We start from the raw sequence: 72,089 nt of genomic DNA on the forward strand, positions 1-72,089 counted from the left end.
AACCTAGTGGTATCGTGCCTCCAAAAAATCTGTTAGGGGGTTTTATGATATGGGGTTGTTTCGACGGTGGGACCGGTCACTATAAAAAGTTTATCTACTACAATTTTTTGTTGAAGTGCCTTGTCCAAAGTGGTAAGCATGGAGACGTGTGTTGCTTGAGGTTTCGGGTTCGAATCCTTAAGCAATATGTATTTATTGACTGAAGTGCTGTGCGATTCAAGTCTTAGCAACATATATTTGTTGGCTGAGGTGTTGTTGAGGCAGTATGCTCTTATCAACCTAGTGGTACCGTGCCTCCAAAAAAATTCTTTAGGGGGTTTTCTGATATGGGGTCGTTTCGGCGGTGGGGCCGGTCACTATAAAAAGTTTACCCACTACAATTTTTTTGAATCATTTTGCCCCCGAGGCATAGCTGAGTTGGTTACGACGCAGCAGACTTGCAGAAGAGGGCAAGAGTTCGAATCCTAGTAAAGTTAGGCAATACCCTCCTGCGTTGTGACCAACTGCAGTTTCTCAATTTACCTTCTAGTCATGGGGCCGACCATGTGGGGCCGCTAACGTGGCGGATATTGCAGAAGAGGGTTATCTATTTTCGTACTTATTTTTTATAAATAAAAAAATATCGTATCATATTCCCATTGTACTCTTTGTTTTATGAATAATTATGTGGATTTGTATCTATGTATTTTAAAATTTTATTTTACATGTTTAAAATTTTATTGTTCTAAATTTATATTAAGAAAATTTACAAAAGTACATTGATTTTAATTTTGAAGTGATTTAAAATTTTTTAGGTCCATCCGTCAATTTTAAATATGAATTAACATAAAATAAGAGTAATAATTTTTAAACTTGTAAAGGTTGAAAATTTATCACAAGCTTATTATAAAGTTTAAATGATGATGATTCTCACTAACCAAAACTATCAATGGGTTTTTATGACTTCCTAAATCAAAATTTTAAATTTCTAAATAATATATATTAGTCAATTTTGTCTTAAATCAATTGATGAACCTAAAGAACTTAATCATTTCAAATCAAAGTCAATGTACTTCTGAAAACCTACTAATGTATTTATGCTTTCATATCTGAATTTGATAGTATAAATTGAGAACAGTAAATTTTTAAACTTACAAAGGCTTATAAAATTTATCACAAACTCATTATAAAGTTTAAGACAATAATACTCACTAATCAACCCCCATCAATAAATTTCTAAGACTCCTTGGTTCAAAAAATATCAAATTTTTAAATGGTGTAATTTAATCCATCAGTTTTGTCTTAAATTGACTGATGGACTTAAAAATCTCTGAATCATTTTAAATCAAAATTAATGTACGTGTGTAAACTCCTTTGATATATTCATGCACTCAAATCTAAATTCGATGGTATAAATTAAAAGTAATGAGTTTCTGAGTAAATCCATGTAATTATTTTGTGAGAAAAAGGAAAGGGTATAACGAGCATCTGACATGTATTTTTAGAATTATGAAAATTAAGTATGTGAAATAGATAATATTAAAAAAAAAATTCTCACGACCAATAAAACACCATAAATATTGTTGTTCTTCTTAAAAATATTTATAACAATTGGGTAAAAATCAGATGAATATTTTTCTTTTTTTCTCTTACAAAATATTAGAAAACACCTCTTTTTTATTTATCATTAAGAGAATGCATCTATCTATCTATCTTATCTATCGTAGTGTTATGTAGAAATAACACTTCACTTGTCTCTTTAAAAGAATTTGACTGACCCTCTTTTGGTTTAAATCGTCGTTATAGGAATCCTATTAAAACAATGGGTTTTTTTTTGTTAAAATAAAAATCTTAATTAAGCTAAGTTGCAAATATCATTTTGTCTCCCTACGAATGTACGCGTGGGTTTGGAGTTTCCCCTTTTCTTCACTTATTTATATTGACGTTCTTTTGCATAATGATATGCTACATGAAAAAGTAGCATGATAGACACATGGAACCGGTCCCACTGGCATGCAGTTGGGGTCCCACCTCCAGGGGCGGAGCCAGGATTCTTCCGAAGGGTGGGCTAAATTTTTTTTAACAAATTGATAAAAAATAAGTTGAAGTCTTGAATTATCTAAGAAGTAAATAATTATCTAAAAAATTCTTAAAGATCAGCTCTCCGTATCTTCAAATTCTTAAAGTCTTGAATTATATCGACCAAATCTAAAATAGGGCAAACCTAACTCGATAGATCAAACCAATAAATGGTAACATTAAGACCAAATCAAGCTTTTAACACCAACCCTTAAACTAACCAATTCAACATCAACCAACCAATCCAACAAAACTAAAAATTCCAACATCAACAGATCAATTCCACAACCAAATTCAATCCATCAACATATCCCAACAGCCATGAACTAATCCCAACCAAACAAGAATCTAATAGAGCATCAACCCTAAACCGAATCAAACACCCACGATCAGATCACCATCCAATAGATCAATCCAAGAAACTAATAAACCAGCAACCTAATAAAATAGTAATTCTAAGCAAACAGACTCAATTAACCATAATAAAGATTACCTTAGTTTGAACCCTAATACAACTCAGATTCCAGTTTCGTTTCCTCCTCGCTGCGGTCCAGAAGAAAACTTATGATCCGTGCCCTAGCATTTAGCTTAGCCCTAATCACGCTCTGTCGCGATTCCTCCGATCACAATCTTCACTGATCGATCTGTAATGTAAACTCCATCAAATTCAGAATTCCAACACAACAGCAACAACCCAAATTAAACAGGATCTCACCTTGGTCCCTTTTCTCGCTGGCGAAGGAGGCGAAAATCTATGGGCTGCGAACAGTGAGATCCAGAGTGCGAAGACGGCGACGGTCGGGGTGATCGCGGGGAAGGGAGATGCGGCGTGAGTAGGCAGGGGAGAGGAGAGGGCGTCCGTTTGTTCGCGAACCCTAGCGTGACGGCGGCAGGCGGCTTGCTTCATGGAGAACGACGACGGAGAATTACCGATTCACCGTGGTCGTCGCTCAAGGAGAAGGGAGAGTTGCCAGTTGCGGCAGAGGGAGACCTCATGCAGTCACGCTGATTGCGATTTCGGGCGGAAAGGAAATGCTGCGAAGGGGAAGAGGAATCGCGCTGCAGGGGAAATCGTGGTTCGGGAGAGGAAGCGGCGCTTTACAAATTCCTAACGGGTTAACGGGTTTTAAACCCGAATTCCATTAATCCTATTTTTTTCCTGTATTTTACAAAGACTGGGCCATGGCCCAGGTTGGCCCACTAGTAGCTCCGCCTCTGCCCACCTTCATGCATGTGTCTGTCATGCTACACTTTCATGCTACGTTTTCATGTAGCATATCATTATTCTTATATATATTGTGTTTGTTTTTTTTTTTTGCTTCTTTGTTTATGTGTATTGTTTTGAATTGTGTGTTATTCATGTCGAGTAGTTTTAGACATACATACAAATCCTAAAATAAATAAAAGTTATAGACTCTCTTGACTTTCACTTAGGGTGGATTTTCTTTTTGATTTTTTAAATTTATATCAATCCAACATTCTTAAGAATGTCTTATTGACAATTTTAACCAAGATTGTCATAATTTATATGAATTTTGATAAAATACAATTATATAAAGCTATTATATGCAACATTTGAGCATACAATAAATATTATTTTCAAGATCTATGTAGATGAAATGTAAAAATACACAAGTTATCAAATTACAATGTTATAAACTTTCTCCATACACATTATATCAATCAAACATTTTACCAATCCAAGTTACAAAATTATAGTTTTCTCCTCGAACATTTATTTCACATTCCTTATAGGTTTGACTCTATGAGTATATTCCATTTTAGTACCAAGCCAACGTAAGTTATACAAGCTAATGTTGTGGTTCTTGAACCATGACTAAGCACTATAATGTATCTTTTATGGATTCATGAAATTCAAGTTCCTTGCTCTTTAATTATTTTGTATATCGTTATTATTCACAAAGAGATTTTTCTTACCCTGTCTATAGTGCAATGGTAAGACGTGAAATAAACTTGCTAGGCAATGAATATTCAAATTTCATCCAAGACACATTACACCTGAGAAATTTAAAAAATTTATGATGTTGGGTCATTCACTAGGACACATGCACTTTTCGATTTACTCTAGTAGTTGATGGGAAATATTCATGGGACCTAGATTATCAAAAAAAAAAACAAAGAGATTTACCTTTCGTTCATTGACAACCTCCAACCTAGTTGTTCACAACTAAATGACCTACATGAAATATACATTTTCTCATAGATCTAGTGCACATAATGCACAATCAATCAATCAATCCTATAAAATAAGAGAGTCTTAGCTAATTATATAAACAATACATATATAGCTAACATTAAATATAACTACTTACAATGCAACTTTTTGTGAATGTTCATAGCTAGTAAGATAAGTTCATTTTTCAAAACAAAAAAAAAAAAACTTAAAAAAGGATAACAATATTAGATAGCAACCATTTCAAACATGTCCCATTGGAAGTTAGAATTGAATACTTACAATGGTATTGAAAATTGTCAATGTACATCTATGCGAAGTTGTTTGTCCTCATGCCCTTAGATGTCAATAATGATCTTTGTTACTTAGAGGATAAAAAATATATTTTAATGGTGGAAGACATGCACACATCTTGAAAAGATCTACATAAAGGCATTTAATAATTATATTAATGTACAAACTTATATTGAGAAAATAGAGTTGAAAGTATGCCCATTCTTGTTTTTTCCCCCTCCATTTGTTTACACTAAATATGCCATTTAACTTAGATAAACATTTGAGTGAATATTTCTTAAAATTTGAAAATTAAATGCTTTTTTAGTAAATTGCTGCCAAACTTTCATCTTTTTAATATTTTTACTAAAGAATACATTAAGCACGTTGATTGAATGGTGTTTGAGGATTATGATTTTATGGCTTCTGTAACTCATGACATTGTTGTCTCTCTTTCTCTCTTCGGCGAAGTAATGTCTTCCTCGTAGTAATCAATTATAATTTTTTAGTTTACTTTTTCACAAATAGTTATAAAACCAACCGTATGAAGCTAATAAGATGGTAAATTCCTCCTCAAAATGAGAGTCGCAATTAAAATATAGGTGCGCTGCGTGCGTTTGCTGTCGGTGTAAAATTTCTGTGGGAACTGAAATGAGTAATGCGATTAACTGAGATTATTATTATTTTTAAGATAATAAATTCCACCTTTACTAAAATATAGGTGCGCGTGTGCTGTCCTGCAAAAAGCTATCAAACCTAAATCCTTGCATCGTAGTACAATTCACCCACCTATCCATCTTATCTCTTAGTTATCGTAATTTACCTCCGCAGATGATGTCATGTTCACGTCTGAAGGGAAATAAAGTGAAATCCATCCCATCTCAATTCCAACAGCTAAGCATGATACTTTTTGACAGCAAAGTTTTTGTTTGTTTATGGTTTAAAGAAGATGGTGAAAGGAATGGCTCTGCCCCTGCTCTGCGTCTTTTCCTCTCTTCCCTTCTTTTGCAGCAGTTTTTTCTTCCTCTTTCTCTTTTCCATCTCTTTGTTCTTATTCACAATTTCCAACTTCTCTTCGACTCTTCTTTCTGCTCTGTTTCCCTCTTCGCTTCTTTTCCAGTTTTCCTTCCTCTTTCTCTTCATAGTGTACCACTGCCTTTTTCTCTTTTTCCTTAGTTCTCTTTCACAATTCCACTTTCTTCGTTCTGTTTTTGAAGGAAAAAAAGCTTTCTTTATCAGCTTTTCCTTATTCTTTTTATTGTAATATTCCAGTTCAGTACAATGATATGATTAGAATAGTGATGGTGAAACCCTAAACAATGATCCATGCTCATAATGATTTGGTTGCCGGTCTTCATCACGTAGATATCTAATAATTGGACCACACAAGTACAGACATGAATAATCAGATATCCAATTTTTACGATCCAATTAGTCCCGAGATGAATAATCTGACTCCATATTTGGAACATCAAATAAATTCAAAAAATAAGAGACATTCCAACTCACTAGTTGTTACGCTGCATGAGTTTCGAATCTTGATTGTTTAGAAAAATATCCTGCCTCTTGCCACCGCACCATGCCCTGCGGGGCAACCAATGCCGATCTTGATATCATGCAGAGATGAAAGATCTCCAATATGTTAGTAAATTATGGCATGTTTGTAACAAGATACATTGAGCAGTTGGGTGACTGGCCTTATTGTTTCCACAGTTTCAATTGTTGAAGAATTAGTCTAGGAACATAAAAAGAAAGCTAAAAGCAAAGCAGATGGACTGCTACATACAGTCAAAATTGATTGATGTTTTTGGTCATCAAATCAAAAAAGTGGTCTCAGACTTTGTGTGTGTATTGTGGGATCTGCAGCAAGTCGTAGTCACCAACCAGTACCTATCCAATTGGAACAGCAGGGTTAGGCCAAAAGTACGTGTGTCTCGCGACTAAAAGGAAACAAGAACGCAAACTGATACCTTGTATTTGTCTCCCTTGTATGTGTATTCCACTAATAACTGTTTAGGCTCCCCAGGGCATGGATCACAAAATCCCATTAAGCCAGACTTCTTGATTCCTTTATGAAGCTGCAGCAGGGTTTAAAAACATTTGAATTCTGAGTCCATTTCTTGCAGTTTCAATGGTTGAAAAAGGTTATAAAAAGATAAGATGAAATTGAAACAGGATTCCAAACCAAATAAGAATAAGAAGATGACCTCAGTGACAAAGATTTATCTAACATCTCACCAGGTTAATGACTTGACAATTCAACATCCAATAACCCAATAACTCTAACACCAACAGTGACTTCACATGCGATACGGTCCTAACAAGTTCCAAGAGATAACATATAGGGTTTCCTATGTTTATGTAGCAAGGTACTGCGTAGATAACAAATGTAGACCATCCATCTAAGATTGGATTTAATATTTGGGATTAGGCAATATGTGCCAGCCAGATATGTAAAGACCTACAAAAATCAAAATTATTGTTCATGCGAACCTAACTACTTGTGTTTGTGAAATAATTTTAGACTAAATTTTTTAGTGAGGGGTGTTAATTTTAACAGAAATACTTGTGTATCACACGTTAAAAGATATGAATGCTATATGAATAAACAGTTCTACATTGTTCAATATTTGTTTAGATTGTTATATATTATGCAGTGTATAGTATATGGTCCATGTATAGTTTTGTGTATTATGGATAATAGGTTGATCAAAATACTTAATATCAGTACCACCAAAAAATCAAACTCTGGAGGCACAAGCATAGAACTACATCATTGTCAACCTTAGCCACTTTGCAGATAGCTCAATATTCTTAGCACTAAGCTTACTTTCGATCTGGGATACAAAAACCAATGTCTCCACTAAACAAAGCTACACCGTCTGCCACTTAACTGCAAGTTTAAGAGGGTTCTTCCAAAGAACTCTAGCAGGCATACTCTCTTTTTAATCCTTTTCTGCTGAATATTGAATATTTTGAATTTATTATTTCCGTTCTGTAGTTGAACCTAGCTTAGATTTGTTTTCACCTACATTATAATCACCTGTATTTCTGGCTTTTTCTTCAGTAACTTAAACACAACCTAGGCAGGAAAAAATGTATCTTGACAGGTGAAAGGCATGAGAAAATAAATCCAACACATATATCCATAACCAACCTTAAGCTGTGAGTTGGTCACCAGGAAGTTGAGAGGTAATGTAACATCCAGAACTAGAGATGCCGCATCATCAATTGCCTCGAGATCATCATTTTCTTTGGTAGCGTCAATTTTTCCATACATTGCCTTAGTGATGACTAGCCCATCCTTCTCCAGTTCTTTAGTTTTCTTCCTGTTGGAAGCATTTTCTAGCAACTTCTGAGCATTTTTCGCTGCATCTCTTGCTTTTCTAATCTTCATGTTAGCAGAAACATTTTGAGTAAGATTCTTTGCTTCATAAAATGTTACATGAAAATATGTCTCAAGAAGTGGCCATATTTATTCTTCTGAAAAGTGAGTGAAAATTACAGAAACATATGATACTGTAAAACATGTGATTACACATAATTCAATTAACAGACAATGTAACTGTAAACAACTAAATGGTGCAAAATGATGATTTGTAAATCAAAATTTCCTACATAAAATTAGAGAAAAGGGTCCAGTGATTAATCTTCTTATAGGTACCAATTCCTATAGTGGCCAGAAAATTATAATACAAGCATCAGAAGAAAAAAAAAAGTAACCACAAGATGCTTTTAAAGTGATTTTTAAAAGCATTCTTAGTGAAAAACCAGATTTACAGTTTAGCTGCAAGTGTTTGGAAAACTAACAATCTTGAACATTTTAACCAAGGCTTGTGAGTCAAGAATAAGGAAGAGCATAATTCATACCAGATCTCAATGCATGATTGGCAAAAATAGAAGACCATTGCATCTGAAGGTAACTAGTCAAGGCAAATTGCTCTATTACAAGTACAAAGCAGATATTAACATGTTATTAGAGCCTGAATCTTAGTTCAGAAGCCAGGTGAAGAAGGGAAGCGCAATGGAAGCAAAATCAAGTAAATAGAACGTGAATCATCATTTAGATAGTTTCGATAATCACAAAATAGACTGAAGTATTGTGTTTTGAAGAAGCTGAATTGTGTCTTTATTCCATTGAAGGCCATCATTGGTCGTAAAGTTTGAGGTCAAAAAACATTCTATGTTACATTGATTTCAACAGAGATAGGACTTAAATTCATAGAAACACAATTCATGCAAATAGATGCTTATAAGTAGGTGAATATGCAAAAGCTAGGGCACATGGCAAGAACAATGAAAAACAATTTGCATTTACATCTGCCATTGTTCATTTATGCTGATATTTGGTGCTAATTGAGTGGCTACAGAATTAGATAACAGAATAAGGAAACAACTGTGCCACCTCATTTAGCTCAGTTTGACTTACAGATTATAAATATTACATAGTTCTAAAGAATACCATTGGACAAGGTGAGAACATTCATCTAAGTCATGCAAACAGAATAAGCCATCAAAAAGAAATCAATGCAGTAACACGAGGCTCCCAAGCAAAATTTATGGGACATTATACATCAGAATCATCAATAGCACTTCTTCACCACTGGCAAGGGGGGAAAAAAGTAGCACACAGCTAAGCAAATCAAAGATTTGCCCTTATAGATTGACGAATCCAAAAACAGCAGCCAAGTTAGAGGTTTATCAACAAGAAATTGTCCAGGATACTATAAAAAGGCCAAACGAAGGCCATTTCCATGTCAGACCTAACTGGCTTACCAAAAAACTTGAAGTCTGCCCAAAATTTTTGATTTGTGAACATCGATCATTCAATCTTGAGCATGTATGCTACTGTATAGTCTAACTTATGAAATTGATATGGACCAAGCAGCTAAGCATATCCTTCATTTGATCATCAGAAAAGTATTAAGTTCTTGATTAGAGAGCAAATAGCCATGAGGATTAAAATAAATGCTTTTGTCAAGTATCTGCCTATTGCTTTTGAGTAACATCTATACCTATGTGTTTTTTAGTTTTATAAAGCTTTAAACCATGTATTGCTTTTATAGATATCAGGATGTAATGTTATTAATTTCTTTTAAAAAGATCATGATATAAATATACCAAGCTCAAAATGTAGATTAAAATAACCTTTATTATCCTTTCATTTGTGTATGGTTTGTATAGAACCATTTTATATATTTTCATTTCATTAACTATTCTTCCTCTTGACACAGTCAAAAAATTATTGAATGCTTATTTATCTTTATGTAATATAATGTATTAAAAAGATTATTCTTTTTGGAAGAGAATAAAGAATAATGTAAACCCAAAATGTGTTAAAATCAGCCTTAAATTGAGAAAACAACTTATTTGCATAATATGCACTCACATTCTTAGAACTACCATCTTTCATCTTAGACACCCTGTTAGAATAATTGCAAATTCTTAATATAGGGTAAGGCTACACACAATAGATCCAATGTAGTCCAATAGACACAATGTGGTCCGATCCTTCCTTGAAACCCACATTGGTAGGAGCTTCATGCGCTAGACTGCCTTGTTTTTTTTAGCAATCCCTAGTCACTACCTATTGCCTACTCTTTCTTGCTCATCAAAAATAATTGTGTTACCTCAGAGGTAGTGGTGATACCTAATCACTACCTTTTGCCTAATTATTTTGGTCATATAACATTTCTAGGGTAAAGTAAGCCTTTTATAGATGAAAAAAAGAGATACCTCAGATAACTTCTTGCAGTGTTTAGTATCTTCATCAATTATCACTCTTTTAAATGTATTGAAACTAATAACTGATTCATCAATAGATGTTAGGTTGTTCAAAGCCTAGAAATAATAAAAATTACTAGAAAGGAGATACAAGCAAACAATGTTCAGTTTCTGAAGGTATTATAATTCAGTTCACGGAAAATATTCAGTGAACTAGCAGTTTAATCACACTAACATCAGTTAACAGACTGATAAATATCAGTAAATATTCAGTTAACTAGCAGTTCCATCAGACTAACTTCTGTTAACAGACTGATAAGATATCAAACCACCACAATTTTAGGTTTGACAAGGCTAAATATAAAATAAATGATATGTCAGATGCCAAACGTTTTAATTTCTAGGGCTTCTTTTGTGTATGTCTTCTTCAAAATATCAAATATTATCCTTTTGATTCTTTCAGTCCGTTCCATGTAAGTAACTGCTTGAGTTCATTTCCCATGTATGAAGCTGAAGAGCACAGCGACAAGTGGCCAAATATACTAAGATGTTTGTTGAACGTGTATATGATAGCATTAATTTCTATGATAATAAATCCATGAAAGGTAAGCATAATAAGTATCTCCAAGTTTCAGTGTGGTTAGGTATATTCTTCTGTAGGCCAAAGTAGTTAATGAACCTTTGGAGCTAGAACAGAAAAAGGTAACCAACAAGCCAGTTCAGCATATGTTGATCATCTAACCTGATCTAAGGTTTCCTCCTTTTCTTTAATTGCCTTCTGCTGCTCCCGTCTACGATAATAAGGTTTCAGAACAAATTTCTGCAGAGTTTATAGAGATACCAGATCAAAATCATTGCATATGTTCAATCGTTTACAGTGAAAATTTAGCACAAAATCAAGAGAAAATCATCATGTTATTTTGCCACAAACACATATGAATGAGCTCAAGAACCTTTGGGAAAACAACTAGGTGTGAGATAAAGAAAAGAGGCCCTTAATTAGTAAAATTAATTTCCACAAATTCAAAGCAAAGAAAAGGGCATCATATGAACTTAGCTTCAAGGCTTAGACAAAACAAACTTTTTGTATACTTTGGTCTCTCATATTGTCTTAGTTAAGATTAGCACCCTATTAATAATTCGTCCAAACAGTCTTGAAGGCATGTACTTCTCTCAAAATTTTGCTTAGATCACTTCCAAAGTGCAAAATCTCCCTACTTCCAATCTAGACCCTCTATGCTATTCCACCAAATATTGGAAGGTACAAACCATTGAAATTCTTACAATATTCAACTTTTAAATTAAACTCACCATGCATCAAAGCATAAAGCACCAAATTAAACCGACCAAAAAACATGAGACAGCAAGTTAAAACATTCTTTAAGTGCAGAAAACCAATTCATATTATAGGATCAATTTTTCCATCAAGATTTGGATGTATCCTATAGCATCTTGAGGATCATCACGATAATTTCTTTTTAGGCAAATTTCTGTCATCACAAATTGAAAAGTTTGTGGTGTTAGGTTAGTTAGCATGGTTAGGTTGTCACGATCAAAGAAGCATTTTGATGTGGTGGAAGCTAATAGCACTTCGTTTTTGCTTTCTCCACGTACGTGATTAGCTTGTTTAATCATAATCGTTGCCTAATTAACTTTTTAAACTGAACATGAAATACTTTTTAAACTGGAAATCATTATTTATAAACCTTATAAAATAATTTCTAAAATTATTCACCCTTCAAAATGATTTCTATAACTCTTGTAGAATCTGTTTTGAATTTCAATCAAGCTTTTAAAAGTTTACTATTATCAAAATTGAAATTTAATTACCACTTAAATAAATCTCAAATTGATCCTCTCATTCTTAATTGCACAAATTAACTTTTAACTTTGCAATTAAACTCCTTTGTTTAATTCAATACAAGAACTCTTAATTTACTCAAATATAAATTTTCAATTAATCAATTAGAATAATTAGCTCTTAGTTATCCTGGTTCTCTAAATAGTACAACCATTACATGCTGAAAGATCAAACCTTGTGCATGTAAACTCCATAGGCTCCAAGAAATATTGGTAGTGTACAAATCTTATTTATCAATTTAGGAACACAAGTTTTAATCAGTCTCAGATAAGGCATAAAGACTCCAATATTCTACAAGTATTGAGTTCCAAAACTTCTTTCAGCAACAATAGTTGTGCAATTTAGGCTCTTATTATATCATGACATCCTGCTATGATTTGGATTAGTATCTATCCTAATAGGGCACGTCCAAGAGTTATTCAATATGACTGTGATCCACACAAAGAAAGTCAACTTGAGAACCTTTCTCAATTCATTTCCACTATGCATAAATTTTCAAAGTGAACACTGACTAAATCGGCCAGTGATATTCACTCATCTTTTACCAAGAGTGATAAGTCATATCTTGATTACTCATGCATCTCCATAAAGCTGGCAATATCCAATAACAAGTACATATACAATTCAAGGGTCCAATTTACAAGCATTAAAGGTATAGTCTCATGTCTAAAGACCAATTTCATCCGCCATGCATGAGAAACCCTATAGAGACTAGATAACCTACCAAATGAGTTCTCATGGTGAGTTACATCTAGTGGATTTTTTCCAACAGCCAACCTATATACTTGTTAAGACATCAAAATGTCTATGAAAACAAGATTATATATTGCTATTATATAGCATAAACATAGTATGTATTAGTCTTTCCATAATACTAAAGTCGATCTCCTATCTTGAAATTATTATGACTAGGGATATTCAATCATATTATATCTAATACCTTAGGATTGTCTTCCATCACAATTGATCCATCACTTAAGCAATAGTACTAATATAACTTTTTATCACAATCTACAAATTACATGAAATAATGAGACCAGATACAGTGGTTTCCTTGCAATCCAATTGTCTATAGGGCATTATCACTAACAAGCACTTCTTTCCTGCATTGGCGACTACTTAAAGCATGGAACAGCTATACATCAGGCATGACCCTTTAATGGTGGACACAACACCAGATGACTCCTCATTTTTCTATAAATTTCTTACTCCATCGCAGTCAAATTTTTCTACAGGAAGACGGTTTCTAAACTCCCAATGCAATTTAAAAAGTTCTAATTCCTTATATTTGTTCAGCAAGTTAGGCAACGGATTTGACTTTCTAGAAGTTGCTCTGAATTTTTTAAAAAAATCTTCTTGTCCATGTACTGGAATTAGACAGTGGTAGATTCTTCATAATTTCATAATTGGTTAGAGAAGGACTGGGGTTCAGATTTAAGGTGCAGGATCAAAGAATTAGAGAAAGATGATTGACAGCCTAGGCAATCTCACAAATTGATTATACAAGAAAATGCAGGCAATCATACAAGTGCTTCCTAAGAAATCTTAGGAGAAGGCAATCATATCAAACTAGAAAGAAATTCTCAAGATTTCCTTAAGAAATTTAATATAACCCTTATATACTTCAATTTCTTGGTTGAGCACACTGAGGTACCATCTAAGCAATCCATTTGGACTTCCAAACCAACTATAGTGCATACTATAATCATATTTTTCTCAACCAGATAAACTTGGCATTCGAGCAAGCAATACCTATTAGAGTTATAAAAAAGTAAAAGAACAGTGATTGACCAAAGATCTTAAAACTCAAATACAAAATTCAGAAATTTTTAGATGCTCACTAAAAGTTGCCAAAATACCTATCTCTAGATCAAGAAAAAACCACAACTTTAAACAAAAAATATTTTATATATAAATTTCATCTGTTTTAACAATTTCTAAAAATCTGTGGCATGAAATTTGCTTCTAGCTTCCTAAGCATGTCAATTGCTAGTTACTTCCTAAGATGGTAATTCAAACCACAATGACACCAAAACAAAGACTAGCATGAGCTTTAGAGCTGATTTTGGTAATATTTCAAATATAATCTTGGTTTTGCGTCGAATACTGGATGTGTGTCGAACCAAGCAAATAGAATTTTGCATCCCATTGGGTGGAGTTAGAGTTAGAGTTAGAATTGGACTTAACTAGCTTCAATTAAGGTATACATAGATCTTTAAAATACATAATTAGAGTTATATAATAAGTTGACTCAATCTAGGTTTGATTTGGATCACAATAGAGCCAAAACCAAGCAAAACTAAGCTCATTTCTACAATCATAAGTTTCGTAGGTCTAGGTCAAGACTTTATAACTCATAGGACCTTGTTTATTGATTACCACCCATGTTGTCATGGTTTTAGCTGCATTTCACCTGCACAACATTAAGTTTAACCTGTGACGGTAGATGCATTTAAGTGGTCAAAACCTCACAACTTGCTGAAAATAAATAATAATAATAATAATACAGGCTAGAAACCACAACATGACACTAACATGTTCAACTGTTGCTCCATAAACTCTCTTTTGGATTTTTCAGTTCCTATGACTGCCGAGAATACTGAGAAAAGATAAGTCTCCAAATAGTGTGAAATTTATGATAGTCCAATAGCAGTAGGTGGTCAAGCATGGATAACATGGTACTTCAGCAAGACAACTAATAGAACTGGTTATTGAGCATAGCATCAGCATGATACTAACAACCATGTCTTCGAGCAATTCTTTGATTAAAAGATGCATCAACAACTAGAATGCACAAAGTCAAAAGATAAACATGTTCTATCAACATTTCCACCAAGAGGACATAAATATTTCATCTTTAAAAAAAACTAAATTGCAGAAAACAAGCAATGAGAAAACATGGAGGCAACAGAGAACCTTGAGAAGAAAATAAATTGATGAAGGAATCATCAATGCTCCAGTTGTCACTAAGAGATTTAAATGGCGAGTAAGTAAAACCTGCATAAATAAAAATAGTAACCAATTTTTAAAATTAATGAGGCAAGGGGACTATAAAACAAAAAGCTCATCGTTAATATCAAGAGTAATAGTATTAAATAAAAAACCTTAAATCTTGATGCTTGGCACAGTTTACTAAAAGAGTCACATCAAACAAATATAACAGCATACTACAGATCAAATTTGCAAAAAAAGAATAATAATAATAATAATAAACAAGAAGAAATAAAATTCTCACACACTTACCACTTGAATTAATCATAGTCTATTGGGATGCCCATCTGGCGGGTGAGTATTAGGCAATTAATACTAGCTCTTCTCCAACTAAGGTTGTTTTTGTAAGTATATAAATAAGAGGGTGATCTTGTAATTGAAATTAATATATATCTAAAGTATGGTTTGAAATCTTGTACTGTGCCAGGCAAAACAGTCAAAACGTATCATTCTGATAAATCACCGAAACGGGATACCATTCGACACCAAGATTCAAAATCTCAAGTCATGCCATAGTTTTGATATATGACTAGAAAAATACCATTTCACTATCGTGTTGACTCTCTGATCATTGGTAACAATGATAAATTAGAGGTTAAAGGAGGAAGGAAATGAAACAAATAAACGAGACATTATATGTGTTAATTTCGACAATTTAGAAGAATGACATGTTTCAAACATTTCACTCGGCATGGTATAAGATTTAAAATCATGCTCGTCACAAACATGATTTCCTTCCTATGTTTTGTCTCTTTCCTTCAACTCCAATCCATTATCGACACTATGCATTGAAATATCAACACAATACCAGAATAGTATTGTTTGAGCCAATGATCGAAACTTTGGTATGGCTCAAGGTTTTGAACCTTGATCTAAAAATATATAAAAAAGGCTATGATCATTAGCTTGCTTTATATTTTTATTACACCTTTTTTTCTGTAAACCTATCTTCTTCCCTCAATGCACATTGCATGATAATTGTAGTAATCTCTTTAATATTGGCCAAATGTGTGAATTTTCAAGCAGGAGACTACACCAAGAAGGCAAATATTCTTCTTATGAGTAACAAAAACAAGCAAGTATCTATAAGAGCAAGAGACACGGATGGGGGGAATACAATATAGGTTAGTTACAAATAATAGGGAAATAGTTAGGGGTTTCTTTCCTTCCAAGTAATCATCTACCTATGATTAATTAGTCTAAAATTAAATTATACATCATGCATTATAGGTAACTACAAGTAGATGTCAAGTATTTACAAGTCCCCAACCTCCCTATGTATGGAACTTGGATTGTTATATATATATTGAATCCTATCCTAGGACTTCCTTACGATTTAGTTAGCAAATTTTCTAGTTGATCATTGAAGATCACAAAATGATGTGGCAACTTCATTGAATTACACCTCTCTGAATAATTAATTTTTGCACGTTTTTTCCTGTCATAGAATGTTATTTACAAGTTATGTGCATGACAACTTAGCACAGTTTTATCTGCTCCTCATGAGCATCAAAATCTGATAACCAGTTGTTTCATCTATATAGGCACACTTATAGATATGGTCATAATGTCATACCTCTGCACACAATCTGGTTACTAAAGTGTGCTTATTGCTCATCTAGGAAATTAGATTAGCTCTCAATAGCCTGATGTGGACTGTCTATGGGAGAAGTTGCCCAGTCAGATGATTATACACCACAATCGACTGTGGGAGAAGTTGCCTAGTCAGATCATTACACACTACAATCTAAAGGAGACCATCATGATATAGAAATCTTTCCCTAGATCATTCTCTAGGCATCATAGAATTTTCAGTGGCACCCTCCAATGATTATACTATAGAGCATCAAGAAACTAACGAACCAGATTCATGTAATCATTACCATATACAACAAATAAATTTTGTTTCGCGAATAAAGGTAAGACAAAAAATGAGTGATCTGAAGAACTTCTTATCATCCTGAACAGAAGGAGAGAAGTGAATTCATAAAATTATATGGTGAAGGAGCACTTTAGATCACACAAATTCTTTAATTTGCATAGAAGACCTAACAACAAACCCAAAGGTTATTTCATGTATACTTATTCCATGAGGTCAATGTGGCGATTCTTGATATCCAATCCTTCATATCCAACTGATGAAGAGACCACTAAATATGACTACCAAGGTGATAAAAATCAAATTGAAGCAATCTTACCCAAAGATGAAAAGGTTATGCCCCACAATTTTTACATAGCATCATGGTGTATCTGTATTAATAGCATTTTTTTGTTTCTAAGTAGGCGAGAAGTGCATTTATAAGAGACCATACTTCATTGGGTCTAAGAATGGCTTAGAGGGAACACAATTATTAAGTATGTATGGAAAGTTGTGGAGTTACTTACTGGGATCACAATCTTTTCATTCCTCCTCCTGTGTAACTCAAACCTCCAACTAACTCCCTGCAGCACAATCATTATTCGGTAAAGTTAGCAATAAAGATAGAGAACAGGAATAATCTGTATAAATAATGTTTGATTAGCTTCTAAGTAAATCAAAAGAGATGGTCTAAACAGGCATGTTGATTGGACAGAAAAATGCAACAAAATCATCCATCGGACAGTCACATAGACACACACTTCTGGTATCAAAATCTACAGTTCTCCATTTTTTCTTATTATGAAACAGTCTGTATGGTTTCAACCCTTATGGACCAGTACTAGTTCACACACGTGATGGACATAAGTGTTGGGTTGTAAGTCACACACAAAAAAATTAATATAGAAAAAATGATAATGCTAAGATAAACATGTAGATTAGTGGATTGAATAACATTGAAAACAGTTCTACCAAAAGCTAAGTGTAGCTTCAATATAATAGCTAATAAAATGCAGGGTTTGAAATTTTGAGCCGTATCGCACGATACCGGCAAAATTTTTCGTTCCGCCGACGAACCGGCACCGACACAGCGGTTCCGGCCGGGAGACACCTCTGGAGGCGTCGCGCGGCCTCGGCGACGCCTCTTGAGGCATCGCTTGGGCTCGGCGATGCCACCGGAGGCGCCACCCGGGCCCGGCGACACCACCATAGGCACCACTCGGGCCCGGCGACACCTCCGCACGCAGTCCACGCGCGACAGGGGCGCGATTTTGGATTTTTTTGGATTTTTTTTAACTTGGGATTTAATTGAATTTTAATAATCAATTCCTAACTATAATTGGGGATAATTTAGATAGGCTTTATTAAAATTCATAAAATTATCATATTGTTTTTTTAAAATATTTTATTTTTTATTTTTAAATATTTAAATTAAATTTTTTATTTTAATTAATATATTTTATATTTTAAAAATTCCGAAACTATACCGGCACGGTACAATACGATATCAAAACTATATCATTCCGGTCCGGGACCGAAATCTCGACACGGCCCGATGTTCAAAAGCGATCAATAGGTTCAATCAATTAGAAGGGAAGATGCAAGAGAGATAAGACTAAAGAAAAGTGTAATTTATGTAAGATTCCCTTATTGATAACAGCATTGTAATCATGCTTCCCTTATTGATCAGTATTGAAATTGCACAGATCCCTAATAAAATCATTGGGCAGTCACATATACACACTTCCGGTATCAAAATCTACAGTCTTCTCCATTTTTTCTTATTACGAAACAGTCTATGGTTTCAACCCTGATGGACCAGTACTAGTTCACACACGTTATGGACATAAGTGTTGGATTGTAAGTCACACAAAAAAATTAATATAGAAAAAATGATAATGCTAAGATGAACATATAGATTAGTGGATTGAATAACATTGAAAACAGTACTAGCAAAAGCTTAGTGTAGCTTCAATTTAATAGCTAATAAAATGATGAAAAATAAAAGATAATATGAACATGTTCAAAAGTGATCAATAGGTTCAATCAATTAGAAGGGAAGATGCACGAGAGATAGTATGTAATAAAATTAATTTGATTCCCTTATTGATAACAGCATTGTAATCATGCTTACCTTATTGATCAGTATTGAAATTGCACAGGCCAAAAAATTAATATCAATCTTATCGGGTTGGTATTCATGGTGAGAATTGTATTGGGAAAATAACTTTGTAAGATGAAAAAAATTGAAAAGGGAGAGCCAATGTTTAATGTATGATATAATAAAAATAGAACCCCAATCATAAACCTCTACAACCAAACAAGATTTATGTCGCTGACCCCAAATAACAGAGAAAACACAAATTGATGATGATGATATGTATGCATGGTCTCAATTCTAACGGTCTCAAATACAATTTTATATATATATATATATATATATATATATATATATATATATAATTTAATATGAATTATGCTACAATGGAACATATGAATTTTGAAAATTGTTTCAAAATCAACGACGAGATTTATATATGATTTCTTAAAATATTGTATTAATAGTGTTACTGTCATGCATCTAAATAATTCAAATTAATTATATGATGTATAGAAATATATCCAGTATTCCCGTATAAATTAAAACCTATTACAATTAGTAAATAATTTATAAATTATTACATAAAAACAATATCAACAATAGCAGATGATGTGATTAATAAATGTTAAGTGATTTCTAAAGATTAAAAGTGAAGAGTTCAACTCCGAAAACACATAGATTAATAGAGACTATTTTATGCAATAAGGAAAAAAAAAGTTATAAGTTACTTGTGAGAAAAGGGTGTGAGGATTCCATGCTAGAGATCTAAGTAAATAAATTAGTAAACTGTCTAATTTTAAATATATCCCTACCCAGATTATTTTTATTATCTTTTACTTTTCCTAGCAAACTTACTGATCAATCAAAACATCAAAAAGTTATTTTAGAAAAAAAAAAATCTACTTTACACCAACTATCAGAAGACTGAGTTATTGTAATAATTCGTAGAGAAGAGGCTCCCTCTCATTGTTCCATTCATTCAATCAATATTATAATTTTATTTTGAAGATTCACTTCTCTTGCATCTCATTATGACTAGTGAGATCACTACGCCATGTGTCACAGCCTTGCTTGTACCATGTCAAGTGGTACAAAAGACCAACCTCACTGCCAACTGCAAATCCACCCATGATCTTCCTCGGTCAATGAATGCATTATACTTGAAGGCATTGTTTTCTATTTGGTATTGTCCCATCAACACATCACCACAAAGACCCAAGCTCTTTCTAATACAGCAAAAGCCATCCGCGTTTCTTGCAGCCCTCACCTTTCTATGCTACACTTATGGTTCTCATAAAAGATTGAGAAAAGGAATTCAACTGACTTGATCAATTTTCTAAGAACAAGGAAAGAATATTTAAGGTTCATGTCCGAAGGCAACCCAACCTAATAGCTTTTGAGGTTGAATGTGATGCATCAAGTATACAGATATATGCATCCCAGGTGTTGATTCCATTCTTTAGGCAGAAAGTCAATAAGACCAGACAATGGTACTCCACATACAATAAGAAGTTCCGGGCTTAATACATTGGTATTTTACACTTACTGCTAAATGAGTTCATCCTACACCTTGAACAAGGGACTAAGCTTCATCAAATTACAAAAAATATCAACTATCAAGCACGCTTGATGACTAAAATTCTCCAAAAATACATTTACATTGTGAAGCATCACCCTCAGGAGAAGACAAGAAGTTGTCAATGATATGGAGAGAATCATTAGAGATTTCTTAATGTAGATTTACTCACGTGCATGTGATCTTGAAAATCACCTTGGAGAGACAAAACTATAGCCTTGTTAGTTAATGGATTTGGCAATACTTGAGGTAGATATCACAAAGAATGTATTTCAACATCACTTGGACCAGAGACAATCCTAGACAGGCCCTTAATTGGACCTAATCTGGAGCTAATGTTTCTTGGTAATTTGTAATCATACCCTTATGTAAATTTAGTTGTAGTTCTGGACAAAAATGAACTGGAACAGACTGTACCTCATAACTACTCTTATTTTCTAGTTGTTGCAGATCTTGTAAACAGTAGATGGATTATATAATGAGCGACAAGTGTTGATTGCAAAACGTAATCAATGCTTAACATAAGCTCGGCTTATTGAGATTCTATACAAAAGAAAACTAGAAGTTCCTATTTATATTAACTTTCACCACACACATGTTTTGGGCATTTTCAAGTCACCTTCCAGCCAATAATGATTATTGATTCTACTACTTAGCAGGAGAAATAGCAATTGCAGAAAAACATGGCCTGAATAGAAATAACTTGAATACATAAAGACAATCACCTCAATTCCTATGCTGTAGATAGCTCGTACAGTACTGGAGTTAGATAGCCTTCTGCCACCCCCAATTTCAAAATCAAGTGTACTGTTTTAAAAGTCAAACTGAGTTAAGGTTTACAAAACAGGCAGTTTTCAAATCCAAGAACTTTTACATATTTCTATAATTCCCTACTATATGAAAGGTAAACAGTCGAGTTAGTAGTGTTAAAAAGAGCAATTAGCCAAAAAAATGGACGGTGACCTTTCTATGGATTCAACGGAAAAATTTACCAGTTCAGCCAGAACAATCAAATTGGTCCTGCATTCTATTTGGTATTTAAACCTCTAACTCACAAGCAAAATATTAGGTATGATCCATGAGATGCTATATACCATATTAAGTGCAGTTTGTTCACCTCCACAATAGAAATTTTGAAAACAAAAGGGATAGTTTCTGTTATTTATATATTAAATTTCATTTTTGTTTTCGTGCAATGCAGAAATAAACAAGTAGATCAACAGAGCATAATACACATACGAAATTGTTCAGTGTTCAGTAGATTAAGCCTATATTGACTAAACTAAACCCTAGAGCATCAAGACATAATATTTCAGAAGAATAATACAAATCTATTGCAATGTTAAAATTTGATAAAATCTTATGAATTATATGAATGAAATAATATTTCCTAGGACCGATTAAAGCCATAATAGTTAATTATGCTCGTATCTATGAGCATAGAAGGTGTGTAAATATATACCATGCATGATGATAATACCACAAAACAACTGGTAAGATAAAAAATGATGAAAGCAGAAGTGTGCATATACACCTAGTTCAATTTAATCTAAAATAATATAATACATTGTATGTGCCCTGCCAGCACTAGAAATAAACCTAATCTAAATAAACTGAATCTAAAATGACACAAACCAAATTATCTAAAATGCACACATATTTGCATATCTTTAATCTTAAAGAGTTCATAGATAGAATATAACATCAAAGCATAGTCACCTTCCAAGGTAACCAGCAACAAGGCAATGTGACTTCTCCGACAAATGCCGTGTATATTGGGCTGAAGCCTCAGAAAGACCTATTCCCAACTGTACAAAATTTAGACAGATCACTTCAGGCAAACAAATAATTTGAAGAACAAACATATCCAAAGATCAAAAAGAACAAAAGGGAGGAAAAGAAGATAAATATTGCTTTGGATGGAACCATCTCTACTGAGGGTATTGCTTGTGTTTTAGCCTGCTTGAATTGTGCTTCCTTCTTCACTTTGAGCTTTGCTGCCTCAAATGCGCTTTTGTATCTTTGTGTGCAATTCTTAATTTTACTAAATTATTTTTGCCATATCAATGTTTTATTTGATAGATATATGGTTTTTACCAATAATATGTTTTAACATTTAGTTTTAAAAAACACTATCGATGCCAGTCTCAAGCCTAGATGAAAAAGATTGATCACTCCATTAGGCCTAAATGGCCAATATCAAAATTTATCTTAAACCTATGAACATGAATTTATAATCCTATTTCTTGTATGGTTAGATAGTCACAAGTGAGGCAAACAGTCTTCACCATCAAGTACATCAATATGCAAAGGCTGAGCTTGGAGGTTGGCCTCGTAGCAATCCATCACGAGCGATCCAATGACGTGCAAAATAAGGTTTGTGGGGCCAATGTGGGCAAAAAAAAACTAGGAATCTAACCGTAAATATCATGAAATACAAGGCCTAAAAAGTGTTCATTGATAAATAATAAAATTAGATAGGGGCCTACCAGCGAAAACAAACCCTAATATTTCCCAATTAATTGTAACAAGACACTGATTTTAGTTAAATATATTAGAAAGGTTGTAAGCAAGAGGCTGTTTCCAGGATTTGAACCCGTGACCTCTAGGTCACATGGATAGTAGAGAAAGAAGATTATATAAAATGTTATTTGATTCAAGGTTAAAAATCTCATTCTAGGCCAAAGTTTCAATGTCTGACCTAACAAAGATTTCACTGTTAACAACCAACAGTATGTACCACCGCAAATACCCTTGCCATTCTCAACTTTGTTCAACACTGAAACCTTATTGTGAAGATGAAGAAGAGGCAAACTAGCTAAGAGAAAGATATTAGTAGTGCTGAAGTTGTCTTTATGCTGATTTCCTTTCTAAATGATTTTGCGTTGTGTGTTTCAAGAACTACAAAATGGCACTTACAACCTTAACTAGATCTGTAAGTGACATAGTATCAAGTTCAATGGAGGGATGAGAACCATATAGGTTCAGAGTAACACGCCTTAATGACAACGAAGTGATGATGACTACAACTCTTCTAAATTCTAAATATAGGAAATCATATCTCTTGCAGCTTCATGAGTTTGAATATCATATTTATGTATTACGTGGCTATAATTACAAATTACATGGTATATTCAGTGTCATTGTGAATTTGTGATTTCTCTTTGGTGGCTACAATCACTCTTATATTTGCAAAAAATGATGAGTTATTACCTAAAAATGCCTTAGACAACCAAAATTTCTCTCATTTCTGTTGATTTGATCATCTTGGTCGTTACTCCTATTGTTCCATCACTGAATTGTCACAAAGTTCTTCCTTTGCCAGAAACAGCAAGTCAATAATTAACTGGATAATAACTACAGGGCAGAAATCATCTGTTTTGCAGTCATTTACAATCCCTTTGTTGTTGAGTCAATTGCATTGACTACATTGTCAACCTTTGCTCATCACGAGGTCTATTCTCAGATGGCTTGTATAAGCAACCACATCATCTTCCATAATCTGCTGCTATTGCTCACGGCAGAGTGCATTGTGACCCTTATCTCTTCATGGCGCACGTCCTGCTCTTCACTGCCACTCTTGTTGTTGTTTGTGGCTCATTATCCAAGCAAGTACTGCTCCCACTGTGAATCTGGGTCATCAGATGGTGGTGAACAGTGTTCCAGATTAACAGTCAACAGTGATAGTGCATTGACAGTAGAACACATGGTAATAGTGTTTGCAATCTAGATCTTAGGATCTTACAACCCTATAGTCCAAACTGGCCTAAACATTCCAAATCTCAAGGATCTTGATGGGGTGTGAACCTCACAAACCTACAATTGATCCTATGTTCCCTCATCATTCCTAGATAGGATTTTGATCTGCACAATCATGACTTAATAGTATAGCTTTACATTCACATAAGCATTTTAAAATTTTGCCATTCAATAAAAAGTTGATTCACTATATCATCCAAAAAAATTGGATTGTATGAGAAGTTTTTTTAACTTCCAACAAGCAGAAAAAGCCCACAGTTTATAGGTTAGATAAATAAAATGCTCTATTAGCATCATAGTTATATTCAGAAAATAATGCAAGTTAGCTAACTTTCAACTGTCATATTACATTTTTTTTCTACATGAATCATATACTTTATGATATTAAAATTATGCAAATTAAGAAATGCACAATGATAATTGTATATATTCAAAATTAATTTATGAATAATTCTAAATCTCAAAATAATATAAATTCAATATCTTACAATCCTATACCACAATCATATGACCAGATCAAATGAATCTTTCGCCATTTCTAACTAGGATCTCAAACTAGATAACCTTGGTTTGACAGAGTCATCAACACAATGCATAGCTGAGCGTGTCTACATTACATGGTCAGGTTGCAACTGCAATATGGATTATTGTCAAACAGTTTGTAGTCAGTTCATTAGTTGTGAAAAAAATTTAGTTAAATTTACATATTAACCATACAAATCCAATAAAACTCAGGTCACCTAATTTCGTCTAATCTTCATCTACAACTCAGTCAGATGAGTCTCCCGTTTAATTTGGTCACTAGAGATTAAAATATCAGCTAATGTAGCACACAAAGTGAAGAATGCAAAAAAAAGGTACATAATCATTAAATGTTCAAGATCCTAATGCTCATAGCAAAAGTTAGAGAATTAATAGTGCATACACTGAACACCTAAGTACTTGATTTATGTAGGGCAAAAATTGGCATATATATGGAAGTGAAAAGTGCAAGAATGGTAGGAAGTTGTAACAAGTTTCACGAGAAAGAAACAAAAGGAGATAAAGTAAGAATGATGCACCTTTATTGCACCAGCAGCTGAAACTTTTTTCTCTTTCTTTTGCCATCCAACACTAATGGCTGATTTTGTTCCCAAAACAAGTTGTATCTGAAAAAAAAATTGATTGCACAATTCAATGTGCAAATAAAAAGAATAATCAATTCATGTTCTGAGTTATCAAATAGAAATTTTGGTTTTCAATGTCATTGATTACAGGAGATAGCAGGACCAAGAGCCTCCTTATGTGTGTTAAGGATAAACTGAGCTTGGTACCTGTAACTACTTAATTATGTGAAAATATTGTTTTAAACACGAATGGAAAAAAAATTGTAGTTATTGGAGCATTCAACCAATGATCCCTTGATCTCGATCAGTAAAGCTCCAGAGATTGTTGATGGAGCACGTTATCAATAAGATTGCAAACAGAGGTAAGTAGTTGTTATCGTTGTGGTTTTAATAGTTGACTTGTGAATGCTCCCTCCACTTGGCTTTGACTTTATATTGTAGAAATTTTGGTGGCTGGATTATGAGTAGAGTAGTGCTCACTTTCTCATGGTTCCAACATTATGGGCAGAACCATGCTCCTGTCTCTAGTTCCAATTATGTCATAGTGGTTCCAACGGTGAAGTTGCAAGTAGAATCATGCTCTCTTCCACCTGGTTTTGGTGTCATGTTGAGTCATACACGACTACCAATTTCTTCACCAAAATTGAACATAAGAGTCCCCTCATGTCATAATTTGAAAAAAAAAAAAAAGTTCAAAGAAAGAAAAGAAATAACTACAAAATCAAAGGATTGTTGTGATGCTAGAAGAAATTGCTCATCCAAATCCAGAAGTTATATCTCGATGATTAGGAGAGAATCAGCCTAACAGGCCACAAGAGAATTCACCTAACAAGATAATTAGAAAGTTGTTTATCTAGCACTTTTTTTACAATGGGATCAAATGATAAGATTCAGGTCATTGTAGTAGCTAAAGTAATTTAACCCAGAAAACAAAAGAAAATTGTATATTCAAGTGAGCCTCATGGGGCTGTGGAAGGGAAGGGAAAGAACAATAGGTGCTCCATCATGTTGGTGGCACTTAGGTGAGTCCACTAACAAGTAGCCCTACAGGTGGTCAAATGAGTCTGCATGGCTGCAAAGGTGTGTCAAGGATCAATTGGGAAAGAGTATAAGAGAGATTTAGAGAGGGAAACATCACCATCGGATCTCTCCTTGCTTTCAGTGACAGTGGAGGGGAATGAAAGTTAATAGTCAAGCCACGTGGGGGGGAGAGAGAACCTCAAAGTGCAGTGGCTTGCTGATGTAAGTGACTAGGAGGCCAAGCTAGCACAAAGAGGAGGATGCTTGTGGGAGATTACATTTGTTGAAGGTGGTTGGTTGAGTTGTAGGATGCAAGGGGGTCTTGCCGCTCTAGATCTTGCATCAAAAACTACACTCAACTTGCAACAAGAGGTTGCTAAATGTCGGAGCTCGTGGAATGATCGTTGATTCAGATAGTCTCCATGCAGTCGACCTTGCACCAATCAATGTTCGGGTGGCCATGACATTGGCAACATTGAAGATGACAAGGGAGGCAAAGATGTTCACCCTGAGTTGGGCATGATTATCGAGACATTTGACACCGTAGATGATGGAGATGCAACAGCCAATGACAAAAGATGGCTCAATAGGTTATCAATTGAGTCAATATAACTATAGAGGAGAACATGAGGGGAGAGGCTTTTCTATGTCATAAGACCCATTAATCATCAACTTCTACTCTAGGAGAAAGATGCCGATGAGGATAAGTTGTGCAAGGGAGCAAGGACGAGGGAAACTTAACAAGGAAAGAAACAGATTAGCATTTTGTGCACCAGTGCATTCATGGCTTATCTTTGATAATCAAAGTAGCTTTCGTTAGGCATTTTTCTAAGTCGCTAATTTTGTTCGTTTCGTTGCTCATTATTTGTCATCTAAGTTATGCCTACTTGAGAGGAAAGGTGCCCAAATAAAGGAGGGAAAGTAGTCATTTCTTTTATCTTCAATGGGAAAACAAAAAGTAAGGGAGAAGAAAAAAAATTGAATCTCTTTCCCCTATTTTTGGTTCATTCCAAAAGTGGGTAGAAGAGGGTATAGAGGGAGGTAAAACATTAAAAAGATTGGTTTGACCCTGCCTATCGTAGAGAGAAGATAGAATGAATTAAAGTTGTCATTTTCTCATTTTCTCTTCCATCCTCTCTTTTCAAGTAAACAAAAGGTTGCAATTAAGATCCATGTGCTAATACCACCCATCCAAAACCCACAATCATACAGCAACTTTTTCAACTGAAAGAAGAGTGAAGTATCTAATCATAAAATGGTTGAGGAAATTAAAAGTATTATATCACAGACATACATTTCCTGAGCTCGTTTCTGATAGTTGACGACCCCAGGTATTAGAAAGATTGACTGATCCATCTCCTAAAGAAACCATAAACCCTGAAGATGCTGTTGAATGATTTGAAAGTTGACTGAAAATAATAATAATATTACAAATACGAACCAGTAGAAACAAGATAAGAAGAATCATAAGAAACTAAATGATCAACAAATATAAAATAGATTACCGAGATGCTTGGAAACCAATGAGTGACCGTAGACCAGCTGTTGCCCTAAAATCGACTTCAGTAGCAGGAGAAACATAGTGCCTGAACACAACAGTTGCTGAACCTTGACCACTTTCACCAGAAACAACAAATCGTCCATTAACAGAAACAATGTTTCTCTTGGATATTTGTGATTGAAAGTCACTAGCCATTTCCATTCTGTAAGTTACAGAGGAAAGATTAAAAGCCAGACAGCACCATTGATTATGTACAGCAGGAATTATTTCAAATGTTGCGGCCTCTAGCAAAGACAGTTTTGCTAGAACCAAAAACAATAATAGTAGTTCATATGCTAGAGACTAGAAATGATTTGGTGGATGAGAAATGAAATGTAAGAATATTTAGGGAGCCAATTTATTCATAAAATCAATAAGAAGCAGAACCAAGTCATTCAATTACCACGGTGTTTAGCATCATGGTGGAAAGTTTCTAATGTACACATGTACAACATGCAAGCATGTATATTTACAACTGAAGCTGTTGTCTAAAATACACAGGTATAACATGCAAGCATGTATATCTACAACAACTGAAATACAATAGAAGCAGTTAAAGGTTTCCTCATATCATGAATGATATTCTGCAATTATAGCAGGAAAATCTTAAATTCAAAAGCGTGTAACTACAAACAATAAAAAGATCAATTGAATGAGGAAGAGAGAACAAAAACATAAAAAACAAGAACGATAAAGATTACCGATTAATAATGCGACCCCCCTCTAGGTAATCAGGTAAGGATAATCTCCCAAGAAGCATAACTGAAGTTCCAGAGTGAGCGAGTGCCTTTTCATGTTCCTTGTGACGCTTTAGTTTTTCCAATTCTTCCTTTAGTTCATCTACTTTGTTCAGGTGGGGCCCAAGTTCTAAGCCTGAACTTAGGCCTTCCATACCATAAATATCATAGATTTGTCTTTTGTCTGGATCGTTCAAGATGTCATATGCTTCAACAATTTGGCGGAAATTTTCCGTAGCAGCATCCTTCAACTAGAAGAAACCTTAAAAATCAATAAATCCAATACAGAACCACTTGAACAGTTTGGAGGATGGTATGACTGTCTAAAAATTGATGCTTCCATTTGACATTAAAAGGAGGTAAATGTGGCTTATTACATATGTAGAATATTGTGGTTGGTGATGGTAAGGGAGAAAAAAAAGAAAAGACACTTCAGAGCATTTTACAGAGAGGGGCTTTCAAGTTAGTTTCACAGTTGATTTCTTGAAAGAAAAGAATCTACCTAGGTAACAGACATTGTTCCACCTCGATGTTTATGTTTTTATCTATGAACATAAGATATTAAACCATTACAAAAAAAACATGAATCCCAACTATTGGAGATTAGATATACATACTATAACCCTAATAATATTGTTAGTGTCTTGTGACAATCTTGACTGTTGTTTGATGGAATCTCTAATCTTCTTACATGGATACGGGTTGCATGAACCTTGGAGGGTGATGCTAAGTTTCATAATTTGACATAAAAACATACTTGCACACATATAAAGAGAACATTTTTATCAAAAAATTACAAAAAAAAAAAAAAAAGCTCCATGCATGGTCTACTAATTTCTCACAACTAATATTATCCAATTTCCAACTCAGATTATAATTGAAGCCTATTTCCTTGATGTTATCCAAGTCAGATTGCATTGAACTAACAATTTTTTACCAACAATTGAAGAATTCATGAATTCATCCTTACTTTACACCACTTCTATGCAGCAAAACCATAAGATCTACCCTTATAATAGCGGACATGGCAGGAGAAAGCTAACAAGAGGCTCAGAACAGTAAGCCATTTAGACATTCAACTTTCAGTATCTACAACACCACAGTTCAGCCCACAAATATACTATTTTTTATCATTCACAGGTCCTCTTCAACCACGAATTCCAACACTAAATCTTGTACCGAGAAGTAAAACAGGTCATTGACAGAAGCCATAATTACTGTAGACGCAGCAATTGGTCCAATGTTCGTCATTCTCGGCTCATTTTTTTGGGTCAAACCCTCACAAATCTTCCTCTTAATCGCATAATGCTACAAAGACAAGACGAGAACCAACCAATTTATCTGTATTCACACTCGTACCTCCAGGGGATACAAAACGAAAACAAAAGCGGAAAAAGGAATAAGCTTGTGCTTGGATCGACAAAGCAACCATCAACAAGTGAAAACCCCGACGAAGAGTCAGCATCGTAAAGAGATCAGCCAACCTGGGGGTCGAGGTGCTTGTCGGGGTGAGCCACCCCCGACCAGTAAAGGAACGCTTTACGGATTTCCTCAGCGGAGGCCGACGGCGAGACGTGGAGGCGGGCGTAGAGCTCCGTGTTCGGCACCTCTTCCTCCGCCGCTCTCCCTCCGCTCGATCGTGACCCCATTCGGCGGCCACTTGGATGGTTTCGCCTCCCTGTAAACCGCAGACAGGGACGAGGGTTTAAAAGGGGGAAGCGGCGGATGGGTTCTCCAGACCGAACCCGTGACGGCAGCAGCTGCTACGGTTTATGGCCTGGTCAAAACACAGCCGCATGACTGGCTACCGGTTAGTGGCGGTTAGTGTACATTTTACAAGAATGCCCTCTTATAGTTTTAAAAACATGAAGGGGCAAATTAACTACATCGTGGCACGAAAACAAAACAGGGACACGTGTACGGGGTGGGGTCCTCTGCTCTGCGGGACGGACTCGAGTCTGACTACATTTTCAGGTTCGGGACGGATGATTAGACAGACGATGTTTGAAGATTGGAGGTGCGAATTGCTGTGGATCAAGACTGTCCCTGAGAGCGGATTAATCATATATTTTTAATGTATATATAGGGAAATATTATGTTGGGCATTATTTGTGAGTATCATCGTGAATACAGTGTGTAAAAAAATTTATCTTTTTTATTTTCATTTCCTTTAAACTAAACCCTAAAATCTAAAACTTAAACCCGATGAAATTTTTTTTTAAAAAAAATATATTTGGTGATCATGGATAATGTTTAGTATATCAAAATCCTCTATATATATATATATATATAATTGATCTTATACGCAACATGCAATGCACGACTATACGTCGGCAGGATTTTTTTAATTTATTTTTTATTTATAATTAAGTCATTTAAGATTTTATTTTAAAATTTAGAAGTTGGATTATAATATTAAACAAACAATAATTTTAAAAATAAAAAAATATTTTAGATACTCACTAGATATGGTATATATATATATATACTTCCTGAACAACTAATAAAATTGCGATCAGCAGTACTTGGTAATCAATGGTACTGGGATTGAGATTATATACTAAAATATTACATTTTAGTTGGGGAATCTTTTACTGAAAAAATTTACTGGCCTCAGGAAATGGAACAGTCTATTTTCCCTTTCCAATCCATACAAAATATGAAGTTGTATATGAGAAATACATGAAAAAATATGGTCACTGAATTTCCTGCAAATTAGCAAGTTCTATACTAATGGCTAATGCATACTTAGCCCGTAACCATATGGCTTCAACACGGCTGCCCACTCTACCTCTCCAACCTTCAAGTCCAGGTTCATTCAACCCAACAGAAGAAGCTAATTTGGACAACATAATGGAAATATGACGTCACCCATGACGACAACATCCACTCAACAACCATGACTCAGCTAGAAGATAAGAACAACTATGAAGACTCCACGACCTCTCTGACACAACTAAGCTCTAAGCTAGTAAGCTACTCCACTAAGAGATTCTTCCTTAGCCTTGAAGAAATATTAGCCTATAAATACTTATCTTCCTGATGCATTGAGAGCATCGAAGAAAACTACTTTCCTCATCTTTCCTGGTACTCTTCAGTGTGCTTGATATACATATATATATAAGCACACTGAAGAGTGCTACACATCTATCCGCAAGCACTTAATATTATTTTTAAAATTTTTTTTTAAGTTTAGGGTATAAGTATAGTATTTGAGATTTAGGATTCAAAATTTAAAGAATAGTTTTTAAACTAAAAAAAAATTATACTAGGTGCTCAAAGATAAATGTGCATCTAGTGTTATTTTTTAAGGTATATATATCTATAATTTTATTACCCTTCACATCTGAATAATCCATGAACATCTAGTATTTTTTTTTAATTTTCACTTTATTTAATTTAAACACTAAATCTTAAATTCTAAATTCTAAAAAAAAACCTAAAAAAAACACTAGGTACTTATCCAATGCTCATTAATAAGCATCTCACTATATATATATATATATATAAATTTATCTTTTTTATTTTCATTTCCTTTAAACTAAACCCTAAAATCTAAAACTTAAACCCGATGAAATTTTTTTTTAAAAAAAAATATATTTGGTGCTCATGGATAATGTTTAGTATATCAAAATCCTCTCTCTCTCTATATATATATATATAATTGATCTTATACGCAACATGCAATGCACGACTATACGTCGGCAGGATTTTTTTAATTTATTTTTTATTTATAATTAAGTCATTTAAGATTTTATTTTAAAATTTAGAAGTTGGATTATAATATTAAACAAACAATAATTTTAAAAATAAAAAATATTTTAGATACTCACTACATATGGTATATATATATATATATATATATTTCCTGAATAGCTAATAAAATGACGATCAGTAGTACTTGGTAATCAATGGTACTGGGATCGAGATTATATACTAAAATATTACATTTTAGCTGGGGAATCTTTTACTGAAAAAATTTACTGGCCTCAGGAAATGGGAACAGCCTATTTTCCCTTTCCAATCCATACAAAATATGAAGCTGTATATGAGAAATACATGAAAAAAATATGATCACTGAATTTCCCGCAAATTAGCAAGTTCTATACTAATGACTAATGCATACTTAGCCCGTAACTATATGGCTTCAACACGGCTGCCCACTCTACCTCTCCAACCTTCAAGTCCAGGTTCATTCAACCCAACAGAAGAAGCTAATTTGGACAACATAATGGAAATATGACGTCACCCATGACGACAACATCCACTCAACAACCATGACTCAGCTAGAAGATAAGAACAACTATGAAGACTCCACTACCTCTCTGACACAACTAAGCTCTAAGCTAGTAAGCTACTCCACTAAGAGATTCTTCCTTAACCTTGAAGAAATATTAGCCTATAAATACTTATCTTCCTGATGCATTGAGAGCATTGAAGAAAACTACTTCCCTCAGCTTTCCTGGTACTCTTCAGTGTGCTTGATATATATATATATATATATAAGCACACTGAAGAGTGCTACACATCTATCCGCAAGCACTTAATATTATTTTTAAATTTTTTTTTAAGTTTAGGGTATAAGTATAGTATTTGAGATTTAGGATTCAAAATTTAAAGAATAGTATTTAAACTAAAAAAAAAAATTATACTAGGTGCTCAAAGATAAATGTGCATCTAGTGTTATTTTTTAAGGTATATATATCTATAATTTTATTACCCTTCACATCTGAATAATCCATGAACATCTAGTATTTTTTTTAATTTTCACTTTATTTAATTTAAACACTAAATCTTAAATTCTAAATTCTAAAAAAAAAACCTAAAAAAAACACTAGGTACTTATCCAATGCTCATTAATAAGCATCTCACTATATATATATATATATATTATAATCATCAAAAGATTCATTGATTTAAAAATAATAAAAAATAAAGTCATATAAATTTTATCATAAAATTTTAAAAATAGTATTATGAGTTATAAATTTTAAAAACATTAAATATATATATATATATATATTTATTTATTTATTTATAAAAAGTAATAGAGATTAAATTAAATTGTTCTTGAAAGAATTAAAATGCAAATAAAAATAATAATAACTTCGATAAAAAATAATTATACAATAATTTTAGCAAAACTGGCATACGGTCATTTTCTTCTCAAATTAATGCTCAAAGCCTCAAATAAAATTCTGTTGCATTTTTTAACCAAACATGTTTATATGTGTATTTTATATTCAATTTTTAAATATGAATTATAAATGCACTTTAATAGATTTTCAGAGTCAAATCTACGCTTTCAAAGTGATAAAAGGATTCAAATCACTTAACAAATTTAGTCAAAAATAATACATAATTATTTTCTAATAAAATTTTAAATTTGAATTTATAAATCCACTTTAGAAGATTATTTGAGTTTCATCATACTTTTAAAATGACCAAATAATTAAAAATGACTACATAGAAAATTTAAAGAAAAGTATTGACCCAAACTATTAAATCCATTCAATAATTTTAATTATAATTGCTACACACATAGCAATTTTGATTAAAATTGATATATTTATATAATAAATTTTTTTTAAATCAAAATTATTGGATCCTAATAACAATATTGAAGGAAGCAATTACATGGTCTCCCAAACTACATCTATATATTCATCTATATATATATATATTTTTTTTTTACACTTAAAACGGCCTTATTTGATCACGTGAGTGACGACCACTCACGTGACTGCTCCAGAACCCAAAGGACTAATCTCGTAAGTTGTGAAACACTAAATAAAAGTTGCAACTTTACTTGTTCCACGGTATGGTACTCGTCGCTTATCCTCGAGTGCCTCCTGTCGATCCTCCGCCGCCCACCCTGCGGGTGATACGGCTCGCCGGGAGAGGGAGGCCGAGGATAACTGTACGCCGAAGGGTAACTCGAATAGTCAGGCGCCTCGCGGGGGGAGTAGCTGCTTCCGTAATCCCAATTCCTGGCTTCCGAATCCCTAGAGCTTGCGCCCCCCATCAATCAGTAAACAGAAGTCGGAACCGGAGGCGGCGAGGCTTAAGCACGGATCTGAGGCGGCGGCGAGGAAGAGGAGACCAATTCGGCGACGCCGTTGGATCGAAGATGCGTGAGCGTGGGCGAAGCTGCGCGGCGTGCGTGCACGAGAGAGAGAGCGTAGAGGGAGAGAGAAATGTCGAAACAAGGAAGTGTCCATTTGAAGGAAACAGACAGAAGAAGCACGAAGAGGTGGGTAAGACTCCAAACAATTGCATCAAACTTTATTGACCAAAAATAAAAAGTAAAAAAAAAACACTCCGTTCTCAAATAAACATAAAATTCAAATGAACATCTCATTGAATATTTTATATCTAAAATATTTTTTTTATTCAAATGAACATCTCAAACTTATCTACAATGTGAATATTACAATTTAGAGGGTAATGAAGAATGGAATTAACGATGGGCTACTGAGTCACCGGGCGTCCGAGCCGTCGTATTTTTAGATTTACTTGATGAGCAGATAAAAGGAAAAAATATTTATTTATTTTCAAAAATAATCGAATCGCAACACGTGGAAAAAAAACAATGGAAACGTGATTTAGAAAAAACTCATCGTGGCCCACCACCGATAATTCGAATGATGTTGATGTACCTGGTCATGTGAACAGGGAGGACGTGTCACTCAACAAGACAAGTTCAGGTCCCCGAGAACACTCTCCTCTCTCCAAGTGTCCACCGCGACCCCCGCGCGATTTAACTCCCGTCTCCGTTATCTTCCATCCCCTCACCCGGCAGGCCGGCGCCGGATGCAACTGAAACGTACGTTTTGTCTGTTTCCCTCTCTTACCGCCACGACGCCGTCGGAATCAGAGTCCGATATATTCTTAAACGGAGGTTAGATTCTGACGCCACCACGGTCGCCGCCTTCGACGTTTATAAGTCTCGTAGATGAGGACCCATGGCCCCCACCCACTCATCGCGTGTAGATCACGTGCCACTCACTGTTTCTTTCCCTTTACCTAACCAGGAAAGTATCAAGCAGGTCCTACCATGGGTCCCGCTTCTTCATCCCACGAACACGTGCCACTCACTGTTTCTTTCCCTTTACCTAACCAGGAAAGCATCAAGCAGGCCCTACCATGGGTCCCGCTTCTTCATCCCACGAACACCACTTGGTAACTTTCCAGGTCATGTCGAGAAGGGTAAGCAAGAATGAATCGCCTTCAGGCGAGGAAACGCTCCGCCCCAGTTTAATTCGAATCGAGAGCGGCGTGGCCCCACCGCGCACGTGCGAGGGCTCGCGCGGTTGCAATTCCGAACCAAAACCTAGCGGATCCCACTTGCCGACGCCCAGACAAATCTCCGATCTCGCCTCTCTCCCTCTCGTCTCCAACCCATTTCTCTCTCTCGCTTTTTCTTTTGTTTTCTTGCCCTTTCTTCGCACTCGCTCGCCGGCGAAGAGATCAGAGAGGGGAGGGGAGGAGAGGCAAAACCCACGTCTGTGCGTTCCGATCAGACGCTATTCTCCCCCAAATCATCCTTGTCCGATGCCCTGAAATCCCTTTCTGATGCACCGCTTTCTGCGCCGACAGTGAGATTTTCCTGATTTTGGTTCAATTGCATAGGGCTCTGATGGCATCGATCTGAGCACCTGTGCATGCTACTCTGGTAATCTATTTTATGGTTTACCTAAACATAAAATTACCTTTTCCTCCTAATTTTTCTATTATTTTTGGATTTGGAAAATGTTTATTAATGTCACATCTTTGATTTTTTTCAGCGAAAAATCCGGTTCTTTCCTTCTCTCACCCTTTGTGTTTAGTACAAAATGCTGCGACGGAATGGTGTTCCTCTCCTGATAATGATGGGCATGTGTGAACTTCTTTCAAGGTTTATAGTCCTTTTCCCCCGTTTTTGAGTCTTTATTTTTCTGGTTTGGCGTGGTATTGGTGTTGGTGGTATGTTTTGGTCTTCTTTTTTCATTTTATCTTTGTTCTGTGTGTTATGTGTGTTATTTCATGTTTGTGTTTGTTGCTTGCAATTTTTTTGGGACTTTTTCTTGAACTCCTCGGTTATTTTTCTTTTTTTCTTATTTGTTTTCATTCATGTTTTCATTATATTTAGTTTTTGTTTTGTGTGTTATTTTCCAAAACTGGTGATGAGATTATCTTGTTGGTTTTTGATTTTTGTTTTTTTGTTTCCTTTTTCATTATGCTTGCTCCATTCTCTGTTATGCAAGTCTTTCTTTTTACGTGAACATGCTTGTATTTATACTTATATTTAAGCTACCAATCACGAATATCAATACTTATGGCACACACCGCGCAACGCGCGGTGCATGTACCACCTGTTAGTAATAAAAAAATTGAGCAAAAAAACAACCATATAGTAGTTTTGGTGATCAAACTTAAGTAATTATTTTTAAATCATTTGAGAACTTTAAGTGACCTGGACAACATATCATTGACTGATAGATCTAAAGGACTTGGAATCATTTTAAATCAAAATCAATATATTCCTAAAACCTTCATGTATTTGAAAATAATAACATAAATTGAAAAAATTAAAATTAAATTAAAAATATATCATTAAATTTTTACTCTATCAATTTAAAAATCAAAAATTCATTGCCCTCAATTTGCATCCTTGAAGACATAGATATATTAAAAAGGTTTTCAAAAATACATTCATCTCAAATGATTCTAAATTCTATAAGCACATAATGGATGATAAAGTTTTAGTATAAACACCCAAATGCTGGAACATAATCACAGAACAAACATGGTCAATCAGAGAGCAAATTGACAAAAACTACCTTTAATGAGTCAGTTTGAATTAATAATCTTTCAGATTCAACGGAGGCTCAATGGCATCTAGAATAAGCTCATCAGCATGAACAAAATTCCTAGCCTTAGGGAAAGGGACCTCTGCAACTTGAGGTACCTTGGAGTCTGAAAATCAAGCATTTGCTTGGAACAAAAGAACACACACTAGTATCAAACAAGGTCGACACTTCGATGAACAAGCTGATCAAATCAATGTCGAGCAAGTCAAAGGCCACCAACTCACATGAAAAACTGAAGCAAAAAAGGAGCACTCATCACCATCAGGTGAAAGAGGTGCTGGCTAAAATGCTAGGAATCCAAAGGTTGAGTCAAACAACCAGGAAACAAACTGTTAGAACATCTGGGTTTCATTGCAGTGATCATTACTAGATATGATTTATGCACAGTAGATATGTCTCATAGAGAATTTAAAAATTCGCTCACTTAGGGGTATCTGTTAATGTAATCAAAGAGTTAACGATGCCAGGGCTTATCCTGTCAGCAAGAGCTCCTGTTTGTGAAATCAGAAAAGATTTTTCCTTCACATAGCTCTGCAGTTTTTTCGAGTCATAGTCCAGCCGTTCTTGATCTAAACAAGAAGCAAAACAAAATGTTTCAGCAGGATATTATTTGGATGGGATGCTGATCAATAAACAAAAAACAGTTTCTATAACAATGATAACAAAGGGCCTCATATGACATTTTTACAACTAAACTGAAAACTGAACACCAGTCTACGGGAGTGGGTTATTTTTCTGAAATACAACGCTAAATTACTAATGTACACCGCAGAATTTGCAAAGAGGTGAGCATCAGGAAATTCTACAAATAATCTGGAAAGGAGCTAAAATCAAGTGCCATGGATAGGTTTACTTTCAGAACCTTGTAAAACATCTTCCTATTGCCAGTTACGGCACCAAGAGAAGTTACTAGAACAAACTAATTTGCTCAAAGTGTCTAACTGAACTTCCTAATTACATTGGCTCATTAGCTTCAAACTTGCTAACTGAACGTTATGTAAAATTCTGGAACTGAGGATGTAACTGCAAGGAAGATCAAAAAGTATTTGAAAACAGAGTAAATATTCTTCATTCTTTTCCTCGTTGTTATTATATAACTTTGATTTATTGCTTCACAATTTTGTATGAGAACTTTATAAAAAATAGATTTGTTTCTTCCAATGTTATGATTATTTGCTCAAAGTTTACTGCACCCATCAGACCCCTTTTCTTTCTCTACATTACAGATGATCAACCCAACTCAGGCTTTTGGAGGAGAGTTTAAGTTGATTGCAACCACCCAAACCATCAAATTTAACAAAGAGGAAGTCCATAGAGAAATGTAGTTTGTTATAAGGAGTGCACATTGAAATTCTTTTATGAAACTTCCAGTCTTACTAGGGATTCTAATATCCATTTTTCCTTTTCCACTCACTAGCTCTGTTACTCAAACTCTACAAATACACCTCCTGTACCAGCGCCGACATGACACAACATAAGCAAGTATGAAAAGTGTCTGAGCACTCAAACAAGTCTGCGAGAGAAGAGGAAGAAAACACTCAGAGGAAGCTTACCTAGGCTTCACATGCTACTCATGTCACGCAGGGAGGAAAGAGATCGATGGAGTCTTTGGGAGGGGAGTCAGATGACAATGCAAGGAAGCATCCTGCTAAAGTTGCTGGGGCATGAAAATTAAAGAGATTGTGTGGTTGCTGGCATCAAGGGGATAGGAGAGGAAGGCTCACATCAAGGTGATGGAGAAGAGAGAAGGCTTGTGCCAGTGTAATGGAAGAGGCATTACCATTGTGGTTATATCTGGGAACATTTCAAAAAATCCCCCAAAATTTTTAAGAATTTTCATAATGCCCTCAAATTTTTTAGGCCTTTTTAAAATGTCCCTTAAAAATTATATCACATACATTGTCCAATATAAACACCATACTGTGTACATTTATTATATAACATTATACACATTATAGCATATATTATATGCAATAATATTTATACTTTTAAAATCATTATGTCCTTGTACCTGTGTTATAATTTGGACCCTTTTCAAGGGATCCTTGACCCTGTGTCCTCATTTTTTAAAAACAAAAGGAAAAAAATCATGCATAGAAAATCTAGATGCATGTTGAATAAATGAGTCTAAGTAATATAGGTCATTAGTTCAGTTCTACTAACTAAATGAAAAAGGATATCAATTTATCACTTTTCTAATTTATATGTAGACATTATTAAGTTTAAAGGGCAAACTCCATGTGCTGCAAATGTCCAATTATGCACAAAAGTTCCATTCTAGGACAGTCTGTTGGATATCAACCTAAATTTATAGTCATGAACAAAAATATTGTTCATTGTGCTCATAAAAATATCAGATCCTGAAAAAATCAATCTTTTTAAGTAAATATTGTTCATTGTGATTATGGAGGCATCACCTTTTTCCAAAGTAGTATGAGCTGCATGGAATGGCATGCGAACAAAAATATCAGATCCTGGAAACATCATCCATGTATGCTCCTTCGAGTCATGGTCTCCACACGTTGGACATATCTCCTTGACTAATTCCTTCGTTCCCTCTATTTCTCGCATGACTGCTTCAAAGGGTGATGGAACACTACTCTTTGTAGTCCGAGCTCTCCTACGTAGAGCTGTCAGAGCTTCTCTATTACCATTCCTAAGCCTATCATTTTCTACTAACTGTTGATACAGTTAACATTAGATGCAACTAGACTACAGAATTGATAAGTTAGTACTAGAGGCCAGACAAGGTCCTAACCTGATGTCTTGCTAAAAAGAGTTCCTCAGCTTCTGTTTCAACCTCAACCAAAGTTTGCCGAAGTTGCTCCATGCCAGGATCCATTGCAATTCTCTAGACTGTTTAATTCCAGTGCAAGGAAGATTTTGCTTAGTTGTGCACAATTCTCTCATTAAAAACAGGCTCGTTCAATTCTAAGAAAGAGAAATACAACAAGAAAGTACATTCAAAGCAGCTAAAATTTCTTTTAAATACCAGAATTAGGATAGTTAAGCATTACAGATGAACCATTAAAACTATGATCACAAGATTCCGTTTGTTATCAGACGCAAAGGAAAATAACTTCTACCTTATAATTCAACAATGACAAGGAAAACAAGACAACAACACTTTGTCCATCTCATCTCAACTGATCAGTCAAAACACCTGTTTGAACTACTTGATAGAGTAAAGGTAAAATGGCTGTACTACTTGATTTTGTATTTATGACAACTCTATCATTAAAAACAGATCTTGGTCAATTTTAAGAAAGAGAAAGACAACAAGAAAAATGTATCCAATGCAGCAATTGCTTTTAAATACTAAGTATAGAACAATTAAGCATCACAGATGAACCATTAAAACTAAGATCGCAAAATACTGACAGTTAGAATCACACGCAAAGAAAAATAACTTCTACTTTAAACATGGGGATATAATTCCACAAAACAATGAACAAGAAATCAAGATAGCAACACTCGTCCATCTCATCTCAACTGATCAGTCATAACACATGTTTGAACTACTTGTTAGAGTAAATCCCAGATTGTGCACTGCATGCTAATGCATTTATGCTAATCTTACTAGTGTTATATTAACCGATTAGGCTTTTGCCAATCTAATTTCACATCTAGACGACTCGATATGTTTGTATCCTTAGACACTTTGTTCTATGAAAGGAAAGATAATCTAATGGAGTTATGCTGCGGTGTGATGTAAGTTTAATGGAAACTTAAGTGTTATGCTGAATGGCCACTGGTTGGATCAGAAAAAAAACAGAAACCAAAGGTCTCTACAACTGGTTGGACCAGAAAAAAAAAACAGAAACCAAAGGTCTCTACAACTCGGATTAGTTCCCAGATCAAATGTGTAGAAAAACTGGTACAACCAGCCGATTTTCACAGAATTGTATGAACGGACTGGTATTCAGAAAACCAGGTCAGTTTAGTAGTGTGTCTTGAAATGCCAAAAAATATGCTCATGCACAATTTCATATATTTTTGTAGAACAAACATTATCCTTTTTCATATTTTAAGCTACCCTATTAATAATTGCATCCAAAAAACCCTAGAACCGTCCATTTAAAATATAATTGCAAATTAGTTATTCTATTTATATATCAATATTTGTTCTTTATATGCTAGTAAATTATTTTTTTACATTGATTCATGTATCATTATGATTTTTCATAAGTAGATTTTGGACTGCATTTTACTGTAAATTTATGCAATAGATATGCAGCTATACCAATTATTTTGGGTCAGTTGGACCAATCAGTTTTTTTAGGTCACTCTGTAATTTGACTGATTAAACCATTAGTTTGACCAATGAACTTATGACCTAAAGCTCATCTAGTTCAGTTTTTGTAACTATGGCAGTTCTGTGCTCCTAACAATCTTATGGGGAAAATAAGGCTCCCTAACACTATCAAACTAGAGATGTTATCTAGTTATGAATATATATATATTTTTGTCAACTTGTTACCACAACAATGTTTCTCTGATAGGGTTTAGATTTTCTACAACAAAACCTTAGAAGAGGCTAGAAATCTGAAATGACGATTCCACCTCCCCTCAACAATAAAAGCCCTAATTATCCCAATAAAAACTCACTCACACCATCCTTTTAAAATTCTCCTATTATTTTTCTAATTATCAAATGACAAACAAATCAAATCTTTAATTTATTACAGCTACTTCAATCTTGAATATTCTTATGTTTATTTCCTTTTATTGTGGAAGCATCAATCTGGAATTATCTTCAATTTATTTTTTCAATCATTGAATGCCCATTCCAATTAGAAAGAAGCAAATGCACTTTGTTTCTCTTTTTTCACTTTGACTTTGAGATAATCTTTTTTATTTGTCCTTTCTAATGAATAAGGAAACATTTGAGTTTATTATATGATGAGAATGATGTCATGCCTTCATTGCAATCATGTGATGTGAAGGCAAAAAGGATGAAGATGATTCCACAAAACCGATAAGAAAATTAGCATACAAAGATGAATATTCGAACTTTTACTGCATCTAGAAGAAATATCTCCTTTTTTTTGTTTCATTTTACTTTCTTTTCTACATTTTTTTATCTAGGTACTATTGCTACAGCAACATTTTTTTCCCATGGCGAGGTTGAAGATGCACAAAGATGATGAGAGGGCATAGAAATCCATTAGAACTTGATAAAGGAGAGTAATTGGGGAAGAATTGTGAATAAGGATGGCCTTGAGGATAGTGGAGAATGGAAGGATAACTAATACTAAGATTGAACCATCAGACGTTGGCCCTTCGACGCAGCACGACAAAACAACAAAGACACAATCCTCTTATAGAAAAGTTAGTACTTTTCACACAGAGAAAACGAAATTGAAGATTCTATTACCTCAAAATTGTCAAATACATAGGATCCTAACCCTATTTTTAGAGATTGATAACACGACTCATTCTTCATAAAATAATAGACTTTTCCTATAAAATCTATAATTATCCCAAAAAAAAAATTCTAAAAAGACCAAACCTTTTAAAAATTATCTAATTACCAAAAGACAAACAAATCAAATCTTTAATTTATTGCAGCTGCTTCAATCTCATGTATGCTTCTATTTATTTCCTTTTATTGTGGGAGTGTAAAATTGGAATTATCTTCAATCTTTAATTATTGCCTTTTCAATGTCAATTTCTTTCCTTGTTTGCATTAGATACCACAATAATATTTCACTCACAGGGTACATTTTCAACAACAAAACCTTAAAAGAGGCCTGCAAATCCAAAATGATGATTCAACCTCCCCTCACCAACCCATTTTATCATGAAATTCTAATTTCCATTCACTTCCAAACCTATATCAACTCTACTCTTTTGATCAAATGTTAACTAGTTTCTTATCTTCTAGTGCAAGTCCCTCTTACCAAAGCCTCCAAATTTGGTGACAAGTGACAAGTGGCTATTTGACAGGGTGAATTAGGGATTATATTGAACTGTTTTGATCATTTTTCATATCATAAATTAGATTTTGAGCTTATTCTTTATCTTGGATGAATTTTTTGTCTTCATTCTATTTTTTATTAATTTGAGGTAATTTATGGGTATTAATTTATTGTATTTGATTTTGCAGGAAATTAAAATGAAGTCCAATTGCAAATAATTGAAATCGGGCCAAAGAAATCAATTCAGAAAGCCTATAAATAGGTCCAATTTGGAGAGAAATCAAATTTAATTCGAGTCTAGTTCAAATCGGGATCAGATTTGGCTCAATCAGGTTTAAAATCAGAAATTGACTCAGCTTAAGTTCAGATTGGGTTCAGGCCGGCTCAATCAATCTGGTTCAATACGAGTCTGGTTCAATTTGGGCTCGAGTTTGGGTCAAATCAAGCTGGTTCAGTTGAAATCAAGCCCGGTTCAGCCCCGCGTTCAAAAGCTTCTCCGGTCCAATTGCACGAGGAGGGCTCAGAGCTAGGGTTACTGTTGTTTCTCCTCCGTGATTTTTCCTTCGTCCTAACTGAGCTCCTCCGCAATCCTTCTTTCCCGTTTTCCCGATCAGCACTCGAGCGGCGCCAGCAACATCGACGGTTGACGAGCATCGACCATCTGCAAGATCTTCCACTGTGAGCGGTTTGCTCCAGCGAGAAGTCTTCCCTCCCCTATCGGTCGTGCTCCGCCATTGTGAGCGGTTTGCCCAGCGAACGGTGGTCGGCGATAGCCTCACCTCCGCGTCCACAGAAGCTCTGAGTGATAACTGGGCCCTGTCTACGATTTCTGAAATCCGCGATCCTTGTCTGCGGTTTGCAGCAGGGGATCACCGGCCAGCTTCGATTCTCCGCCGTCACCAAAAAAGGGCAATGTAAGGAGTTTCAATTCTTTGTTTACTGATGTTTTGTCTGCGGTTTGTAGCAGGAGTCAGGGTAAAGGATGGATTCCGAGCATGCCTTCTCCGATCATGTCTCACCGTGAGTAGTTTGCTTCGACAAGACCCACCTCCATGTTGGCGCAACTCAACCTTCGGTTGATGGCTTCGTTCTGTGATGAATCGGGAAACATAATCCCTAACCCTAGCTGGAATTCAATTGATTTTCTCATCTGTTTGTTAGCTGATTTCATCATTTAAACCCCTCCTGAATTGTCTGTTTCATATTGAACTTGAGTGTGATTCGGTTGTTTGTGATGTTAATGATCTGAATGTGAACTTGATTCGGTTGTTTGTGATGTTAGTGATCTGAATGTGTTAGTAATTTAGTTGTTTGGAATGTTTAGAGATTATGAATATGAAACTTAATTCATTTTGAAGGTGAAATTGGATTCGGTTGTTTATGATTAAAAAATAAAAAAATTGTTGAAAAAAAAAATATGGTTCTGTTGAAAAGAAAATGAAAAAAATAATAGATCCTCTAAAAATAACATACAACAAAAATAAAAACCTAAAAACAAACAAAAAGTAAAATAAAATCTAATAGTTTGCTAATGGTGAATCATCTAATCACACCCCCACACTTAAACTTTTGTCCGTTCCGGACAAAATTCTCATCTTCGGCATTCAAAGTTCTCAATTCCAATGGAAAAGAAAAGAAAGAAATGGTAGGGAGAATGTGACACATGGTAAAAGAAATTATTGAAATACCTATGCTAAGAAAAGATAATGAATGTGAAATAATGAAATAACCTTCATAAAATCATGCAACCTCATGGTAATGTGGTCTCAAAAGAATCAGAGCAAGTTTTAGAGTAACAATCACCACACAAAAAATAATAAGGCAATCAGGCTCAGTCCTCACTAGGTAGATATAGATCATCATCTCAACTTATCAACATGGAATCCATCACTAAGTTGCAACCATATGCAATCCAAGAACTCTTTCATGATTTGGAATCTCTAAAATTAACAAACTTAGTTAACTAAATTATCACAATTCCTAAAATGAATGAAGTCATGCAAGGGGGAAATTATTATTAAAAGCAACAAACAACTCACATCCTAAACCAACCAAACAAAAGTAAAGCAAACAATGAAATATATATAAAAAGGAGGTGTGATCGAATAACTCCCTTTTCAACTTGGGTAGATAGTGTCGTTGAGGTTCACTTCTTCCACCAAACTCTTATTCAATGCCTCATGGAATTTCTTGAGTCGGTGGCCATTTATTCTAAAAGTTCTTTCTATAGAAATCTTCTGTATCTCGACACCACCATAAGAGAAAGTATTAGTAACAATGTAGGGACCCTCCCATCTGGATACCAATTTATCTCTCAAAAATTGAAGACGAGATTTATACAGAAGTACTTTGTCACCAATATGGAACTCCTTTGGTAAGACGTGCTTGTCATGAAATCTTTTAGTCTTTTCTTTATATATGCGGGAGTTCTCATAAGCCTCTAATCTGATCTCCTCAAGTTCCTGAAGCTGTAGTTTCCTTTCCATTCCAGCTTTATCGATGTCCAGGTTGCAAGCTTTCACTGCCCAATAAGCTCTGTGCTCAATCTCCACTGGCAAGTGACATGCTTTGCCATAAACAATCCTGTAAGGAGACATTCCTATACGAGTCTTGGTCTTATAAGTTGTACGATAAGCCCACAATGCATCCTCAAGCCTCTTGCTCCAATCTTTCCTGTCTGAAACCACTGTTTTTTCCAAAATCAACTTGACTTTTCTGTTTGACACTTCAGCTTGACCATTTGTTTGGGGGTGATAAGGTGTAAAAATCTTGTGCAATACCTCGTACTTGCTCAACATTGTCTTTATGTATCTATTACAAAAATGAGACCCTTGATCGCTGATGATCGCCTTGGGTACTCCAAATATGCAAAATATGTGAGACCTGACAAAACTCATACAACAGAAGAATCATCAATCCTGGTGGGTATGACTTCCACCCATTTGGAAGCATAATCAACTGTCAATAGAATATATATAAATACAAAAGAGACAGGAAATGAACCCATGAAATCAATATCCCATACATTGAAAATCTCACAAAATAACATGTTATATTGAGGCATTTCATTCCTACGTCCTATGTTTCCAGTTCGTTGACACCTATCACAAGATTTATAAAAATTATATGCATCACAAAACAGGGTAGGCCAATACAATCCAGACTCCAAAACTTTCCTAGCAGTCCTCTAGGGACCAAAATGTCCACCACATGCAAGAGAATGACAAAATGATAATACAGACTGAAACTCAAAATCAGGAATGCAACGTCTAATAATTTGGTCACTATAGAATTTCCACAAATATGGTTCATCCCACACATAATATTTCACATTACTTTTTAATGTATCTTTCTGTGCTCGTGTAAACTGTGTGGGAAAAATATTTGCTACTAGAAAATTTACCAGATCTGCATACCATGGGGACTCATCCTGCAACTGTAAAAGCTGCTCATCTGGGAAGGCATCATCTATTGGTATGGGTTCCTCGTCCCTAGCAATCCTGCTCAAGTGATCTGCTACCAAGTTCTCCCTCCCGCTCCTATTGCGTATTTCCACGTCGAATTCTTGGAGCAGAAGCATTCATCTGATTAATCTTGATTTTGCATCAGGCTTCTTTAAGAGGTATTTTAGAGCTGCATAATCAGAAAAAATAACCACATGAGAACAGAGCAAATATGATCTAAATTTATCTAAAGCAAAAACAATCGATAAAAGCTCTTTTTTTGTGGTAGTATAGTTTGCTTGTGCAGCATCTAACGTCTTTGAAGCGTATGAGATGACATGAGGTGCTCCATCAACTATCTGTGCCAAAATAGCTCCCACCGTATAATTTGAAACATCACACATCAACTCAAATGGGAGGGCCCAATCTGGAGGTCTAATGATAGGGGCTGATACAAGTGCTTCCTTCAGTTGGGTAAAATCGTCCATACACCTCTGATCAAAATCAAATACCACATCTTTTTGCAACAAATGAGTCAATGGAAGAGTGATCTTGCTAAAATCTCTAATAAAGCGTCTGTAGAAATCTGTATGTCCCAGAAAAGATCGCACTTCCCGCACACATACGAGGTAAGATAAAGAAGATATAATACTAATTTTAATAGGATCTACCTTGATGTCATCCCTAGAGACAATATGACCCAAAACAATATCATGCTCAACCATGAAATGACATTTCTCAAAATTCAAAACCAAGTCAGTCTCAATGCACCTACGCAAAACTCGTGACAAAACTATCCAAACATGCATCAAAAGATGTGTCATAAACAGAAAAATCATCCATAAACACTTCCATGCAATGCTTTAATAAATCACCAAAAATACTCATCATGCACCGCTGAAAGGTTTTTGAAGCGTTACAAAGTCCAAATGGCATACGTCGATACACGAATGTCCTAAAAGGGCAAGTGAAGGTCGTCTTACTCCTGATCCTCTGAGGCGATACATATCTGGAAATACCCCGTGTACCCATCCAAGAAGCAATAATGGGACTTGCCTACTAGCCTCTCTAATATCTGATCAATAAAAGGCAAAGGGTAGTGATCTTTCCTACTGGCCTGATTGAGCTACATGTAATCCACACACACTCTCCATGAATTCTGAACTCTGGTGGGAATCAATTCATTCTCTTCGTTAGCCACTACTGTGATGTCAGACTTCTTTGGAACCACCTGAACTAGACTCACCTACTGACTATCAGAAATAGGGTATATGATACCAGCCTGCAAAAGTTTAGTCACCTCTTTCTTTACAATGTCAAGAATGAGTGGGTTGAGTTGTCTCTGAGGTTGTCTCACTGGCTTCACATCTTCCTCTAGATGAATCCTGTGCATACAAATAGAAGGATTAATACCAGGTATATCTGAAAGTGTCCACTCAACAGCCTTTCTGTGCTGCCTCAGAATATCTAACAATCGTTCCTCCTGATCTGGCTCTAGGTTTCTAGCAATAATAACAGGTAGTTGCTCGTCCTTCTCCAGGTACACATACTTCAGATGCACAGGTAGAGGCTTCAGTGGCTGAACAACTGATGAAAGTGATTCTTGAGGCGTTGCTTCTAGTGAGCAAGTCCCTACATTTTCATATTCTTCATCAAGATAAGAAGAACCACAGATTGACCCTAATGCAACCATACTCCTTAACCAATACATCCTCTATAACTCCTGCTGGGTGAGCATGACTGTGATTGGCCAGCTGGATAACAACACCTGTAGACTGCAAAGTTCTAATACCAAGTGTCTGAAAAATTGATTTTAGCATGACATTGATCGAAGCACCTAGATCCAGCATAGCATCCTCAAAAACACAACTCTCAATAACACATGGCACAGTAAAAACTCCTGGGTCCTCGCACTTCTGGGGTAGTGACTGAATGAGTGCAGATACGTTCTTCCCCATGTTGACTAACTCGTTCCCCTTCAGCTTCTTCTTGTGAACACACAAATCCTTGAGAAACTTGACATACTTGGGAATGTGCTTGATCATTGTTAACAAAGGGACATTCACCTCCACCTTGCTGAACAAATCTACAAGCTCCTAGAATTCTTTAGCCTTTTCTTCTTCAACACTCTTCTTAGGCTGCACTGGCCTTAGAGGGAAAGGTAATGGTACACTGGACCCTGATCGTCGTGGCTGTGAATCCAAATCTATAACCTGATCAAAACTGACTGGGTCTGGTGCTGAAGCTGAAACTGAAACAGTAGGGTCTGTGGTAATTTTTTCACTCCGAAGCATAACTGCACTGACATTCCCCTTGTTTAGCTATCTAAGACGAGAATTAGGAATGTGCTCGGTCGGTTAAGAAATCACTCCATGATCATCTTCACACTTTAACTAGATTGCATCTCTTACATACATAGACAATACCTTGCTTGTGTTTTTGTACAACTTAGATGGGAAGAGATGTTAGGATCATTCTCTTAGTTCATAATACTTGTTATGATGCATTACTTTGGGCTAAGAGACTGAATTTTTATAGACCAATATATAATTCATGTGTATTTGGTTCGAAGATCATGGTTGGGCATTCCATACCAACTATATCGATCCCTTAATCATGTTTGAGCGTATATTGTCAACTTAGGTTAAATCCTTCAGCATTGCACTCAACTGATACTTTTAATCAGCTGACTGAACTGATATCAGTCGACTGATTCAGATATTCAGTCGACTGAACATGATCCTAGTCGACTATAATTTGTGTCCAGTCGACTAACCCCGCACAGAACCAAATTGGACTCGACTGGAAGCTCATTCCAGTCGACTATCTTGGCCATTCTTCACCGTAGACCCACCTTCAGTCGACTGAGTTTTAACTATAGTCGACTGATCTCGAACAGTGACGAAACTGACTCAACTGGGATTATATTCCAGTCGACTGGAGCTGTTTCTGGATCACCATTAATGAAGGATCTCGAATGTCTTATAGTGTTGGGGTGGTCTTCGTCTTCTCGGCTTCCACGGAGATGGGAGACAGAGTAGTTATTGGGGTAATTGGAATTATGTCATTGCAATTAGCAATTGGAATGATTGAAGGAGGAGAGAAGAAGAGTCGGTTAAGCGTCTGGCGTGCTCTGCCTCCGATGCCCAATTTGTTCTAGCGACGGCGCCGGTCATGAGGGCGGTGCACGTGGCCTGCGCCGAAAGGAGCCCCAGCCACAGCCCCGGCAAGTCCATTTTTCCGACGAAGCTGAGGAGGATTGCCACCGGTATGCCGACCAAGTAGAAGGAGCCAAGGTTGATGTCGGTGCCGGTGGCCGGGCGGGCACTGTTGCGGAGGACGCTGCAACCGGCCGTCTGTGGGCAGTTGCCGAGCTCACAGAGGCCGGCGATGGGGAGCGCGAGAGTGGTGAGGTGGAGGATTTCGGGGTCGCGGGTGAAGAGGTGTCCCCACTGGTGGCGCATGGAGGCGGTGAAGGCGGTGGCGGCGAGGCCGAGGCCGAGGGCTGCGGCGAGGGCGGCAGCAGCGGCGGCGCGGGCCTTAGCAGGGCGGTTGGCGCCTAGGACGTTGCCGACGCGGGTGGAGACGCCGAAGCTAAGCGCGTTGGGGAAGATGTAGACGAGGGAGGTGGTCTGGATGAGGATGCCCATGGAGGCCACGACATCGCGGGGGTGCGCGAGCAGGCCGCTGAGGAGGATCATCAGCTCGTACCACCACCACTCGAGGCAGACGGAGACACAAGACGGCGCCGCAAGGCGGAGCAGCGTTGGCCACCCGCGGAACCACTCGCCGGAGAGGAAGCCAACTCCACCGCCAGGTAACGTATCGCGGCAGGATCTAGAGAGAAGGACGAAGAGGAGGAGGCAGACAAGGAGATTGAAGTTGGTCCACACCATGGCTGTCGCCACGCCAACTATGCCGGGGTGGAGGCGAACTGCGAGAAGGTACGTAAGCGGGCCATGGAGCGTCACGCAGAAGGAGGAACAGTAAGTGACTGGGAGGGTGATGTTCTGCGAGCGGAGGAATACGCGGAGCGGGTGGAGTAAGGAGAGGAGGAGGAGGTCCGGCGAGGCGGCCGCAACGAACACCTGCGCTACCTAGCTTGGTTTAATTAATGATTATCTGCCTTTTTTTTATTAAGAAAAGGGGGGAGAAGAGGAGAGTGGAGAGAGGGGGATAAATTTGTAAATTTATGAATTTGGGGAGTTGAAACTAAGTTAAACTAAGTTTGGGGAGTGCATGCAAAGAAAATGTTGGATAGTGAGTGCATGCAAAGTCCAGTTTGCAATTGGGGAGTTTTCTCCAATTTACCGTTATATTAATCTTAATTATTTTGAAGAAAAGTGTATAGGCAACCTAACGTAGACATATATATATATATATAAATTGAGTTGGTGGACAGAATTGTCTTATCACCAATAAACGCTATCGCAGATAGGAACCGATTCCAACTGGTGGATAAGCCGCGGGTCCCACGCTCCAAACTGCCTGGCTGGATTTTTTCTTGTTAAAAATAAATAAATCATTTTTAAAAATCGAAAAAAAAATATTTGTAAACAAATTGGAAAATAAAACAAAATGACGTTCCGGATCCTCCGGCTCGAAACCCATCATTGGACCAGCGCACAGGGACGAGCGCGAGGGGATGCGGCCGGCGACAGAAAACAGCGAGGAACAGGCGCAGCAAAAGCAGCGAAGAAAGCTGTCCGCTGTCCCCCTCTTGTCCCCCGCTTTTCGTGTTCCCCCCGCCCCTCTTTCTGTTATATGTATATATAGAGATCCCTCTCCTCGCTGAAGCAGAGCGATGGAGAAGGGGCACTACTTGTGGGGGAGCAGGAGGAGGGATGGTCCGGTGCGATTGCGGGACCTGGTGGAGGAGGAGGAAGAGGGGGAGGCGCTGGAGTGCGGCCTCGAGATCCCGGTGATTCCCCCGCCGCAGACCCCCCGCGAGCCGATGGAGTTCCTGTCCAGGTCCTGGAGCGTCTCCGCCGCCGAGATCTCCAAGGCCCTCCTCGCCGGGAACAAGAGGAGGAATTTCGTGGTGGATCGGCTGCCGGAAATGATGCCTCCGGACTCTTTGGTCGTCGCTGCGGCCACTGCCGGCGCCTCTCTGACCATTAATAAGCGAGTAAGATCGATCGCACTCCTCCGGATGCGTGTTTGATGATGGAATGGATAGGTTTTGTTAGATTCATCCAGTTTCTGTCGATTAATTTCTCAGCCGCGCGGTGGCGTGAACACCATGATTTCCCACAATGGAACGATTGGGAAATTGTTTCACCACAGAGAAAGCTGCAGAGCCAAAGCGAGGAGCAAGGAGAAAGCCCGCGCCGAGAGAGCCCGCATCTACGCCGCGGTGTCCGTCGCCGGAGTCGCCGCGGCTGTCGCCGCTGTGGTCGCCGCCTCGCAGAACCAAACATCGAAGATGAGCGCCGCCATGGTCTCTGCTACCGAGATCTTGGCCTCTCACTGCATCGAGATCGCGGAGCAAGCGGGGGCCGACCGTGAACTCGTGGCTTCTTCTATCCGATCTGCGGTGGACGTGAAAACAGCCGGAGATCTGATGACCCTCACAGCAGCTGCCGCAACTGGTTAGCTTTCAATCGATAATCAATTGCGATCTGATCAATAACCTATATCGATCTTAACAGCCCTACGAGGAGCTGCAGCGTTAAAGTTGAGGCTGCAAAGGGAAGCAAGGAACAACGCTGCCACTGTCATTCCTTGCGAGAAGAGTCAATGTGGGAGCCCAGATATCTGGTGCAAAGAAGGCGAGCTACTCAAACGCAGCACCCGTAAAGGTAAGGCCGAGCTAGATCAGATTTCACACAATCAGTCGACAACTCAAGCTTCAATTCGATTCTTATTGCAGGAACTTTACACTGGAAGAGAGTATCAGTCTACATCAACAGGAAGTCACAGGTAATGGTGAAGCTCAAAAGTAAGCATATAGGAGGGGCACTTTCAAAGAAGAAAAAGAGTGAGTGAATGTTAACGATGGCATGACAAACAAATAGCTGCTTCAGCACTTGAACAAGAGTTTTTGATCGATTCTTTAATTGGTGGCTGATCAGGTGTTGTCTATGGCGTGTACGATGAGATTCCGGCCTGGCCTGAGCGTGCAAAGGAGTGTGTGGAGGAGAGATGCTGCTTTGGCCTGAGAACAGCGCAAGGTCTGATTGAGTTTGAGTGTGAGAACAGCATCACCAAGCAAAAGTGGGTGGACGGAGTGCAGAACTTGCTTAGGCAAGTAACAAGTGATGGTGAGAAAATAGAGCACTCCATGGAGCTACTAAAACTCACTTGATGCATCATCTATGAAGGTATATATATGTTATTGCACATAGTTATAGAGTAAAGAAATTTGTTATTTCGCTTAATATTGTGATATCCAAATGTCTCCATGTGAAAAGAGCATGCTTGTGAGCTGTAACATACATGAGAAGATAAGTGTGCAAGGACAATAATTGAACTTTCGGAAATGAGAGCGACAGAGGGATATGTTGCGAGATCCAAGTAGCTAGCCAAGCTTGCAAAAGGGGGATTCTTTACCCTCTGATGACTAGTCAAATACCATTTCGGTTAAATACTATGGATAATCAAGTTATTAGTCAATGAACGGACTGATGTGCACACTCTCTAGAGATAGTCATCGTAAAGGATGAAAGAACTTAAAAAACACTCGAGAGAGAGTTAGAATGATACCAGGTGTGAATTCTGACAAGCTACTCTGACATTCAAATTAAGATTTTATGAGAGGAGGGAGATTAAGGACTTAGGAGAAATTATAGTGTGTGTGCATACCTATGCCCATGGGGTATGAGCAACCTTTATAAAATTAGCAATGTATCCAATCTCTGAAATATCAACGTCTATTTAAGATATGTTTGAAAATACGTGCTTTCGTTTATTATATACTTTGATATATGCATTCCAATTGCATATGTCTTCCGAGATATTTTTCTTTTTCTCCGGAGGAAATAGTATTAGGGGTTCCTAATCTTAAGGATGAATCGATTTTATGGGTTCCACCTAGAAGTGGATGACGATAGATCCGAAATCAAGATGAGGTCGGTGCTTGAGATCAAGAGGAGGCCGAGCTGAGATTGAGGTCAGGGCCATAAGTAGAGATAAGATCAGCGCATAGGATCTAGTAGACGTCAAATTTGGGATCTAAGATTGAGCAGAGGTCGCCGCTTGAGACCAAGATGAGGCCGAGCTGAGGTCGAGGTCGGGATCTGAGACCAAGATAAGGCTGAGCTGAGGTCGAGGTCGGAATTCAGTAGACGTTGAGGTCGGGATATGAGACCAAGTAGAGATCTAGGTCGGTGCCCGAGACCGAGATGAGGTCGGCGTATGAGATCCAGTAGCCACATAGATCGAGATCTGAGGCCAAATAGAAGTCGAGATTGGGATTCGAGGCTGAGATGAGGTCAATGTATGATATCCAATAGATGCCAAGATCGAGATCTGAGGCTGAGGTTGCCAACTAACTACCCTTCGAGTTTTGTCTAATTGTCTTTGATTTTGCTTAATAGCTCCACGTCATTCCAAATTTAAGGCCATGTGACAACCACGTGGCAGCTTTAGGCTTCGCTATATTACAAACCTTCCCAATTAGTATAATCGAAAGAGGGGTAGTCTGACTGACTGGACTTGTGTCAAGTTGCTTGGGAGATATCTGATTTTGATGAGCCAGAGTGGAGGCACTCTACTGGTTAGGTCTTCATTCCCAAGGAGATAAGATATCACATTAAATGTTGGCGATATGCTAAGTCACCTATCAGCCTTATCATTGGCGCATTTCATGGCAGCATTGATGATGGCGTGTGCTATCTCCTTCAAGCCACGAGAATACTCTGTCATATTAATGGTGGTGACATGGGAAATGATCTTGTTGACATGATCGCAAATCAGACAGTGATGTTGATTCCTCGTCCATATGGTTTGATATCTGACGGTTGAATTTGAATTATCACATTGTTCGAGGCATCATTGGGTCGAACATTAATGAGGGAGATTATATCATGATTCTATTGAGCAGGTCGTATGATGCGACAATTAAGATGAGATTCCACCCTTTTGTATCCACATTCGACAGTTCCAAGGGCAGATGTGATAACCCTACTGTGCGATCTTCAAGTATATTAGACCGTCGTTGAATTACGTTGCTTTCATTCATGCTTGTCTTCTTTTTCCTCCAACATTCGACGACAATCATAAGTTTGTATGTTGAGTCGTACCCCTTTTCTTCCTTCCTCTGTTTGTTTCGAACTCTTCGTTTTCTCATGGCCATCGACAATGCGTCGATTTTCTAGTACGAGATCCAACGGTCTGCATATACTTTCGGCGATGACCTGCTGCTTAGAGAATAGTACGGTATTCCCCTAGACCATCGCATTAGGATTCCAACGTCAGGACATCGACCCCATGAGCCGTCGTCGGGTTATGCCACCTTTTTTCAAGGTCAGATGACCGACGGTCTTAGATTTTCTATTTCTTCGTTCTTTCAGGACATGACCATCTATTTTCAGTGTTCTATGTCCCAATTTGCCCCAATTCCTATCGTTTGATTTGTAGCACCTCCATCATTTCTCAAGTATACCAAGTCCCACTCGATTCAACCACCTTCCACTACTTTTTTATCCCAAGAGAGGAGAGCTCGGGGTAATATATTTCACGGTGAGGTCGGGTTGTAATTTTTTGGATAAATACCCTACCTCTCATAAGAGATGGAAGAATTTTTTCATTAAGCCTCTCAACCTTATACCTGGCCCACGATCTGGCATCCCGAGATACCCTCAGAACCAGCTCTTGATCAGTAGGCTAGAGTCAGCCTACCTATTAGCAACAGACATCTTCTCGAGCTTGAAATTCAACGTAAATATTCTGGTCAACAACAAAGCCCTCCTGTACAAAACAGGCCTAAGTCCAAATGTCATATCTTTGAAAGATCATTAAGTAAGACTTCTATTCTTTATAGTGCCTTTGTTTATACTGACTAATCTTTTTCTTTTCTTGTAGGTGACATCATGTTGAACGCCTCTATCAACAAAACTCTGAAGTGGGATCTGACAACGACCGATAGTTGATGGGTCTCGGAGGACGCGGCTGAGTCATTAGCTGCTGCGACAAAGATTGCGGTGGCAGCAAGTGACCTTCCTATAGAGGTCAGGGACTCCTAAGCCCTTGCTTTTGAGTCCATGGGTCCCAACACAAGAAGAGAGAGCTCTAGCAAAGTACGAGAGACCCAAGCCCAAACCTCGACCGTCGACGTGGAAGTTATGGAGGTGGCACCCAATGCCACTCAGGAGCCTCAACTGAGGAAAAGAAGTCGATCCCAGAAGCAACCTTCTTCTGTAGACACAGGAGCAACGCCTCCTCCCACCGAGACAGATCAATCGATTCATGACACCTCGATGAGTTCTTCGGATGGAGGCCTTACCTTTAAGAAGTTTGCCTCCAGAGGGTCACACCAAAACTCGACATGATAAGAATAAAACGCCGGCCCCAACATCAAGCTAAGACTAAGCTCTTGTTCCTATTGTGTCCAAGATGGGATCTAGACCTCCCAATACCCTTCCTCCTTGTTATGTTTGAGAGATGTCCTAAGACAATCATCTTATGGTTGTATTGTTAACTTGTTTAATAATAAATAAAATTCACTTTTTAAGTGTGCAATTTTTTACGTTTGATTGGATTAACTTAATTACTAAATATCCGCAATACGATTCATAGAATGAGAGAATTTGTGATTGGATCATAACTTATGAGTATCTCTACATGTGTAATTATGAATGTATTAAAATTATTCCTAGTCGACGAATTGACGATTACGAACGTCATTGATTCTGTTAAGATTAACACGTTTAAACACTTTGGTTCGACAAACAGTTGATCTCACTAGCTGGAGACATTGGATGTTGAGAGTTAAACATAGATATTGGTTAAAGGTAATCAGTTTATTGAAGTGACCTGCCTTGAGACTTCATATGATTTTTATGCATATGTCAATGAAGATCTCAATGCAGCTTAGGTGCGAGTTTCCTTGGACTTGTGGTATTCAAGTCACCTTGGTCATGGAGGTTTATACTTTGACATCTTAAGCAGACATCACCAATGAGGTGTGGACCCGGGATGATTGGGTATAAGTTGAAGTGTCTGAAGGTGTTTGAATAGTCCACAAAGGATTCACCATTCTCTGTAAAGAAAGACGTATATCCTACGGTCGCTTGTTGAAATTGATACTGAAAATCTTTGGCCAAAGCAACACATGTCAAGAGTATAACACTCTTGGGCACATATACAAGTAACTTGAATCCATAGGAACAAGCAAAGAGCTTAGGTTAGGTGTGACGTAGTCAGCCTAGTGGGGACTGACACGAATAGATCATGTCCTGAACCAATCGGGTATAAGACGGTGAAAGAAATGAGATACGTTTATTAAAGTTGCTGAAAGGTTTAGAAATTATTCTGAAATTAATCGTTGATTTTTTGATCAATTGGGGATCATGATGTACTACTAGGTGTCACTCATGATCGTTTCGCAATAATGGTTAATTACGGACAACCAACATAATCAAAAACCTATTGGGTCACATGAATAAGAAGTTTTCTGAAGGACTTAAAATAAGTTTCAGAATTGGATTCTCAGATCGAGAGAATGTTAGTTTGGTTGGACCAAACAATAGGAAAAATTGGTTTGGTTCAAATCATAGAAGACTTGATTATTGAACCAAGTAATTCAATATTGAACCAACTTGGTTTGGTTTATAATGAAAATTATTTTGGCAAAATAGAAGAGATGAGGAGCTTCAACTTGCGAAGATGAATTGAACAAAACTGATTTGGATCAAATCAGAGATTGTTTGATCATCGAACTAAGCGAACCAAGATTAAATCGGTTTGCTATAGTAATCCTGAAAAACTGATACGGTTCAATTAATGTTTTTCTTCTTTCCCTTCTGGTTCAGCGCACGCCCAAACCGCCCTCATGTGTCCATGGCGCACGCCCGTGACTTCGTCCTTGCGGCTCGCGATTTCGCCAAAATCGACGGACTGGAATCACAATTTCTTCGTGATTCCATGTCCATCTAGGAAAACTAGCGAAAGGAAGCTTTAAAAACGCTATGAGCGTCGAGGGAAGAACACGCGAGTAAACCCTAGTTTCCTCCTCCTCTCTGCCCTGTTCTGCCACCACCGCCAACTCCTGGCTGATTCCTTTCTAATTTCGGTCGATCAACGGAGAACGTCGCTGTCAGAGAATAAGGAATCCTTGTGGTGAGTTCCTCCTCTCCTTGTCTGATCTCCACTGTTTTGATCGCCTCCTTTGCCTTGTTTCGTCGTTGCCTGTTCCACCGCCTTGATTCACCGCCGTCGAACGACCTCACCGGAACTAGGGTTCTGCCCAGGTTCAGTGTCCGCTCAGCCCTTTGCTACCGCCGAACTGTTCGTCGGAGAAGGTGCTACTGAACTCTTTGCTAGCAGAGAAATTACGACTACTGAAAGATCGGATAGTTGTTAGGGTTTTGTTGTCAGAACCCATGTGCCTACAGTGATTTTTCTATTTTTTGAAAATTATTTTGATCATTTTTTTGGTTTTTGTATTATCAGAATTTTGATTCCTGGCGATAAAAAGAAAGCCCCAGAAACGATGACGTGTGTTGTTGTGTGTTTTCGATATTAGGGTTTTCTCTCGTATCAACCGTTACTGCTCGTCGGCTATTACCAAAAACTGTAGCACAACTTGAGGCTTTGGAAGTCATCCTGAAGATCACTTCGTGTAGATCACCAGTAGAAGTAGGACTCCGACGAGGACCATGCGATTGATTCCCTTCCCGCTTAGCGTCATACGCCAGGTATGCGTAGAATAATTAATTCTGTAAAATTTTAAATTTCTGTTATGTCTTGTACTTACTATTTCCTAACTATGCATGCGTGTGTTGTAATAATTTGAATAATTATTGTTGTTTTATTTTTGCTACGCACGTTTTTGAAAAGTAAAAATGTGCGCATTACACCGGGACGATCCCAACACTCCCATGGTTCCCCGAGTCTCCTAAGAGGAAAGGGAGGAGCACTCTAGGCGTGTTCTGGAAGAGGTACGTCGGTATGAAACCGAAGTTTTGCTCCGTCTGGACTTAGAGAGTATGAGTGAACGCCTCAACGATTTCATCACAAAAGTAAGAAGTCTTCATTTTTTGTTAGTTGATAGAGTCGACACACTAAGTTAATTAATGGTATAGACTTTGAAGGAACACAGAGAGCTTCACCGCTGACTCCCACGTTATGTTGCAGAGCACCATCAATTGGAGGCTCAAGTGGTTGAGCTGAAGAACCAATTGACACAACCAATTGGAGATTTTGAGGAGGCCCGAGTTGCAATGGAAAAAGCTTGGACCGACGCGAAGGAAACTCGAGTCGATGCTGAAGTGACCTGGGTTGAAATGGAGAAGATGCATAGAGAGACTGAGCTTTAAATTGAGAAGCTTCGTCAAATGGAGCAAGCCATAGAGAAGACTTGGGTTGCTTTTCAAGTGTTGAAAGAAGAGGTTCACAAGGCTGAAGAAGAGGCCAAAGCCTTTAAGAAGGAAACTACCCAAGCAAAGAAGGATCTGATAACCTTTCATGCTCAACAAAGGGAACTCTTCCACAACTTGCGTGAAGCAGTCGCCAAGAGGCAAGACCTAGAGCAACTATTACCCGAAGAGAAGGGGCAAAAAGAGAAAATCCTCTTAGAGTTGGATAAGATGATTTCTGAAGTGGAGGTTGCCAAAAGTGTGCTGATGGATTATAAAGCGGACGAGGAAGAGCACTGGCAGGAGAAGAAGTCAATTTTCCTTATCTCCCAAGAATATTACGATCTGTTAGGAGCTCGGACCAGCAGGATGCTGTGACATGGATTCGAAGGAGCCGGTCATCAATTTTTACAATCGAGCCTCATACCACGGGGTGCTAATCTGAGCTTCCTGGATCTGAGGAAGGTTTGGGATAGCCTGCATTCCTCTGAGAGACAGGATTAAATGGCTTATTGTTTTAGTTGCTTCTTTTATATCCTTCTTCTTCCTAATGTACTTGTCTTGCTTTTTGATTAATGAAATGAACATCTTTTCCTTGTCATTTCTCTGTCTTGACATAATGATCCTTCAAAGGATTAAGTACCATTTCTTGTCATTGTTTGATATGATGAGTCTTCAGAAAGTGGGCAATATTACTGAGGAAGTAGTGAATGGAGTTACACGAACTCTTGATGTGATTAGGATAGAACTTGAACGAGAGAGTTCAGTATCCTAAATAAGGTTGGGACATGGATTTTAAGACTTGATAAGACAACTCTCAAGCAGGGGGCTTCAAAGCTTACAAGCTAGAGACTTGGTACTCCGTGCTTGTTGTAAGGTTAAGTCACGAGCTCGGGACTCGGTACTCTAGGTCTGTCGTAAGGCTATGTCACGAGCTCGGGGCTTAGCGCTCCAGACCTGTTGTAAGGCTATGTCGCGAACTCGGGACTTGGTGCTCTAGGCTATGTCGCGAGCTCGGGACTCGGTGAGGTCTATCATAAGACTATGGGGACTCGGTGCTCTAGGTCTGTCATAAGGCTATGTTGCGAGCTCGAGGTTCAGTGCTCTAGGCCTATCGTAAGGCTATATCACGATCTTGGGGCTCGGTGCTGCAGGCTTGTCCTAAGGCTATGTCGCGAGCTCGAGACTCGGTGCTTGATGCTCCAGTCTTGTTGTAAGGCTATGTCGTGAGCTCGGGGTTTAATGCTCCAGGCCTGTCATAAAGTTATGCCACAAGCTCGAGGCTCGGGGCTCTAGGTCTGTCGTAAGACTATGTTGCGAGCTCGAGGCTAGGTGCTCCACGCCTATCATAAGACTATGTCATAAGCTCGAGGCTCGGTGCTCTAGGCCTATCGTAAAGCTATGTTGCGAATTCAGAGTTCGGTGCTCCAGGCTTGTGTAAGGCTATGTTGCAAGCTCGCGACTCAGTGCTCCAGACCTATCGTAAACCTATGTCGCGAGCTCAGAGCTTGATATTCTAGGCCTATGATAAGATTATGAAACATGGGGACAAAGACGTGAAGTCGAAAAAACCTGCACTATTCAATCATGAGTTGTTGATATGAGGGGAATTAAACTAGTAACTAGATGAGTTGAGATTTCGACTACAAAACTTAAACACAATAGGGCCTAAGGTGGGTGGCATTCCAAGGTCTACTCAATTCTCTCCCTTCAAGGTCTTTCAGATAATAAGATCCACTAGTGAGTCATTCAGTAACTTGATAGAATCCTTCCCATTGAGATTTCAGTTTCTTGACATCTCCTACAGGCTTTACCTTTTTTTAGACGAAATCTCCCACCTGAAAAGAATAAGGAATGACTTGTCTATTATAAGTTTGGCACATGCACTGTCAGTACGAGGTGAATCGGGTTGCTGCCATCTCCCTAGTCTCGGTAATAAGGTCAAGCTCCGAGAGTGGTTTACATGAGTTGTCTCCATAGATGTTGATACGTGCAGACTTCGGCCCAACTTCCATAGGAACTACTGCTTCCTCTCTGTAGACAAGATGAAAAGGCGTCATCCAAATGTTGTCTCTTGGAGTAGTTCTATATGCCCACAGGATACCAGGTAGTTCATTAACTCAGTTGCTTTATACTTGATCTAATTTTAGTTTGAGGCCTCTGACGAGTTCCCTATTGACTACTTCTGCCTATTCATTACTTTGAGGATATGCCACGGAAGTGAAAGTTTGTAGAATACCGAGCTCTTGACACTATTTTTATAGCTTACATCCTTAAAACTATCGCTCGTTGTTTGATACCAACTTGCGAGGGATATTGAACCTACAAATGATGTTCTGCCAAAGAAATTTTAGGATGACTTCTTCAGTGATCCACGCTCATGGCTTAGCTTCAACGCATTTTGAGAAGTAATCGATAGCCACCAAAAGGAACTTTTTCTAATTAGATCCTACTAGGAAAGGACTCACAATATCCATCCCTCACTGTCAAAAGGGCAAGAGACAGTTGCAGTTTTTAGTAACTCTATAGGATGATGAGAGAGATTTTGATGTCTTTGGCAATTCAGGCAGGTGCTAGCCATCCGAACTGTGTAAGCTGTAAAATGATCTAGAAATATTCAGCTAACAAGATCTTTCATGCTAGAGTTTGTCCCCCAATGTAATTTTCACAAATACCTTGATGAATCGCTTACATGACGTATTCTGCTTCATTTGGGCTGAGACATTTAAGTAGAGGACGAGAAAAGTTCGCTTTTACAAGGTGTCTCCTACTAGGGTGAATTGAATCGCTCGCCTTTTAAGTGTCTTGGCCTGACTTGAATCCAGAGGTAGGGTTCCATGCTTTAGGAAAGCAATGACAAGAATTCTCTAATCAGCGAATTTGGTCACCTCGGTGGCTCTGTCAATGTGGGTGATCAGTTGGTCTTGAGCTATAAGTTCTTCTTGCTCCCAATTTATCAAGGCACTGACCAATTTGGCTAGCTCATCTACTTTTTGATTTTCAGATCAAGACACTTTTTGTAGGATAACCTCTTGAAAGTCAGCTTTTATTTTCTTGAATGCTTCAGTATATCTTCGGAGTATGTCATTACGGATTTCAAAAGTACCTTCTGTTTGTTGGGTGACTAATTATAAGTCTGAGTGGATGATTATCCGAAATTCTCCTACGTGTTTGGTTGCTTGAAGAATGACAAGTAAGACTTCATACTCGGCCTCATTGTTAGAGGTTTTAAAATGAAGTTTTACTGCAAATTGTAATGTATCTCCCTTAGGGGAGCATAATAAGTTCTCATTTTGCCTCCTTTCTTGGTGGCAGATCCGTCTACAAAGATTTTCCAGGTTTCTTGCAACTCTGTGCAAGATGTCTCAGTCAGAAAATCAACTAAGGCTTGGACCTTTATGGTTGTTCTCGATTGCAACTGGATGTCATACTCGCTGAATTCCATGGTTCATTTGATCAGGTGTCCTAGGGCTTCAGGATTAGTTAATATTCGGCCAAGAGTACTATTGGTCAATACCTTGATAGGATGTGAGAGGAAGTACGGTCAGAGTCTTCGGGCGATCAATATTAATGATAGAGCAAGATTCTCTAAGGTAGTGTAACGAGTTTCAACGTCTTTCAGTAGGCAGCTTAAGAAATAAATAGGTTGCTGGACACTTCTTTCTTGCTACACCAGAACTGAACCTAAGGCTTTTTCAGAGGCCGACAAATATAGCAATAGAGGTTCGTCTGTTATAGGTTTTAAAAGAACTAGAAGAGTGTAACATCCCCCTCTTTCTTAAGCTAATAGGGAGACGTTACGTACTTTAACTTTAATGACATAGCACAATTTAAAATATTCTTTTCTGTTTAACAAGCGGAAGCAAGGAAATAAATAATAATGCTTGGACATAAAATAAACATTTATTAAATTCTTGATCTTATTCCGCGGTTCCGCCAACACCACACATCAAACACTTCTCCAGCTGCCTCCTCTTTCATAAAACTTTTCCTTTTATTTATCTGCAGTATAAGGAAATGCAAACTATAAGCAATGCTTAGTAAGTACATCATCTAACTCACAAAACCATAGAAAACTTCGTAATGCAAACATGAATGTTCGTATCTAAACATGTGAGGGGGTTTTCCAAACATACTATTTCATAATAAGTAAACATACTAAACATCCATCCTTTGGGCCCTGACAAAGTACCAATGCGCGCATCCCTAACCGGTTCAGGGTAGCTAGCCACCGAAGCCGATTAGAGCGTACTAGGCACCTCGCGGCCTAGGGGCAACTTATGGAGCCCATCCCTTGGACACCTCACGGTCCGGTACTTGTCAACATCAAAATAAAGTAAAATACTTTTCTTATACTTCGTATATCATGCAATTTTGAAAGAAACAATTTACACATGCTTTAACTTAAAATGATGTCATGGCAGGAATACTGTATGCATGCTCTATCAAATCACATCATGGAAACAATAACGAAAGTAACGGAACAACTCATATTGCAGGTGAGAGATGTACTTACCTTATTGATGAATAGTCACAATACGATCCTCGAAATACTACTAGATCCACGAGTCAAATTCCTGTAACAAAACATCTTCTAAATAACATATCCTAGAATAATTCCAAATGATTCTTATATCTTATCTGAATTTCACCTAATCATAACCTAATCAATTAATTAGTTAAACCTCATTCACCTTTCCAATTGGATTAATCATATACATCTTTGATTAATCAAATACTAACTATTAAACTAATTAATTGATTTACTAATTAACTACTTAATTAACTGATTAATCAACAATTAACTAATTAATTATTAACTTAACAAATTACTGGATTAGTATTAGATTAATAATCTAAACTAATTTAATCAACAAACTTTAATTAATCAAGCTACTTTAATTAATTAAACTTATCGTATTTAATTAACCTAGTTAATTAAAAAAAACTGTGCTTCGTCTTCTCCGCGCGGACGAGCAGAACGGAGCTCGCGGTCGGCGTCAGCTGAGGCAGGGCAGCCGGCGGCGACAGAGGCAGCGTTGGCGGTCGTGCTTCTCCGGCGAACAGCGCAAGGGAGGCGGGAGGCGGCGGCTGCTCTGCGTCGTCTTCTCCTTGCGCGGGCAGGGCAGCAGGTCACAGGCGGGGCGGGGGGGGGGGGGGGGGGGGGGGGCGCGGCTGAGCTTGGCGCTCGTGCTTCTCCGTCGAACAGGGCAAGGGAGCAAGGGGCGGGGCTGCTCTGCTTCGTCTTCTCCACGCGACGGCGGCGGATGCAGAGAAAGCAGGGAAGGCGGCAGTTGGGTCGGCGGTGAGCGCCAGGCGGCGGAGGAGCTCGGCTAGGGTTAGGGCGAGGGATCCTTGCGTGGCTTCCTCCTCCGTGCCTCAGCCCTCCTTCTTATAGTTGCGGCCGCCGACCTTTTCTCGCTGTCGGACGCGGTCCGTTGCGAAGAAGCCGGAGCGCGCGGCGTGATCAAGAAAATCCTGAAAAATTTTACCCGATGAACAGTGTTTGATTAAACTGGGTTCAACTTAAATCCTTGAACCGGTTACTGTAGCGAACCTCGGTTCAATCTTGGTTCTCCTGGTTCAGCCCTCAAACGACCTCCGATTTGGTCAAACTTGGTCTCGTTGGATTCGTCTTTACAAGGCGAATCTTTTTACCTATTTGATTTTTATCCAACTCCCTTCCACCATTTAACTAAAGGACCTTTATTATAATTTTATTTTTTTTAAAAAATCTAATTAAAATTCAAAAATAGACAAAAAAAAATAACTCGGGCGTTACAGAGTCGTCAGATATGTCTTCAAATCATTAAAAGTTTGCTCACACTTTTCATCCCAAGTGAATCTGACAGCTTTGTGTAATATTTTGAAAAATGGAAGGCTCTTCGCAACTAACTGTGATATAAACAGTGATAAGGCCATGATTTGTCCAATCAACCTCTGGACCTCTTTGGTATTTCACAAGGAAACCATATTTTGCAAAACTTAGACTTTTTCTAGGTTGATCTCTATCCCTCTTTTAGTGACTATGTATCCAAGGAAGCGACCACTCTTCATGCCAAATAGACACTTGCTCTGATTTAATTTGAGATTATTCCTCCACAAGGTATTGTATGTTTCTTGATGTCACTGATCAAGTTTTCAACCTGAATTGATTTAATTAGTATGTCATCCACGTATACCTAGATGTTGCGGCCTATCTAGTGTCTGAAGACTCAATTCATGAATTGTTGATAAATAGCTCTTGCATTTTTTGACCCAAATGGCATAACCTTATAACAAAAAGTTTCATTAAAGGTGACGAAACTAACTTTTTCATGATCTTCTTTAGCTAAAAGGATTTGATGATATCCTTGATACGTATCTAGCATACGTATGAGTTCACATCCCGAGGTTGAGTCTACTAGCTGATCGATTCTAGGGAGTGGATGACAGTCCTTGGGGTATACTTTGTTAATATCCTTGAAGTCGATACAAACTTATCATTTTCCTTTGGGTTTTGGTATTAACACTATGTTTGCTAGCCATGTTGGAAATTGAACTTCTCGGGCGTGTCCGTTCTCGAGTATTTTGGTGATTTCGGTACGGATTACCTTGTCTTGCTCGAGTCTGAAATATCGCTTCTTCTGTCGGATAGGTTGAGACTCTAGGAGGATGTTGAGCCAATGTTCCATTACGGTGGATGCTACTACCTCAATAAACTTTGTAAGGAGACTAGGCAAATACATTATTGTTCTGGATGAGGCAAACGATCAACCTTGCTTTAAGCTTCGGTGTCGAGTCGACTGAGATTTGAGTAACTCTGTCAGGCATATCGGGTATAACTTGCACTTCTTCATTCTCGTGTAGCAGTCATTAGGTGGACATTTCTTGTAAAGAGTGAACTTCCTCTCGTGAAGTTCTCCACATTTTTTAAAATCTGTACAAACCATTGTTGTGTAACACTTTCAAGAGATGACCTAATCTCCACCGACTAAGCTAATCTGATCGACCACTAGGAACTTTAACTTCTGATGAAAAATAGATACTACTGTTAGGAATGCATTGAGTGCCAGCCTTTTTAGAATGACATTGTAGGAGGAGAGAACATCTACCACTGTGAAGATGGTACTCAGAGTTCATTAAAAGGACTCTTGACTTAAAGAAAGAGGGAGGCTGATTTGGTCTAACGGTTGTATTTCATGTCTGATGAATCTAATAGAGTTGTTGACATGGATTTTTGTTCTTCTCGGTCGATTTGCATTTGATTAAAAGTTTTTTTTGAATAATACATTGATGGAGCTTCTTGTATTAATGAATACTCTGGCCATATCATGATTTTCTATCACTACATGAATTACCAAGGCATCATCATAAGGAGTGGAGACTCCTTCCAAATCTTGTAGTTCAAAGCTAATAATGGGCACTTTCTCTTAGCCTCTCCTGGTGCTTATGTCATAACTTTCCAGCCTTCGTCCGTGAGCTTTCTTACTCAATTGGAGTCTCCGTCGGTAGGACCACTTGAGATATGTTGATGATACCTTGGTAGGGTGTGTTGCTTAAGTGATTACTGTTCGAGGTTGGACGATCTTCTCGTCACTGGGAGACCGTAGTTGCAGAGGTTCTACCTCCTAGTGTCGGATAGGACTGGGTCAGTGTTGATTTAATCTATTCCCTAAAATCTTGTGTCGAGAATACTTGCAGGGATGGGCACCTGGTTGTTGGATGAGAGGTCCTCCTTTGTTGCTATTTTTCCTTTATAACTCGGCTAACTTTTTGAGCCAATTGTTGACATTCTTGAGTGTCGTGACTATATGACTGATAGTATGTATAGAAGTGAACTGGTTCTTTTGGAGGTATCTGATTGGGTGCTTCTATAGGAGCGGGATGAGAGATAAAATGACCTGTACTACACGTCCTTCTTGTTGAGGGTGGGGGCATATAATTGAGTTGTTGTGTGGTTTTACTTGTTGACACAGGTTGGAAAGGTTTTTTCTTTGATTGAGGAGCAATCAAGAGATCGCCCCTGCGAGCGAGCTGTATGTGTTTCTTCTAGATGTATGTACTTCTCGACCCTTTCCAACAATCCGGCATAATTTGAGGGGGGTTTCTTCACCAAGGATTTGAAGAATTCTCCATTTACCAAGCCTTGGGAGAAAGCGCTAGTTAGCACCTCCAAGGGAGTCGAGGGAACATCCCATATGACCCAATCAAATCGTTGGATATATTCTTGAAGAGTTTCTCGAGACTTCTGCTTCATGGTAAACAAGTTTAGAGGTATTTTCTTATACCTCTTGCTATTTACAAATTGATACAAGAATGCAATTTTGAAATCTGCAAAGAAATGGATGGAAAAGGTAGGAAGGTGACTAAACCACCATTGGGCAAAACCTTACAATGTGGTTAGGAAGACTCGACATTTAACCCCATCAGGATATTAGTACAATAAAATAACATTCTCAAAGTGGCATAGATGATCCTCCTAACCAGACGATCCCATGTACTCCCCTAATTGCAGTTGCCAAAAGTGCCGAGGTAACTCTTGTTCGAGAACTTTTTTAGAAAAAGACATTCCTTGTATGCTTACCTCACTAGTGACCATCACCTTTCCTTTGCGATCATGAGATGATGTCCTATCTCAAGATTCATGTGAATCCTCGCCCAGAGAAGTTATCTCTTTGTTAAAAGAATTCATAATGAGTATGCACCCTCCTAATGGTGGTGACACTTTCTCAGGAAGAAAAGGTCCGTCCAATGAGGGAGGAGAAGCTCTTGAGGATAGTAATAATGAGTGTTGTTGTAATACCTTTAGCATCGCTTAGGATACCGGCTCATTAATCTTCTCTGGCATGATGGCTTTTACTTCGCTGTAACTTTTTTCTCCAGTGGAGTTGTGATTAGCATTAGTTCTTTCGGTGTTAATCATTGCAGCGACTTGGTTTAGAGTTTCCACAAACGATATCAATTTGTTCCAACCAAATACCGTGGATGATCAAACCACGGTCAACGAACGAGCTGACGTGCACGCTTCTTGTAGATAGTCATCGTAAAGGATGAAAGGACCTAAAAAGCACTCAAGAGAGAGTTAGAATAGCACTGGGTGTGGATCCTAGCAAGCCAATTCGATGCTCAAGTTAGGATTTTGTGAGAGAAAGGAGATTAAGGACATGGAAAAATTAGGATGGTGTGTGTACATACCTGTACCCATGGGTATGGATAACCTTTCAATGTATCCAATCTTTGAAGCATCAATATTCATTTAAGATATATTCTGAAATATGTGCTTCCGTTTATGATATAGTCCGATATATATTTTTCATGATGGGAAAGTCTTGAAAAACCGTTCCGGTGAATTCTTGCAGAACAAAAATTTTTCTGAAAACGATTTCAAGTTGCCCTCATAGTTAATCAAACCAAGGTTTGATCAACGCATTTAGATCATTGGGCTCTTGTGTTTGGTTTACAGGATCCGAGATAAAAGGAATAATTTAATTATAGCGGAAACATTAAATTATACCTCTTCTTTACGGGATGTCTAGAAGGAGTTGAAGACCTCTCGATCTTCTGCTGTATTCCTCTCCTCTTCTCGAACGTTGTGTGGGCAACGATCCTTCGAGATGATTCCACCAAGTCTCTTTACTCCGATGGCAAGCAAGCAATGAACCAACCCTTCCTTTCTTTCTCTTTTGCTTCTCCTTCTTCCTTCTCCTTGGCCGCCGGCCCTAAGGGGAAAATAGGACCAAGGGCGCCGGCCCTAGAAGAGCTAGAAGAGGAGAAGAGGAGCCGGCCCTAGGGGAGTAAGGGAAGAAGAACTCCTAGGAGCCGCCGGCCCTAAAGAGAATAAGAATAGAAGAGGAGGAGGGAAGCCGGCCCTTCACAAGGAGGGAAGGTATGTGGCCGTCCCTAGCACAAGGAGGGGAGAAAAATTCGCTAAGAAGTTGTGATTTTCCCTTTGCAAGCCTCCTCTTTTATAGCTTAGCCATCTCACAAAATTTGGTATGATTATAATCAAATCAAATCTTCTTATCCAGATTTGATTAGAAAAATCATAACCAATTTTGTCTGCGGAAGAGATAAAATTATGATTCTAATCAAATCAAATCTCATCCAGATTTGATTAGAAAAATCATAATTAATTTTGTCTGTGGAAGAAATAAAATTATGATTCTAATCAAATCAAATCTCATCCAGATTTGATTAGAAAAATCATAATTAATTTTCTCTACGGAAGAAAATTAATAATTTCGTAACGGAAATTTTAATCGGAATTTCTTAACAGAATTTTTCTCCGAAAAAATAATTTCAGAAATTCTTAAAATTTCCTATCCGAAATTTCATATAATTTTCTTAGGTGGATACGAGGTTTTATCCAGAGGCTACAGTAGGGACCTAGAGGAGAAATTGGTTTTGGCCTCCTGATGGACTTGGGCTTCCTGTGTTCTCCCTGAACACCCAACTTCAAGCCCATCAATAATAACTCATTCCACTAGAGAGTTATTATTGCACTACCGCACCAATCCCATATTATAGTATGAGCTCCTTCTTACTATAAGTACATTAATCTCCCTGTGTTTAAGATATCGTATGTCCGTTAATTAAATGAGTTACTGACAACTCGAATTTAATTAACTTCTGATTCCGAGAGTAGTACCACTCATCCTTTGTTATCATGCGGATCTGAGTCCACCTGCAGGGTTTACATGATAATCCTTTATGAGCTCCTCAAGGGGACATCATCAGCCTAGATTATAGGACACAGTTTCCTTCTATAATCAACAACACACCATGTACATAATACTACTTCCCAACTCATCGGGTCTTTTGATCTATCGCTCTAAATCTCACCCTTTGATGAATCAAGGAAGTATATACTAAGTACATGTGCTTGTTATTATATAGGAATTAAGAGCATGTACATTCATAGCAACAGAGGTTTAGTTCGATTATATAGTCAGTATAAATCGAACAATCCTCAGATGGTCCTGCTCAATACACACTGAGTGTACTAGTGTAATTCTATAGTCAAGACAAACTAAGATCAAATTACACTACAACCAATCCAATGGTTTGTCCAATTCATCTTGGTTGTGAACACTGTTTGTAATTTATAAGGAACTGATAACATGGTCTTCTGTGTGTGACTCCGCACACCATGTTTATCTACAATATAGATTAAATGGACACTTGCATAAAAACTAAATGCAAACATTGACCAAATGTGATTTTTATTTCAGAATGTTATTTACATAGATAGCTAGGATTCTGGTATACATCCCAACAAAAAGTTGGTGCTTGAGACCAAGATGAGGCCAAGCTGAGGTCAAGGTCGGAATCCGAGCCTACATTGAGGCTGAGTTGAAGTCAAGGTCGGATCCGAGATCAAGATGAGGCCAAGCTAAGGTCAAGGTCGGGATTCAGTAGACGTTGAGGTCGGGATCCGAGACCAAGTAGAGATCGAGGTCGGGGCCTGAGGATGAGATGAGGTCGACGTATGAGATCCAGTAATCGCCTAGATCAAGATCTGAGATCAAGTAAAGGTCAAGATCGGGACCCGAAGCTGAGATGAAGTCGATGTATGAGATCCAATAGACGCCGAGGTCAGGATCCGATCCCAAGGTGAGGCCGAGTTGAGGTTGAGGTCAAAATCCGAGCCCAAGGTGAGGCTAAGCTGAGGTCGAGGTCGGGATTTGAGATTAAGGTGAGGCCAAGCTGAGGTCGAGATCGAGATTCGGTAGATGTCGAGGTCAGGATCCGAGACCAAGTAGAGATCGAGGTTAGGGCCTGAGGCCGAGATGAGGTCGGCGTATGAGATCTAGTAGCCGCCTAGATCGGGATCTGAGATCAAATCGAGGTTGAGATCTGAGACTAAGATGAGATCAACGTATGAGATCCAATAGACACTGAGGTCGAGATCCAAGTTTGAGATTGCCAACTGGCTATCCTTCAAATTTTATCTAATTTTTTTTATCTTGCTTAAAAGCTCCACATCATTCCAAATTTAAGACTAAGTGGTAGCTTTGGACTTTCGTCATATCACATACTTGTCTGGCTTAAGAGACACCGAATGCATTGCACAAAAACAGTACTTTACCATCCCATGACTAGACTAAGGAGGAGCTGGGTAGGCGGGTTTAGGAGAGGGGAATGGGAATTTCATTCTCATTCTTAATGCTTGGTAGACGGGAATGGAAATCAAAATAAGAATTTGATATCCCTGATTTCATAACCTACCCCTCCCCCAGTTATCGCTAAATCCATTCCCATCGCAGCGCAATTTTTTTTCCCGTGGACAGCGGTACCCCGCGCCCATCTGGTCGCGATTTCTTCCCTCCATCTTCCTCCTCTTCTTCTTTTCTCTGCCGGCCAAGCTCCTCCACCCCTTCCCCTTTTCTTCTTCCTCCTCTTCTTCTTCTTCCTTTTCTCTCCCTCGAGGAAGCGCTCCCGGTCGGCGCGCCGTCCGCAGACGACGGTGCTAAACACCGACGCCTCCAACTTTCACGCCATGGTGCAACAGTTCACCGGCGTCGCCTACCCGCCCTTCGACCTCGCTGCCGCATCCGCCTCCTTCTCCCAGTCGT

The 72,089-nt window shown here is 37.7% G+C and overlaps 4 protein-coding genes and 1 pseudogene across 4 annotated transcripts; 1 reads left to right on the top strand and 4 right to left on the bottom strand.

Moving 5' to 3' along the window:
- Positions 1-6,036: 6,036 nt before the first annotated feature.
- LOC141836305 (chaperone protein dnaJ 13) lies at positions 6,037-30,463 on the bottom strand. Its single transcript, XM_074723766.1, has 13 exons — positions 30,283-30,463; positions 28,763-29,049; positions 28,027-28,224; positions 27,816-27,930; positions 25,457-25,543; positions 22,356-22,444; positions 21,362-21,443; positions 17,487-17,543; positions 15,027-15,107; positions 10,992-11,069; positions 7,683-7,916; positions 6,496-6,603; positions 6,037-6,415 (listed from the first exon to the last, which is right to left on the bottom strand). Exons 1-13 carry the CDS (start codon positions 30,445-30,447, stop codon positions 6,359-6,361), a joined length of 1,638 nt encoding a protein of 545 aa, XP_074579867.1. The 5' UTR covers positions 30,448-30,463; the 3' UTR covers positions 6,037-6,358.
- A 7,420-nt stretch (positions 30,464-37,883) lies between these two features.
- LOC141836558 (uncharacterized) lies at positions 37,884-41,378 on the bottom strand. The gene is made up of 3 exons (XM_074724068.1): positions 40,409-41,378; positions 40,068-40,329; positions 37,884-38,219 (listed from the first exon to the last, which is right to left on the bottom strand). Exons 1-3 carry the CDS (start codon positions 40,490-40,492, stop codon positions 38,071-38,073), a joined length of 495 nt encoding a protein of 164 aa, XP_074580169.1. The 5' UTR covers positions 40,493-41,378; the 3' UTR covers positions 37,884-38,070.
- A 4,310-nt stretch (positions 41,379-45,688) lies between these two features.
- LOC141835627 (uncharacterized) lies at positions 45,689-49,059 on the bottom strand (annotated as a pseudogene).
- An 830-nt stretch (positions 49,060-49,889) lies between these two features.
- On the bottom strand, positions 49,890-51,625 carry LOC141835628 (protein DETOXIFICATION 48-like). Its single transcript, XM_074723006.1, has 3 exons — positions 51,590-51,625; positions 50,130-51,111; positions 49,890-50,071 (listed from the first exon to the last, which is right to left on the bottom strand). The coding sequence occupies exons 1-3, from the start codon at positions 51,623-51,625 to the stop codon at positions 49,890-49,892; spliced, it is 1,200 nt and encodes a 399-aa protein (XP_074579107.1).
- A 121-nt stretch (positions 51,626-51,746) lies between these two features.
- Positions 51,747-53,508, top strand: LOC141836311 (VAN3-binding protein-like). The gene is made up of 5 exons (XM_074723773.1): positions 51,747-52,142; positions 52,236-52,605; positions 52,666-52,815; positions 52,887-52,994; positions 53,089-53,508. The coding sequence occupies exons 1-5, from the start codon at positions 51,819-51,821 to the stop codon at positions 53,319-53,321; spliced, it is 1,185 nt and encodes a 394-aa protein (XP_074579874.1). The 5' UTR covers positions 51,747-51,818; the 3' UTR covers positions 53,322-53,508.
- The last annotated feature ends 18,581 nt before the right edge of the window (positions 53,509-72,089 follow it).

This window comes from Curcuma longa, chromosome 10, assembly GCF_044706935.1.
Source record: "Curcuma longa cultivar G26 ecotype Majalengka, Jawa Barat chromosome 10, ITB_CL_G26_1.1, whole genome shotgun sequence".
In the NCBI taxonomy this organism is placed as follows: Eukaryota; Viridiplantae; Streptophyta; class Magnoliopsida; order Zingiberales; family Zingiberaceae; genus Curcuma; species Curcuma longa.

What these genes read in the sequence shown, in the direction of transcription:
- LOC141836305 (XM_074723766.1), bottom strand. Translation starts at nt 30,447, where the DNA reads ATGGGGTCACGATCGAGCGGAGGGAGAGCGGCGGAGGAAGAGGTGCCG. An exon ending in CAGAAACGAGCTCAGGAAAT is followed by an intron (nt 25,544 to 27,815) that starts GTATGTCTGTGA and finishes TTTTTTTTTCAG; the next exon opens with ATACAACTTGTTTTGGGAAC. An exon ending in AGGAGGAAACCTTAGATCAG is followed by an intron (nt 7,917 to 10,991) that starts GTTAGATGATCA and finishes GCTAACATGAAG; the next exon opens with ATTAGAAAAGCAAGAGATGC.
- LOC141836558 (XM_074724068.1), bottom strand. Translation starts at nt 40,492, where the DNA reads ATGGATCCTGGCATGGAGCAACTTCGGCAAACTTTGGTTGAGGTTGAA. An exon ending in TCTTTTTAGCAAGACATCAG is followed by an intron (nt 40,330 to 40,408) that starts GTTAGGACCTTG and finishes CTGTATCAACAG; the next exon opens with TTAGTAGAAAATGATAGGCT. An exon ending in TCATACTACTTTGGAAAAAG is followed by an intron (nt 38,220 to 40,067) that starts GTGATGCCTCCA and finishes CTTCTTGTTTAG; the next exon opens with ATCAAGAACGGCTGGACTAT.
- LOC141835628 (XM_074723006.1), bottom strand. Translation starts at nt 51,625, where the DNA reads ATGGGTTTCGAGCCGGAGGATCCGGAACGTCATTTT. An exon ending in AGGATCCGGAACGTCATTTT is followed by an intron (nt 51,112 to 51,589) that starts GTTTTATTTTCC and finishes AAACCAAGCTAG; the next exon opens with GTAGCGCAGGTGTTCGTTGC. An exon ending in AGAGCACGCCAGACGCTTAA is followed by an intron (nt 50,072 to 50,129) that starts CCGACTCTTCTT and finishes AATGACATAATT; the next exon opens with CCAATTACCCCAATAACTAC.
- LOC141836311 (XM_074723773.1), top strand. Translation starts at nt 51,819, where the DNA reads ATGGAGAAGGGGCACTACTTGTGGGGGAGCAGGAGGAGGGATGGTCCG. An exon ending in CTCTGACCATTAATAAGCGA is followed by an intron (nt 52,143 to 52,235) that starts GTAAGATCGATC and finishes TTAATTTCTCAG; the next exon opens with CCGCGCGGTGGCGTGAACAC. An exon ending in ACTTTCAAAGAAGAAAAAGA is followed by an intron (nt 52,995 to 53,088) that starts GTGAGTGAATGT and finishes GTGGCTGATCAG; the next exon opens with GTGTTGTCTATGGCGTGTAC.